The 72,089-nt window shown below is 33.4% G+C and overlaps 1 protein-coding gene across 2 annotated transcripts; it reads left to right on the plus strand.

Annotated features, from left to right (window-relative positions):
* Positions 1-34,330: 34,330 nt before the first annotated feature.
* Positions 34,331-55,794, plus strand: LOC114924216 (uncharacterized). Of its 2 annotated transcripts, none has more exons than XM_072199402.1 (3): positions 34,331-34,611; positions 35,230-35,345; positions 51,614-55,794. In XM_072199402.1, the coding sequence occupies exons 1-3, from the start codon at positions 34,586-34,588 to the stop codon at positions 53,482-53,484; spliced, it is 2,013 nt and encodes a 670-aa protein (XP_072055503.1). In that variant the 5' UTR covers positions 34,331-34,585; the 3' UTR covers positions 53,485-55,794. The 2 variants fall into 2 exon arrangements, with proteins under 2 accessions (XP_072055503.1, XP_072055504.1); XM_072199403.1 differs by having other exon boundaries at positions 34,336-34,611; positions 50,674-55,778.
* Positions 55,795-72,089: the final 16,295 nt, after the last annotated feature.

Here is a 72,089-nt window from a genome sequence, read left to right on the forward strand (position 1 = left end):
TTATAAGGTTATTAATTTTTAGATTGTATTTAATTTTATTTATTTTTATCGATAAATAATATGATTGATACTATTTATGACGAAACTAATAAAAATTATTTTTAAATTAACAAATTCCTATATTCTTAATGAATAACAAACGTTTAATTAAAAAAGTTTATTTAAAAATTTTAAATTTGCACTAGCTAATTAGAAAACTCTATTTAAAAATTTGAAATTTAAAATTCTAATACTAATTCCTAATTAAGTAGCTTCTTAACCATTTTGATTTTTAAATTAAAATTTTTTTATTTGTCACATTTATAATTTTTTTTCTATTTAATTCGTTTATATGGTTATTTTTTAGATTATCTCAGCACAACAATAGAGGTACTTTCATCTTTTTCTCTTTTTTACTCATAAGTTATTCATTTTCAATCTCTTTATTTAAGGAAATGGAAAAAAAGATTTTAACTATAAGTTGAATTTATTGATCGTGAGATTAAACTTATATTTATTTGAAAAAAGACACTTTTATAAAAAAATATATTATTTTCTGTAAAATATGTTTACGTAACTAAATAAATGAGAATAAAAAAGAAATTAAAGCAGCCATTGAAAATAAAACTTGTGCAATTTTACATAGACATAAGAAGACACTAATTTCATATTCTATTTGGTAAGTTAGACTTGAGAAAAAATTGTAAAAAATTAGTGTCTCAAGTTAAAAATTAGTGTTTTAGCAAAGAGACACAAAATACATGTTTTTAATGGGTATTTGTGTATGACTATGTCTTTCATTATTTTTGTCTCAGTAAACAAACACCATATATGTACTCCTGGGTAATCCTGTATCTATGTTTTGATGGACATATATACCAAAATCAAACGCTGTCATATGTGTACTATTTTATTTTTTTTAATAATATAAAAAATTTGATAATAAAAATGTATTATGTATAATGTATATATATTTTTAATTAGTCAGAAATTTATTTATTTGATATTTTTAGGTATATATTGAAAGATGCAAGAAGTCCAAAGAGAAGCAAGATTATATTGAAGAGAAAATTGATATTAAAAGACAAAGAAAATACAAAGTGAAGCACATTTCAAGGTAGATTTCATATAAAAAAATAATTAATTATTTTATCATTTTTTTTAGGTTAGAATAATATATTTTTTTATTTGGTATTTTTAAGTATGTCAGTTCTATATATTTAGTTTTTATTGGGTATACAAAATAACTAACATGTCATGAGTAGTTTGGCCGAATGAAAACCCATAAAATACAATATTTTCTATATATTATTTAGCTATTGACAAGTAATAAATTATTAATTTACATTGTCTTCGTAATATGTTACTAAATTTGTTTACGAAAAAATTACAGGAAATTCGAGTGATAGTTTCAATGGTGTGCATTTTGAGTCGGTGTTGTCGAACATTACAAATAGTATTAATACAGATTTATTTTTAGATTTTTTTTTTGGAACTTGCTTATGTGACATGCACTTTATGTATTTTGATTTTTCTACTATTTATTCAATTATAAACTTTAACAGAAAATATGTTCAAAAATAATATCTCGAGTTATCTTATTAGGTAATAATCCAACACCATATCGATCAAGGTCTCCAACTACTAATCTACACTCTGTAGATGAAAAAGAACGATGTTCCAATATTAGTGATATTAGTAATTCGGGTATCACACGTGAAGCATATGATAGCCCATGTCATCAGACAAGTCAGCAATATCTTCAACAAACATCAAACCATATCGACCAATTACAAAGCCAGCGTATGTTAATATGCTTTTATTACTTAAAGACCAAACATTTAACTTTTCAATTGGTCTATTAAAAACAATCTTTGGTATATGCTACATAATTATTATAGATTCATTGGAGTACACAAATCGAATTAGATTGCAAAGGGATGCAAGACTGAATAGGAAGACTATGCTACTTCAAAAGAGACATGGTAAGATAAGCATGATAGATTGTAATTATCACAAAGCTAAAATTTTACTTCTTTTATCTTTAATATTACCTTCATAATATATATTCATAATTCAGCTGATTCAAATATTTAACATATATTCATTTTTTTTATAATATAAATTACTTGATGTATTATCTCTAATGATTACAGGAGCAAGTACATCTAATTCAAATTTAGATACTAAAAAATTAGAAGAAGCGTGCATAGCCAAAAATATTACAATTAGTTATTATCAGTGTTAAAAATAATTATTAACAATAATTTTTAACACTGATAAGTATAAAAATAATATTTATAAAAGATTACCGAAAAATACAATTTATGGATTAAAAAGATGAGATCATATAATACAATTTTATTGTGCCAACCTCAAGATTTAAGTTTTACATGCACGTTAATCAAACAATAAGAATTACAATAAATCAATGTTCAAATACAAAAATTATAATATATAACCATATCTTAGTTTGAATTTTAAAACTTGAACACTAAATAATAATTGTTTGTTTATAAAAAGCATAACAATAGTAAATAATAAAGTGCTGATATTGCTACTTCTTAAATTACCTATATTCTCAGCAACATCGAATATGGCTGGGTCAGGGGCGGAGCTAGACTAACTATTTAGGGGCGATGTTTAATAATTTACTAAAATTATTACCTACTGCAAAGTAAAAGTGAGAAATTTGAGTGAATGAAGATATCAGAGAAGTCCAAAACAGGATCCAATTTTGAGTTCTCAATATGTTGTATGCGAGGAAAGGTACAACTGCCATTTTGAAGCACTTGATCGGACGCTCAGGGATCTTATGTCAGTTATCGATCAACATAAGACACATCAACCATTTGGTGGTAAGGTTGTTGTTCTAGGAGGTGATTTCAGACAGATACTTCCGGTGATTTCGAAAGAAAGTAGACACGATATATTGGCATCCGCTATTAACTCATCTCATCTGTGGTCATTTTGTAAGGTTCTGAAACTGCATACGAATATGAGGCTTCTAATGTCTTCTTCGGATCAAGATGAAGGTGAAATGAAGAGATTTGCTAATTGGATACTTGATGTTGGAAATGGAAATATTGGCTCTGTTGTTGGTGATGAATCAGAAGTTGAAATTTCAGATGATCTATTGATTACAACTACTGATGACCCTCTCTCTCATTTGGTAGACTTTGCATATCCAAATTTGTTGCAAAACATGTCAGATTACAGGTATTTTTAGGGTAGGGCAATTCTTGCACCCACGCTTGAGAGTGTCGAGAAGGTAAACGATTTTGTCTTGACAATCTTTCCGGGGATGGAAAAGGAGTATTTGAGCTCTGACACAACATGCCAAGCTGATGAGAATGAAGATGTACAACAAGAGTGGTTCACACCAGAGTTCCTAAATGACATCAAATGTTCGGGACTACCCAATCACAAGTTGACTTTGAAGTCAGGAGTCGCTGTAATGCTATTGCGAAACATAGACCGGACTTCAGGTTTATGCAACGGGACAAGATTAATAGTTAACGAACTTGGCAGCAACGTAATTGGAGTGACGGTAGTGACCGGTAGAAATATTGAAAATAAAGTGTACATTCCAAGAATGAACTTGATCCCTTCAGATTCAGGATTGCCATTTAAGTTCCAACGGAGACAATTTTCATTAACAGTATGCTTTGCAATGACCATTAACATGAGTCGGGGTCAATCATTATCACATGTACGGCTTTATTTGTCAAAATCAGTGTTCACCCATGGACAACTTTATGTTGTTTTGTCAAGAGTTAAGAGTCACAGTGGCCTCAGGATTTTAATTATAGACGAAGACGGCAATCCAAAGTCATCAACAACAAATGTCGTGTTCAAAGAGGTTTTCAATAATATTTAGGTAAGAATAATATTATTTTTATTTTAATAGCATGTTATGATTTACACTTTTGTACAAATATTTACTATAGATATAACTAATTTATCTATAACTCTTTTCAAATTTGAAATGAAATGTGTAACAAGGAACACAACATCCTATGCCAAATGCTTTTCTAATGAAGTTAGTAAGATACTAGGTTGTCGATAAATTTTTATTAGCTTTTTGATATAAAATTTAGGGTAAAATTAACATGCTATTATTACAGTTATATATGTTCTTATTTTTTTATGGCTCCCTCCTTATGGTTCAAGAATATTATAAACTTCAAACTCTTCTATTTATATTTTACTTTGAATAAAGATAAAATAACATATTTAACACGTTTATTATATAACGACGATGATAGTGTTATACTAAATTTAAATATAAGCCCGTGCATCGCACGGGTTTAACACTAGTAGTAATACAAATAGGGAGCCAATTTGCTGACGTGGCGCTCATACGTTAAGTCTGGGAGTTTATTTGCTTACGTGTCGTGACTAGAAATTTTTAGATTTATATTTATAAATTATAAATTATTATTTGCTTAAGTTGTTATTTTCAAATTTTAAGTTTGGGTTGTTTTACATAGGTTGTTATTTTTTAAATTTTAAATTATTTTATTTGTTTGGGTTGTTTTAGTTAGGTTGTTATTTTTTAAATTTCAAATTATTTTATTTAAATTGTTATTTTTTTAATTTTATTTAGATTTTACTTATGTTGTTCTTTTTTATATTATAACACTATTTTTTAAATATCTGTTAATTCTTTTTAGCATTATTTTTTAAAATTTTAATTTTTTTTAAATTGCAGCTACATAAATTTTTTTAAAGAAATTTAGAGTTTTAAAAAAATTTACGTTAATTATTCTTCGATTGTTACGTACTAATATTATTATATTATTATATTATTATAAAAATTATTATATTATTATATTATTATAAAAATTTACGTTATGTTAGAATTTTTAAATTATAATTTGTTTAAGTTGTTATTTTTAAAATTTAAGTTTTGGTTGTTTTATTTAGTTTGTTATTTTTTAAATTTTAAATTAAAGTCAACCAAATTTAAAAAATATTAGTTATGATGCAACTATAAAAGTATAAGTTACGAGAGATGTAAAGCACCACAATTTAAAGTACATCAATCCCTTTCTTTACATATATCTAAAATCTCTCTATTTATTCTAATGGCTGGTATTCACAAAATTGCTGACATCAATCCTACAATCGACAATTTGTGTGTACGTATACGAGTGATACGGTTATGGACACTGCCAAGTTACGGAAATTCTCCATTGCCATACTCAATTGAGATGGTTTGGCTCGATGAAGACGTGAGTTTTCTACTAATGTTTTTTCTATTTTATTTAAAATTTATATTATTTATATTTTAAATTTATTTGTTTATTCCCATCTAATCGTTTTTTTGTTCATTAATTCTAGGGAGGAAAAATACACGCCTCAGTTAAGAAGGCTTTTGTGTCTCGATTCGTGAATTTGCTGGAGGAAGGAATATCTTACCAAATAAGATATTTTGGTGTTGGACTCAATACGGGTTACTTCAAGACTACACATCATGAATACGTGGTTAATTTAAACCAACGTACTGATGTGCACAGACTTCCAGAATCGTCGAGTATCCCACGATATGGATTTAAATTTGTGAGTTTTGACACTCTCAATGCTCCTGGGTATGATTGCACCTATTTAGTTGGTAAGTTTATTATTTTAGAAAAAGTATAATTATTTATTTTATTGATAATTTATTCTGCGTTTTTTTTAACAAATTTATTGACAATAATTTTTTTTATTTTAAATCATTTCAGATGTTGTTGGATATCTTGCTGGAATTGGGAATGAGAAGACTCTTGAAAAGGATAACAAATCTACCAAATATACTGTTATCGAATTAGAGATTGATGATGGGTAATTATCTATTTATTTTTATAAATATACAAATTTTGCTAATCTCATCTTTTTAAATTATTATTTTAACTTATTTTATTATAAATATTTTTATTAATATTAATAAGTAACAAATGTATCTTAACTAACATTAAGCTTAGTTAAAATGTTTTAGATTCAAAGCCACCGTTTTTAAACGTCTAATTATTTAAATTTAAATTTTTTTAAAAAAAATCACTTCGGATTGATTTAAAAAAAAGATTCAAATTTAAAAAAATAATAATAAAAAGCATTCTTTCCGCGGTTTATTTGTTACAAATTTAAAATAATTAATTAATTATTAATTTTTTAAATTGTATTTGATATTTTAATTTTATTATTAAATTTTAAATTTTAAAAATATAAAATATATATAATTTGATATTATTTTATTGGTAATTACTTTTTTAACATTAAACATTCTATTTGATATAGAAAAATAATGGAGTGTGCACTTTTTGGCAACTATGCACATGAATTAAATGCTTTTCTGGGATCTGGCAATAAGGATGGAGCTGTTGTCGTCTTACAGTTTGTTAGAGTGAAGTTATTTAACGGTAATATTTATCCATATTTTTTTAACAATATATTTTTATATGTGAGCTTTTACTTATTGTTTATGTGAATTTTTACTCATTTTGTATTAAAATAAATTTTTCAGAAAAGATTGTTTTACAAAATTCCATGTATGGCACAAAGATGTTCTTCAATCTTGAAGATACAACTGTCATCCAATTTAAAAATAGGTGGGTATTTTCTTTTTAATTCTTTAGTTCCATACTATGTGTGTGTTATCTAACATAATTTTTTTTTAACTTTATTTATCAAGCTTTGTAAGATTTGAAGAATCTAGAGGTAACATCGGCGGAATTCCAAATGAGGCTGCATTCTTAAAAATTTATCAAGGCAAAACCATCGAGCAGTTAAAAGAATTCGAAACGGTAATTTTTTTTTTAAAAAAAATGGAGAAAAAAATAATTGAAATCCGTTGTACATAGATTATTTTTATTTATTCATCTTATTTATTTAAAAAATTCACCAAATTTAGGGAATTTAAATCATTTTTTTTTCAGAATTCTATTTGTATTGTCTTGGCTACTATAAGTCATATTATGGATACTCCAGACTGGTGGTACGGCCAATGTGAATGCAACAGGTCCACATATGCTTTTACAAAAACTTTCAAATGTTCAAGTTGTGGCCGTCTCCTTTTATCCATAACTCCAAGGTTATTTATTTATTTTTTTTAAATTAAAGTATATGCACATTGGATTAGATATTGAATAAGTCTATATTTAACTTTTTTTTATGTTATTTTTTTAAGCAGATATCGAATAAAGCTTGGTGTCATTGATGATTCTGACTGTGCATGTTTTGTAGTCTTTGACAAGGAGGCAAAACAAGTTTTGGGAAAGAGCTGTGTAGAGATACTTGATCCACTCCTATTGGTAAGATCTAACCAATATTTATTTCTAAAAATATTAGTGAAGATATTTTTATTGGTAATTTTTATATTATTTATTATTAATATATTATGTAATACCCTGCAGAAAGGAGATCTATCGGATACACCTACACTTTTGCTCAACCTAATTGATAAAACCTTTCTCTTCATCGTTGAAGTTCAAATATCTGATAATCCACATTTTTCACCTTCTTATAAAGTTAAGAAGATGACTGATAATGTGGACCTCATAAATAAATTCAAAGAGGCTCACCCTATTCAAATTGTGAGTATAATTATAAGTGTATTTTCTATTAAAAATTAATTTATTTTTTGCTTCCTTGGTCATTAGTAGTATCTAATTTATAATTAATAATTAATTATAATTTTAGGATGTTGACTACACCGGTGGTTTGCTTCCAATTTCAAAAACATCCTCAATCATTGAAGGGGAGAAAGTAAAAGGTGCTAAGGTATTTGTTCAAAAAATAATTTTTTTTTGTTTGTTCTCTCAAAATTAGAAATTAATTTTTTTATAATTAATAATTAATTATAAAATCAAAGGTTAGAAAGAAGTCTTTAATTTAACGTGGTATTTTGTACAGAATTTGTTGCTTGAATTCTCCAATGAAGTTGCTGCCAATGATGAATCCGAATTGTTGGAAAATGCTATTACACCAACTAAGCGATTATGCTCGGAGTCGGAAGAATCGAAGGTAGAAGGTGATACCTCAACTTCCAAGAAGATCAAGATTGAGAAAGAAACTTGAGAATTTGGATGCACATGTTTTGGAATCCCTTTTAGAGTCTATCTTATAGAATAATGTCAAGCATATGTTTGTTTTGGTGGAAACATTATCTTTTCTTGAGTTGTTATTTTTCTTTTGGTTCTTTTCTATTTTTATGTTTGGAATTTAGAATTTTTTTAAATATAAATTGAAGTTATTTGGTTATTACTTGTGGTTTTATTTTTAATTTGATTTTCACCGTTGATATTCTGATAATATCTAATTTAATATTTAATGTCATAAAGTTATAAATTTTTTCTTTGAATTATTGTTGATACAATTAAGTTAGTTATTAATTTTTAATGTGTATTTATTTTTAAAAAAAAATCTAATTATAATTTTTAATTAAAGTATTATGTTTAGAATTTTAAATTTAAATTCAAATATACTTTTTTTTTGAATTTTTACGTAAGCAATTTGACAATATTTTTTAAGAATTTATATAATTTATAAGTTATTATGCTAATTACAAAGGAGTATAATAAAGTAAATAGAATTATCAGTCTTATTAAGACGTGAAATTATTTATACTATTTAAAAAAATGTAATACTGTTTAAATTTTAGAAAAAGTATAATAAAGTTAATACTGTTTATGATGAAACTAAAAAAAATTATTTTTAAATTAACAAATTTCTATATTCCTAATAGACAACGGACGTTTGATTAGAAAATTTTATTTAAAAATTTAAAATTTATATTAGCTAATTAGAAAATTCTATTTAAAAATTTTAAATTTGAATTTCTAATACTAATTTCTAATTAAGTAAGTTCTTAACCATTTCAATATTTAAATTTAAATTTTTTTACTTGCCATATTTATAAATTTTTATTATTATCTTTTAGATTATTTCTCCACAATAGAAATACTTTCATCTTTTTCTCTCCTTTTAAATATTTTTTTCTAAATTTACGATATTTATAAGGTTAAAAATTTTTAGATTATATTTAATTTTATTATTTTTATCGATAAATAATAGGATTGATACTATTTATGACAAAACTAATAAAAATTATTTGTAAATTAACAAATTTCTATATTCTTAATAAACAACAAACGTTTAATTAAGAAAGTTTATTTAAAATTTTTTAAATAAACTAGCTAATTAGGAAACTCTATTTAAAAATTTGAAATTTAAAATTCTAATACTAATTCCTAATTAAGTGACTTCTTAACCGTTTTGATTTTTAAATTTAAATTTTTTTGATTTGTCACATTTATAAATTTCTCTGTTTACTGAGGTAGCTGAACTTGCATCTGGTCATCAATTAAGAAAATTATTTGCGATGCTACTGATATCTAATAGCATTAGCAACCCAGAGCGTGTTTGGAATGCAACTTGGACATTATTGGCTAATGGAATACTATATGAGAGGAGAAAAGCTTTGAAAAACCAAGGTATTTTACTATGTCTTTTTTTATATATCAAGATTGTATTCTCTTATTATCTTTATTTTTATTAAGAATATTAATAATTTTATTTTAGAATTATTTATTAAATATTTCATAAAACCACTATGTGCTTTTTCTAGGACTAAGCATGACTGATGACGAATTGAAAAATCTCTGCCTTATTGAGATTGAGAAGATACTCAACAGCAATGCGAGATCTTTAAGAGACTATCAATCAATGCCATATCCTGAGATGTCTCATGTTCGCCTTTTTCAGAATAAGCTAATAGAGGAGGAGTTAGCATATGACACAAATGAGTTGACTCATACAAACTTATATACAGAACAAAAGATGACTCATGAGCAAATGTTAGTATTTGATGAGATACTCAATGCTGTTGTTACAGACTCTGGTGGTTTTTACTTCGTTTATGGGCATGGTGGGTGTGGTAAGACATTTATTTGGAATGGACTTTCTTCTGCTATTCGGTCTAGAGGAAAAATTGTTTTAAATGTCGCATCCAGTGGAATTGCTTCTTTACTCCTACCTGGTGGCAGAACGGCTCATTCTAGATTTTCAATACCCATTACAATTACTGATGAATCTACTTGCAACATCAAGCATGGCAGTTTGAAGGCTGAGCTGCTCATCCAAAGTAGCTTAATAATTTGGGATGAAGCTCCAATGCTCAATAAAATGTGCTTTGAAGCACTTGATCGGACGCTCAGGGATCTTATGTCAGTTACCGATCAACATAAGATACATCAACCATTTGGTGGTAAGGTTGTTGTTCTAGGAGGTGATTTCAGACAGATACTTCCGGTGATTCCGAAAGGAAGTAGACACGATATATTGGCATCCGCTATTAACTCATCCCATCTGTGGTCATTTTGTAAGGTTCTGAAACTGCATACGAATATGAGGCTTCTAATGTCTTCTTCGGATCAAGATGAAGGTGAAATGAAGAGATTTGCTAATTGGATACTTGATGTTGGAAATGGAAATATTGGCTCTGTTGTTGGTGATGAATCAGAAGTTGAAATTCCAAATGATCTATTGATTACAACTACTGATGACCCTCTCTCTCATTTGGTAGACTTTGCATATCCAAATTTGTTGCAAAACATGTCAGATTACAGGTATTTTCAGAGTAGGGCAATTCTTGCACCCACGCTTGAGAGTGTCGAGAAGGTAAACGATTTTGTCTTGACAATCTTTCCAGGGATGGAAAAGGAGTATTTGAGCTCTGACACAACATGTCAAGCTGATGAGAATGAAGATGTACAACAAGAGTGGTTCACACCAGAGTTCCTAAATGACATCAAATGTTCGGGACTACCCAATCACAAGTTGACTTTGAAGCCAGGAGTCGCTGTAATGCTACTGCGAAACATAGACCAGACTTCAGGTTTATGCAACGGGACAAGATTAATAGTTAACGAACTTGGCAGCAATGTAATTGGAGCGACAGTAGTGACCGGTAGAAATATTGGAGATAAAGTGTACATTCCAATAATGAACTTGATCCCTTCAGATTCAGGATTGCCATTTAAGTTCCAACGGAGACAATTTCCATTGACAGTATGCTTTGCAATGACCATTAACAAGAGTCAGGGTCAATCATTATCACATGTAGGGCTTTATTTGTCAAAATCAGTGTTTACCCATGGACAACTTTATGTTGCTTTGTCAAGAGTTAAGAGTCGCAGTGGCCTCAGGGTTTTAATTCTAGATGAAGACGGCAATCCAAAGTCATCAACAACAAATGTCGTGTTCAAAGAGGTTTTTAATAATATTTAGGTAAGAATAATATTATTTTTATTTTAATAGCATGTTATGATTTATACTTTTGTACAAATATTTACTATAGATATTACTAATTTATCTATAACTCTTTTTTCAGATTTGAAATGAAATGTGTAACAAGGAGCACAACATCCTATGCCAATTGCTTTTCTAATGAAGTTAGTAAGATACTAGGTTATCGATCGATAAATTTTTATTAGCTTTTTATACAAAATTTAGTGTAAAATTAACATGCTATTATTACAGTTATATATGTTCTTATTTTTTTCATGTCTCCCTCCTTATGGTTTAAGAATATTATAAACTTCAAACTTTTCTATTTATATTTTACTTTGAATAAAGATAAAACAACATATTTAACACGTTTATTATATAACTACGATGATAGTGTTATACTAAATTTAAAAAAATATATAGTTATAAAATATTATTTTTAATTTAACTTATCAAATTTAAATATAAGCCCGTGCATCGCACGGGTTTAACACTAGTAGTAATACAAATGGGGAGCTCATTTGTTGACGTGGCGCTTATACGTTGAGTCTGGGAGTTTATTTGCTTACGTGTCGTCATTAGAAATTTTTATATTTATATTTATAAATTATAAATTATTATTTGCTTAGGTTGTTATTTTCAAATTTTAAGTTTGGGTTGTTTTACTTAGGTGGTTATTTTTTAAATTTTAAATTGTTTTATTTGTTTGGGTTGTTTTACTTAGGTTGTTGTTTTTTAAATTTTAAATTAAAGTCAACCAAATTTAAAAAAATTGTTATGATGCAACTATAAAAGGATAAATTATGAGAGATGTAAAGCACCACAATTTAAAGTACATCAATCCTACAATCGACAATTTGTGTGTACGTATACGAGTGATACAGTTATGGACACTATCAAATTACGGAAATTCTCCATTGCCATACTCAATTGAGATGGTTTGGCTCGATGAAGACACGAGTTTTCTACTAATATCCTTTTATCCATGACTCCAAGGTTATTTATTTATTTTTTTAAATTAAAGTCTATGTACATTTGATTAGATATTGAATAAGTCTATATTTAACTTTTTTTTATGTTATTTTCTTTTTTAAGCAGGTATCGAATAAAGCTTGGTGTCATTGATGGTTCTAACGTGCATGTTATGTAGTCTTTGACAAAGAGGTAAAACAAGTTTTGGGAAAGAGTTGTGTAGAGATACTTGATCCACTCCTATTGGTAAGATCTAACCAATATTTATTTCTAAAAGCATTAGTGAAGATATTTTTATTGGTACTTTTTATATTATTTATTATTAATATATTATGTAATACCCTGCAGAAAGGAGATCTATCGGATACACCTACACTTTTACTCAACCTAATTGATAAGATCTTTCTCTTCATCGTTGAATTTCAAATATCTGATAATCCACATTTTTCCCCTTCTTATAAAGTTAAGAAGATAACTGATAATGTGGATCTCATAAATAAATTCAAAGAGGCTCACCGTATTCAAATTGTGAGTATATATAAGTGTACTTTCTATTAAAAATTAATTTATTTTTTGCTTTCTTGGTCATTAGTAGTATCTAATTTATAAATAATAATTAATTATAATTTTAGGAAGTTGACTACACCGGTGGTTTGCTTCCAATTTCAAAGACATCCTCAATCATTGAAGGGGAGAAAGTAAAAGGTGCTAAGGTATTTGTTCAAAAAATATATATTTTTTTTTGTTCTCTCAAAATTAGATCTTAATTTTATTCAAAATATATTAGTGAGATAAAATCAAAGGTTAGAAAGAAGTCTTTAATTTAACGTAGTTTTTTGTACAGAATTTGTTGATTGAATTCTCCAATGAAGTTACGGCCAATGATGAATCCGAATTATTGGAAAATGCTATTACACCAACTAAGCGACTATCCTCGGAGTCAGAAGATTCGAAGGTGGAAGGAGATACCTCAACTTGCAAGAAGATCAATATTGAGAAAGAAACTTGAGAATTTTGATGCACATGTTTTGAGAATCCCATTTAGAGTCTATCTAATAGAATAATGCCAAGTATATGTTTGTTTTGGTGGAAACATTGTATTTTCTTGAGTTGTTATTTTTTTTGGTTCTTTTCGATTTTTATGTTTGAAATTTTGAATTTTTTTAAATATAAATTGAAGTTATTTGGTTATTACTTGTGGTTTTATTTTTAATTTGATTCTCACCGTTGATATTCTGATAATTTTTAATTTAATATTTAATGTCATAAAGTTATAAATTTCTTCTTTGAATTATTGTTGATACAATTAAGTTAATTATTAATTTTTAATGTGTACTTATTTAAAAAAATTTAATTATAATTTTTAATTAAAGTATTATGTTTAGAATTTTAAATTTAAATTCAAATATACTTTTTTTTAATTTTTACGTAAGCAATTGAGTTTGAGAATATTTTTTAAAAATTTATATAATTTATAAGCTACTATGCTAATTACAAAGGATTATAATAAAGTAAATAGAATTATCTTATTAAGATGTGAAGTTATTTATACTATTTAAAAAAAATATAATACTATTTAAATTTTAGAAAAGTATAATAAAGTTAATACTATTTATGATGAAACTAAAAAAAATAATTTTTAAATTAACAAATTTCTATATTCCTAATGGACAATGGATGTTTGATTAAAAATTTTATTTAAAAATTTAAAATTTATACTAGCTAATTAAAAAATTCTATTTAAAAATTTTAAATTTGAATTTCTAATACTAATTTCTAATTAAGTAAGTTTTTAACTATTTCGATTTTTAAATTTAAACTTTTTTACTTGCCACACTTATAAATTTTTATTATTATCTTTTAGATTGTATCTCCACAGTAGAAGTACTTTCATCTTTTTCTCTCTTTTTAAGTATTTTTTTCTAAATTTACGTAATTTATAAGGTTATTAATTTTTAGATTGTATTTAATTTTATTTATTTTTATTGATAAATAATATGATTGATACTATTTATGACGAAACTAATAAAAATTATTTTTAAATTAACAAATTCCTATATTCTTAATGAATAACAAACGTTTAATTAAAAAAGTTTATTTAAAAATTTTAAATTTGCACTAGCTAATTAGAAAACTCTATTTAAAAATTTGAAATTTAAAATTCTAATACTAATTCCTAATTAAGTGGCTTCTTAACCATTTTGATTTTTAAATTAAAATTTTTTTATTTGTCACATTTATAATTTTTTTTCTATTTAATTCGTTTATATGGTTATTTTTTAGATTATCTCAGCACAACAATAGAGGTACTTTCATCTTTTTCTCTTTTTTACTCATAAGTTATTCATTTTCAATCTCTTTATTTAAGGAAATGGAAAAAAAGATTTTAACTATAAGTTGAATTTATTGATCGTGAGATTAAACTTATATTTATTTGAAAAAAGACACTTTTATAAAAAAATATATTATTTTCTGTAAAATATGTTTACGTAACTAAATAAATGAGAATAAAAAAGAAATTAAAGCAGCCATTGAAAATAAAACTTGTGCAATTTTACATAGACATAAGAAGACACTAATTTCATATTCTATTTGGTAAGTTAGACATGAGAAAAAATTGTAAAAAATTAGTGTCTCAAGTTAAAAATTAGTGTTTTAGCAAAGAGACACAAAATACATGTTTTTAATGGGTATTTGTGTATGACTATGTCTTTCATTATTTTTGTCTCAGTAAACAAACACCATATATGTACTCCTGGGTAATCCTGTATCTATGTTTTGATGGACATATATACCAAAATCAAACGCTGTCATATGTGTACTATTTTATTTTTTTTAATAATATAAAAAATTTGATAATAAAAATGTATTATGTATAATGTATATATATTTTTAATTAGTCAGAAATTTATTTATTTGATATTTTTAGGTATATATTGAAAGATGCAAGAAGTCCAAAGAGAAGCAAGATTATATTGAAGAGAAAATTGATATTAAAAGACAAAGAAAATACAAAGTGAAGCACATTTCAAGGTAGATTTCATATAAAAAAATAATTAATTATTTTATCATTTTTTTTAGGTTAGAATAATATATTTTTTTATTTGGTATTTTTAAGTATGTCAGTTCTATATATTTAGTTTTTATTGGGTATACAAAATAACTAACATGTCATGAGTAGTTTGGCCGAATGAAAACCCATAAAATACAATATTTTCTATATATTATTTAGCTATTGACAAGTAATAAATTATTAATTTACATTGTCTTCGTAATATGTTACTAAATTTGTTTACGAAAAAATTACAGGAAATTCGAGTGATAGTTTCAATGGTGTGCATTTTGAGTCGGTGTTGTCGAACATTACAAATAGTATTAATACAGATTTATTTTTAGATTTTTTTTTTGGAACTTGCTTATGTGACATGCACTTTATGTATTTTGATTTTTCTACTATTTATTCAATTATAAACTTTAACAGAAAATATGTTCAAAAATAATATCTCGAGTTATCTTATTAGGTAATAATCCAACACCATATCGATCAAGGTCTCCAACTACTAATCTACACTCTGTAGATGAAAAAGAACGATGTTCCAATATTAGTGATATTAGTAATTCGGGTATCACACGTGAAGCATATGATAGCCCATGTCATCAGACAAGTCAGCAATATCTTCAACAAACATCAAACCATATCGACCAATTACAAAGCCAGCGTATGTTAATATGCTTTTATTACTTAAAGACCAAACATTTAACTTTTCAATTGGTCTATTAAAAACAATCTTTGGTATATGCTACATAATTATTATAGATTCATTGGAGTACACAAATCGAATTAGATTGCAAAGGGATGCAAGACTGAATAGGAAGACTATGCTACTTCAAAAGAGACATGGTAAGATAAGCATGATAGATTGTAATTATCACAAAGCTAAAATTTTACTTCTTTTATCTTTAATATTACCTTCATAATATATATTCATAATTCAGCTGATTCAAATATTTAACATATATTCATTTTTTTTATAATATAAATTACTTGATGTATTATCTCTAATGATTACAGGAGCAAGTACATCTAATTCAAATTTAGATACTAAAAAATTAGAAGAAGCGTGCATAGCCAAAAATATTACAATTAGTTATTATCAGTGTTAAAAATAATTATTAACAATAATTTTTAACACTGATAAGTATAAAAATAATATTTATAAAAGATTACCGAAAAATACAATTTATGGATTAAAAAGATGAGATCATATAATACAATTTTATTGTGCCAACCTCAAGATTTAAGTTTTACATGCACGTTAATCAAACAATAAGAATTACAATAAATCAATGTTCAAATACAAAAATTATAATATATAACCATATCTTAGTTTGAATTTTAAAACTTGAACACTAAATAATAATTGTTTGTTTATAAAAAGCATAACAATAGTAAATAATAAAGTGCTGATATTGCTACTTCTTAAATTACCTATATTCTCAGCAACATCGAATATGGCTGGGTCAGGGGCGGAGCTAGACTAACTATTTAGGGGCGATGTTTAATAATTTACTAAAATTATTACCTACTGCAAAGTAAAAGTGAGAAATTTGAGTGAATGAAGATATCAGAGAAGTCCAAAACAGGATCCAATTTTGAGTTCTCAATATGTTGTATGCGAGGAAAGGTACAACTGCCATTTTGAAGCACTTGATCGGACGCTCAGGGATCTTATGTCAGTTATCGATCAACATAAGACACATCAACCATTTGGTGGTAAGGTTGTTGTTCTAGGAGGTGATTTCAGACAGATACTTCCGGTGATTTCGAAAGAAAGTAGACACGATATATTGGCATCCGCTATTAACTCATCTCATCTGTGGTCATTTTGTAAGGTTCTGAAACTGCATACGAATATGAGGCTTCTAATGTCTTCTTCGGATCAAGATGAAGGTGAAATGAAGAGATTTGCTAATTGGATACTTGATGTTGGAAATGGAAATATTGGCTCTGTTGTTGGTGATGAATCAGAAGTTGAAATTTCAGATGATCTATTGATTACAACTACTGATGACCCTCTCTCTCATTTGGTAGACTTTGCATATCCAAATTTGTTGCAAAACATGTCAGATTACAGGTATTTTTAGGGTAGGGCAATTCTTGCACCCACGCTTGAGAGTGTCGAGAAGGTAAACGATTTTGTCTTGACAATCTTTCCGGGGATGGAAAAGGAGTATTTGAGCTCTGACACAACATGCCAAGCTGATGAGAATGAAGATGTACAACAAGAGTGGTTCACACCAGAGTTCCTAAATGACATCAAATGTTCGGGACTACCCAATCACAAGTTGACTTTGAAGTCAGGAGTCGCTGTAATGCTATTGCGAAACATAGACCGGACTTCAGGTTTATGCAACGGGACAAGATTAATAGTTAACGAACTTGGCAGCAACGTAATTGGAGTGACGGTAGTGACCGGTAGAAATATTGAAAATAAAGTGTACATTCCAAGAATGAACTTGATCCCTTCAGATTCAGGATTGCCATTTAAGTTCCAACGGAGACAATTTTCATTAACAGTATGCTTTGCAATGACCATTAACATGAGTCGGGGTCAATCATTATCACATGTACGGCTTTATTTGTCAAAATCAGTGTTCACCCATGGACAACTTTATGTTGTTTTGTCAAGAGTTAAGAGTCACAGTGGCCTCAGGATTTTAATTATAGACGAAGACGGCAATCCAAAGTCATCAACAACAAATGTCGTGTTCAAAGAGGTTTTCAATAATATTTAGGTAAGAATAATATTATTTTTATTTTAATAGCATGTTATGATTTACACTTTTGTACAAATATTTACTATAGATATAACTAATTTATCTATAACTCTTTTCAAATTTGAAATGAAATGTGTAACAAGGAACACAACATCCTATGCCAAATGCTTTTCTAATGAAGTTAGTAAGATACTAGGTTGTCGATAAATTTTTATTAGCTTTTTGATATAAAATTTAGGGTAAAATTAACATGCTATTATTACAGTTATATATGTTCTTATTTTTTTATGGCTCCCTCCTTATGGTTCAAAAATATTATAAACTTCAAACTCTTCTATTTATATTTTACTTTGAATAAAGATAAAATAACATATTTAACACGTTTATTATATAACGACGATGATAGTGTTATACTAAATTTAAATATAAGCCCGTGCATCGCACGGGTTTAACACTAGTAGTAATACAAATAGGGAGCCAATTTGCTGACGTGGCGCTCATACGTTAAGTCTGGGAGTTTATTTGCTTACGTGTCGTGACTAGAAATTTTTAGATTTATATTTATAAATTATAAATTATTATTTGCTTAAGTTGTTATTTTCAAATTTTAAGTTTGGGTTGTTTTACATAGGTTGTTATTTTTTAAATTTTAAATTATTTTATTTGTTTGGGTTGTTTTAGTTAGGTTGTTATTTTTTAAATTTCAAATTATTTTATTTAAATTGTTATTTTTTTAATTTTATTTAGATTTTACTTATGTTGTTCTTTTTTATATTATAACACTATTTTTTAAATATCTGTTAATTCTTTTTAGCATTATTTTTTAAAATTTTAATTTTTTTTAAATTGCAGCTACATAAATTTTTTTAAAGAAATTTAGAGTTTTAAAAAAATTTACGTTAATTATTCTTCGATTGTTACGTACTAATATTATTATATTATTATATTATTATAAAAATTATTATATTATTATATTATTATAAAAATTTACGTTATGTTAGAATTTTTAAATTATAATTTGTTTAAGTTGTTATTTTTAAAATTTAAGTTTTGGTTGTTTTATTTAGTTTGTTATTTTTTAAATTTTAAATTAAAGTCAACCAAATTTAAAAAATATTAGTTATGATGCAACTATAAAAGTATAAGTTACGAGAGATGTAAAGCACCACAATTTAAAGTACATCAATCCCTTTCTTTACATATATCTAAAATCTCTCTATTTATTCTAATGGCTGGTATTCACAAAATTGCTGACATCAATCCTACAATCGACAATTTGTGTGTACGTATACGAGTGATACGGTTATGGACACTGCCAAGTTACGGAAATTCTCCATTGCCATACTCAATTGAGATGGTTTGGCTCGATGAAGACGTGAGTTTTCTACTAATGTTTTTTCTATTTTATTTAAAATTTATATTATTTATATTTTAAATTTATTTGTTTATTCCCATCTAATCGTTTTTTTGTTCATTAATTCTAGGGAGGAAAAATACACGCCTCAGTTAAGAAGGCTTTTGTGTCTCGATTCGTGAATTTGCTGGAGGAAGGAATATCTTACCAAATAAGATATTTTGGTGTTGGACTCAATACGGGTTACTTCAAGACTACACATCATGAATACGTGGTTAATTTAAACCAACGTACTGATGTGCACAGACTTCCAGAATCGTCGAGTATCCCACGATATGGATTTAAATTTGTGAGTTTTGACACTCTCAATGCTCCTGGGTATGATTGCACCTATTTAGTTGGTAAGTTTATTATTTTAGAAAAAGTATAATTATTTATTTTATTGATAATTTATTCTGCGTTTTTTTTAACAAATTTATTGACAATAATTTTTTTTATTTTAAATCATTTCAGATGTTGTTGGATATCTTGCTGGAATTGGGAATGAGAAGACTCTTGAAAAGGATGACAAATCTACCAAATATACTGTTATCGAATTAGAGATTGATGATGGGTAATTATCTATTTATTTTTATAAATATACAAATTTTGCTAATCTCATCTTTTTAAATTATTATTTTAACTTATTTTATTATAAATATTTTTATTAATATTAATAAGTAACAAATGTATCTTAACTAACATTAAGCTTAGTTAAAATGTTTTAGATTCAAAGCCACCGTTTTTAAACGTCTAATTATTTAAATTTAAATTTTTTTAAAAAAAATCACTTCGGATTGATTTAAAAAAAAGATTCAAATTTAAAAAAATAATAATAAAAAGCATTCTTTCCGCGGTTTATTTGTTACAAATTTAAAATAATTAATTAATTATTAATTTTTTAAATTGTATTTGATATTTTAATTTTATTATTAAATTTTAAATTTTAAAAATATAAAATATATATAATTTGATATTATTTTATTGGTAATTACTTTTTTAACATTAAACATTCTATTTGATATAGAAAAATAATGGAGTGTGCACTTTTTGGCAACTATGCACATGAATTAAATGCTTTTCTGGGATCTGGCAATAAGGATGGAGCTGTTGTCGTCTTACAGTTTGTTAGAGTGAAGTTATTTAACGGTAATATTTATCCATATTTTTTTAACAATATATTTTTATATGTGAGCTTTTACTTATTGTTTATGTGAATTTTTACTCATTTTGTATTAAAATAAATTTTTCAGAAAAGATTGTTTTACAAAATTCCATGTATGGCACAAAGATGTTCTTCAATCTTGAAGATACAACTGTCATCCAATTTAAAAATAGGTGGGTATTTTCTTTTTAATTCTTTAGTTCCATACTATGTGTGTGTTATCTAACATAATTTTTTTTTAACTTTATTTATCAAGCTTTGTAAGATTTGAAGAATCTAGAGGTAACATCGGCGGAATTCCAAATGAGGCTGCATTCTTAAAAATTTATCAAGGCAAAACCATCGAGCAGTTAAAAGAATTCGAAACGGTAATTTTTTTTTTAAAAAAAATGGAGAAAAAAATAATTGAAATCCGTTGTACATAGATTATTTTTATTTATTCATCTTATTTATTTAAAAAATTCACCAAATTTAGGGAATTTAAATCATTTTTTTTTCAGAATTCTATTTGTATTGTCTTGGCTACTATAAGTCATATTATGGATACTCCAGACTGGTGGTACGGCCAATGTGAATGCAACAGGTCCACATATGCTTTTACAAAAACTTTCAAATGTTCAAGTTGTGGCCGTCTCCTTTTATCCATAACTCCAAGGTTATTTATTTATTTTTTTTAAATTAAAGTATATGCACATTGGATTAGATATTGAATAAGTCTATATTTAACTTTTTTTTATGTTATTTTTTTAAGCAGATATCGAATAAAGCTTGGTGTCATTGATGATTCTGACTGTGCATGTTTTGTAGTCTTTGACAAGGAGGCAAAACAAGTTTTGGGAAAGAGCTGTGTAGAGATACTTGATCCACTCCTATTGGTAAGATCTAACCAATATTTATTTCTAAAAATATTAGTGAAGATATTTTTATTGGTAATTTTTATATTATTTATTATTAATATATTATGTAATACCCTGCAGAAAGGAGATCTATCGGATACACCTACACTTTTGCTCAACCTAATTGATAAAACCTTTCTCTTCATCGTTGAAGTTCAAATATCTGATAATCCACATTTTTCACCTTCTTATAAAGTTAAGAAGATGACTGATAATGTGGACCTCATAAATAAATTCAAAGAGGCTCACCCTATTCAAATTGTGAGTATAATTATAAGTGTATTTTCTATTAAAAATTAATTTATTTTTTGCTTCCTTGGTCATTAGTAGTATCTAATTTATAATTAATAATTAATTATAATTTTAGGATGTTGACTACACCGGTGGTTTGCTTCCAATTTCAAAAACATCCTCAATCATTGAAGGGGAGAAAGTAAAAGGTGCTAAGGTATTTGTTCAAAAAATAATTTTTTTTTGTTTGTTCTCTCAAAATTAGAAATTAATTTTTTTATAATTAATAATTAATTATAAAATCAAAGGTTAGAAAGAAGTCTTTAATTTAACGTGGTATTTTGTACAGAATTTGTTGCTTGAATTCTCCAATGAAGTTGCTGCCAATGATGAATCCGAATTGTTGGAAAATGCTATTACACCAACTAAGCGATTATGCTCGGAGTCGGAAGAATCGAAGGTAGAAGGTGATACCTCAACTTCCAAGAAGATCAAGATTGAGAAAGAAACTTGAGAATTTGGATGCACATGTTTTGGAATCCCTTTTAGAGTCTATCTTATAGAATAATGTCAAGCATATGTTTGTTTTGGTGGAAACATTATCTTTTCTTGAGTTGTTATTTTTCTTTTGGTTCTTTTCTATTTTTATGTTTGGAATTTAGAATTTTTTTAAATATAAATTGAAGTTATTTGGTTATTACTTGTGGTTTTATTTTTAATTTGATTTTCACCGTTGATATTCTGATAATATCTAATTTAATATTTAATGTCATAAAGTTATAAATTTTTTCTTTGAATTATTGTTGATACAATTAAGTTAGTTATTAATTTTTAATGTGTATTTATTTTTTAAAAAAAATCTAATTATAATTTTTAATTAAAGTATTATGTTTAGAATTTTAAATTTAAATTCAAATATACTTTTTTTTTGAATTTTTACGTAAGCAATTTGACAATATTTTTTAAGAATTTATATAATTTATAAGTTATTATGCTAATTACAAAGGAGTATAATAAAGTAAATAGAATTATCAGTCTTATTAAGACGTGAAATTATTTATACTATTTAAAAAAATGTAATACTGTTTAAATTTTAGAAAAAGTATAATAAAGTTAATACTGTTTATGATGAAACTAAAAAAAATTATTTTTAAATTAACAAATTTCTATATTCCTAATAGACAACGGACGTTTGATTAGAAAATTTTATTTAAAAATTTAAAATTTATATTAGCTAATTAGAAAATTCTATTTAAAAATTTTAAATTTGAATTTCTAATACTAATTTCTAATTAAGTAAGTTCTTAACCATTTCAATATTTAAATTTAAATTTTTTTACTTGCCATATTTATAAATTTTTATTATTATCTTTTAGATTATTTCTCCACAATAGAAATACTTTCATCTTTTTCTCTCCTTTTAAATATTTTTTTCTAAATTTACGATATTTATAAGGTTAAAAATTTTTAGATTATATTTAATTTTATTATTTTTATCGATAAATAATAGGATTGATACTATTTATGACAAAACTAATAAAAATTATTTGTAAATTAACAAATTTCTATATTCTTAATAAACAACAAACGTTTAATTAAGAAAGTTTATTTAAAATTTTTTAAATAAACTAGCTAATTAGGAAACTCTATTTAAAAATTTGAAATTTAAAATTCTAATACTAATTCCTAATTAAGTGACTTCTTAACCGTTTTGATTTTTAAATTTAAATTTTTTTGATTTGTCACATTTATAAATTTCTCTGTTTACTGAGGTAGCTGAACTTGCATCTGGTCATCAATTAAGAAAATTATTTGCGATGCTACTGATATCTAATAGCATTAGCAACCCAGAGCGTGTTTGGAATGCAACTTGGACATTATTGGCTAATGGAATACTATATGAGAGGAGAAAAGCTTTGAAAAACCAAGGTATTTTACTATGTCTTTTTTTATATATCAAGATTGTATTCTCTTATTATCTTTATTTTTATTAAGAATATTAATAATTTTATTTTAGAATTATTTATTAAATATTTCATAAAACCACTATGTGCTTTTTCTAGGACTAAGCATGACTGATGACGAATTGAAAAATCTCTGCCTTATTGAGATTGAGAAGATACTCAACAGCAATGCGAGATCTTTAAGAGACTATCAATCAATGCCATATCCTGAGATGTCTCATGTTCGCCTTTTTCAGAATAAGCTAATAGAGGAGGAGTTAGCATATGACACAAATGAGTTGACTCATACAAACTTATATACAGAACAAAAGATGACTCATGAGCAAAGGTTAGTATTTGATGAGATACTCAATGCTGTTGTTACAGACTCTGGTGGTTTTTACTTCGTTTATGGGCATGGTGGGTGTGGTAAGACATTTATTTGGAATGGACTTTCTTCTGCTATTCGGTCTAGAGGAAAAATTGTTTTAAATGTCGCATCCAGTGGAATTGCTTCTTTACTCCTACCTGGTGGCAGAACGGCTCATTCTAGATTTTCAATACCCATTACAATTACTGATGAATCTACTTGCAACATCAAGCATGGCAGTTTGAAGGCTGAGCTGCTCATCCAAAGTAGCTTAATAATTTGGGATGAAGCTCCAATGCTCAATAAAATGTGCTTTGAAGCACTTGATCGGACGCTCAGGGATCTTATGTCAGTTACCGATCAACATAAGATACATCAACCATTTGGTGGTAAGGTTGTTGTTCTAGGAGGTGATTTCAGACAGATACTTCCGGTGATTCCGAAAGGAAGTAGACACGATATATTGGCATCCGCTATTAACTCATCCCATCTGTGGTCATTTTGTAAGGTTCTGAAACTGCATACGAATATGAGGCTTCTAATGTCTTCTTCGGATCAAGATGAAGGTGAAATGAAGAGATTTGCTAATTGGATACTTGATGTTGGAAATGGAAATATTGGCTCTGTTGTTGGTGATGAATCAGAAGTTGAAATTCCAAATGATCTATTGATTACAACTACTGATGACCCTCTCTCTCATTTGGTAGACTTTGCATATCCAAATTTGTTGCAAAACATGTCAGATTACAGGTATTTTCAGAGTAGGGCAATTCTTGCACCCACGCTTGAGAGTGTCGAGAAGGTAAACGATTTTGTCTTGACAATCTTTCCAGGGATGGAAAAGGAGTATTTGAGCTCTGACACAACATGTCAAGCTGATGAGAATGAAGATGTACAACAAGAGTGGTTCACACCAGAGTTCCTAAATGACATCAAATGTTCGGGACTACCCAATCACAAGTTGACTTTGAAGCCAGGAGTCGCTGTAATGCTACTGCGAAACATAGACCAGACTTCAGGTTTATGCAACGGGACAAGATTAATAGTTAACGAACTTGGCAGCAATGTAATTGGAGCGACAGTAGTGACCGGTAGAAATATTGGAGATAAAGTGTACATTCCAATAATGAACTTGATCCCTTCAGATTCAGGATTGCCATTTAAGTTCCAACGGAGACAATTTCCATTGACAGTATGCTTTGCAATGACCATTAACAAGAGTCAGGGTCAATCATTATCACATGTAGGGCTTTATTTGTCAAAATCAGTGTTTACCCATGGACAACTTTATGTTGCTTTGTCAAGAGTTAAGAGTCGCAGTGGCCTCAGGGTTTTAATTCTAGATGAAGACGGCAATCCAAAGTCATCAACAACAAATGTCGTGTTCAAAGAGGTTTTTAATAATATTTAGGTAAGAATAATATTATTTTTATTTTAATAGCATGTTATGATTTATACTTTTGTACAAATATTTACTATAGATATTACTAATTTATCTATAACTCTTTTTTCAGATTTGAAATGAAATGTGTAACAAGGAGCACAACATCCTATGCCAATTGCTTTTCTAATGAAGTTAGTAAGATACTAGGTTATCGATCGATAAATTTTTATTAGCTTTTTATACAAAATTTAGTGTAAAATTAACATGCTATTATTACAGTTATATATGTTCTTATTTTTTTCATGTCTCCCTCCTTATGGTTTAAGAATATTATAAACTTCAAACTTTTCTATTTATATTTTACTTTGAATAAAGATAAAACAACATATTTAACACGTTTATTATATAACTACGATGATAGTGTTATACTAAATTTAAAAAAATATATAGTTATAAAATATTATTTTTAATTTAACTTATCAAATTTAAATATAAGCCCGTGCATCGCACGGGTTTAACACTAGTAGTAATACAAATGGGGAGCTCATTTGTTGACGTGGCGCTTATACGTTGAGTCTGGGAGTTTATTTGCTTACGTGTCGTCATTAGAAATTTTTATATTTATATTTATAAATTATAAATTATTATTTGCTTAGGTTGTTATTTTCAAATTTTAAGTTTGGGTTGTTTTACTTAGGTGGTTATTTTTTAAATTTTAAATTGTTTTATTTGTTTGGGTTGTTTTACTTAGGTTGTTGTTTTTTAAATTTTAAATTAAAGTCAACCAAATTTAAAAAAATTGTTATGATGCAACTATAAAAGGATAAATTATGAGAGATGTAAAGCACCACAATTTAAAGTACATCAATCCTACAATCGACAATTTGTGTGTACGTATACGAGTGATACAGTTATGGACACTATCAAATTACGGAAATTCTCCATTGCCATACTCAATTGAGATGGTTTGGCTCGATGAAGACACGAGTTTTCTACTAATATCCTTTTATCCATGACTCCAAGGTTATTTATTTATTTTTTTAAATTAAAGTCTATGTACATTTGATTAGATATTGAATAAGTCTATATTTAACTTTTTTTTATGTTATTTTCTTTTTTAAGCAGGTATCGAATAAAGCTTGGTGTCATTGATGGTTCTAACGTGCATGTTATGTAGTCTTTGACAAAGAGGTAAAACAAGTTTTGGGAAAGAGTTGTGTAGAGATACTTGATCCACTCCTATTGGTAAGATCTAACCAATATTTATTTCTAAAAGCATTAGTGAAGATATTTTTATTGGTACTTTTTATATTATTTATTATTAATATATTATGTAATACCCTGCAGAAAGGAGATCTATCGGATACACCTACACTTTTACTCAACCTAATTGATAAGATCTTTCTCTTCATCGTTGAATTTCAAATATCTGATAATCCACATTTTTCCCCTTCTTATAAAGTTAAGAAGATAACTGATAATGTGGATCTCATAAATAAATTCAAAGAGGCTCACCGTATTCAAATTGTGAGTATATATAAGTGTACTTTCTATTAAAAATTAATTTATTTTTTGCTTTCTTGGTCATTAGTAGTATCTAATTTATAAATAATAATTAATTATAATTTTAGGAAGTTGACTACACCGGTGGTTTGCTTCCAATTTCAAAGACATCCTCAATCATTGAAGGGGAGAAAGTAAAAGGTGCTAAGGTATTTGTTCAAAAAATATATATTTTTTTTTGTTCTCTCAAAATTAGATCTTAATTTTATTCAAAATATATTAGTGAGATAAAATCAAAGGTTAGAAAGAAGTCTTTAATTTAACGTAGTTTTTTGTACAGAATTTGTTGATTGAATTCTCCAATGAAGTTACGGCCAATGATGAATCCGAATTATTGGAAAATGCTATTACACCAACTAAGCGACTATCCTCGGAGTCAGAAGATTCGAAGGTGGAAGGAGATACCTCAACTTGCAAGAAGATCAATATTGAGAAAGAAACTTGAGAATTTTGATGCACATATTTTGAGAATCCCATTTAGAGTCTATCTAATAGAATAATGCCAAGTATATGTTTGTTTTGGTGGAAACATTGTATTTTCTTGAGTTGTTATTTTTTTTTGGTTCTTTTCGATTTTTATGTTTGAAATTTTGAATTTTTTTAAATATAAATTGAAGTTATTTGGTTATTACTTGTGGTTTTATTTTTAATTTGATTCTCACCGTTGATATTCTGATAATTTTTAATTTAATATTTAATGTCATAAAGTTATAAATTTCTTCTTTGAATTATTGTTGATACAATTAAGTTAATTATTAATTTTTAATGTGTACTTATTTAAAAAAATTTAATTATAATTTTTAATTAAAGTATTATGTTTAGAATTTTAAATTTAAATTCAAATATACTTTTTTTTAATTTTTACGTAAGCAATTGAGTTTGAGAATATTTTTTAAAAATTTATATAATTTATAAGCTACTATGCTAATTACAAAGGATTATAATAAAGTAAATAGAATTATCTTATTAAGATGTGAAGTTATTTATACTATTTAAAAAAAATATAATACTATTTAAATTTTAGAAAAGTATAATAAAGTTAATACTATTTATGATGAAACTAAAAAAAATAATTTTTAAATTAACAAATTTCTATATTCCTAATGGACAATGGATGTTTGATTAAAAATTTTATTTAAAAATTTAAAATTTATACTAGCTAATTAAAAAATTCTATTTAAAAATTTTAAATTTGAATTTCTAATACTAATTTCTAATTAAGTAAGTTTTTAACTATTTCGATTTTTAAATTTAAACTTTTTTACTTGCCACACTTATAAATTTTTATTATTATCTTTTAGATTGTATCTCCACAGTAGAAGTACTTTCATCTTTTTCTCTCTTTTTAAGTATTTTTTTCTAAATTTACGTAATTTATAAGGTTATTAATTTTTAGATTGTATTTAATTTTATTTATTTTTATTGATAAATAATATGATTGATACTATTTATGACGAAACTAATAAAAATTATTTTTAAATTAACAAATTCCTATATTCTTAATGAATAACAAACGTTTAATTAAAAAAGTTTATTTAAAAATTTTAAATTTGCACTAGCTAATTAGAAAACTCTATTTAAAAATTTGAAATTTAAAATTCTAATACTAATTCCTAATTAAGTGGCTTCTTAACCATTTTGATTTTTAAATTAAAATTTTTTTATTTGTCACATTTATAATTTTTTTTCTATTTAATTCGTTTATATGGTTATTTTTTAGATTATCTCAGCACAACAATAGAGGTACTTTCATCTTTTTCTCTTTTTTACTCATAAGTTATTCATTTTCAATCTCTTTATTTAAGGAAATGGAAAAAAAGATTTTAACTATAAGTTGAATTTATTGATCGTGAGATTAAACTTATATTTATTTGAAAAAAGACACTTTTATAAAAAAATATATTATTTTCTGTAAAATATGTTTACGTAACTAAATAAATGAGAATAAAAAAGAAATTAAAGCAGCCATTGAAAATAAAACTTGTGCAATTTTACATAGACATAAGAAGACACTAATTTCATATTCTATTTGGTAAGTTAGACATGAGAAAAAATTGTAAAAAATTAGTGTCTCAAGTTAAAAATTAGTGTTTTAGCAAAGAGACACAAAATACATGTTTTTAATGGGTATTTGTGTATGACTATGTCTTTCATTATTTTTGTCTCAGTAAACAAACACCATATATGTACTCCTGGGTAATCCTGTATCTATGTTTTGATGGACATATATACCAAAATCAAACGCTGTCATATGTGTACTATTTTATTTTTTTTAATAATATAAAAAATTTGATAATAAAAATGTATTATGTATAATATATATATATTTTTAATTAGTCAGAAATTTATTTATTTGATATTTTTAGGTATATATTGAAAGATGCAAGAAGTCCAAAGAGAAGCAAGATTATATTGAAGAGAAAATTGATATTAAAAGACAAAGAAAATACAAAGTGAAGCACATTTCAAGGTAGATTTCATATAAAAAAATAATTAATTATTTTATCATTTTTTTTAGGTTAGAATAATATATTTTTTTATTTGGTATTTTTAAGTATGTCAGTTCTATATATTTAGTTTTTATTGGGTATACAAAATAACTAACATGTCATGAGTAGTTTGGCCGAATGAAAACCCATAAAATACAATATTTTCTATATATTATTTAGCTATTGACAAGTAATAAATTATTAATTTACATTGTCTTCGTAATATGTTACTAAATTTGTTTACGAAAAAATTACAGGAAATTCGAGTGATAGTTTCAATGGTGTGCATTTTGAGTCGGTGTTGTCGAACATTACAAATAGTATTAATACAGATTTATTTTTAGATTTTTTTTTTGGAACTTGCTTATGTGACATGCACTTTATGTATTTTGATTTTTCTACTATTTATTCAATTATAAACTTTAACAGAAAATATGTTCAAAAATAATATCTCGAGTTATCTTATTAGGTAATAATCCAACACCATATCGATCAAGGTCTCCAACTACTAATCTACACTCTGTAGATGAAAAAGAACGATGTTCCAATATTAGTGATATTAGTAATTCGGGTATCACACGTGAAGCATATGATAGCCCATGTCATCAGACAAGTCAGCAATATCTTCAACAAACATCAAACCATATCGACCAATTACAAAGCCAGCGTATGTTAATATGCTTTTATTACTTAAAGACCAAACATTTAACTTTTCAATTGGTCTATTAAAAACAATCTTTGGTATATGCTACATAATTATTATAGATTCATTGGAGTACACAAATCGAATTAGATTGCAAAGGGATGCAAGACTGAATAGGAAGACTATGCTACTTCAAAAGAGACATGGTAAGATAAGCATGATAGATTGTAATTATCACAAAGCTAAAATTTTACTTCTTTTATCTTTAATATTACCTTCATAATATATATTCATAATTCAGCTGATTCAAATATTTAACATATATTCATTTTTTTATAATATAAATTACTTGATGTATTATCTCTAATGATTACAGGAGCAAGTACATCTAATTCAAATTTAGATACTAAAAAATTAGAAGAAGCGTGCATAGCCAAAAATATTACAATTAGTTATTATCAGTGTTAAAAATAATTATTAACAATAATTTTTAACACTGATAAGTATAAAAATAATATTTATAAAAGATTACCGAAAAATACAATTTATGGATTAAAAAGATGAGATCATATAATACAATTTTATTGTGCCAACCTCAAGATTTAAGTTTTACATGCACGTTAATCAAACAATAAGAATTACAATAAATCAATGTTCAAATACAAAAATTATAATATATAACCATATCTTAGTTTGAATTTTAAAACTTGAACACTAAATAATAATTGTTTGTTTATAAAAAGCATAACAATAGTAAATAATAAAGTGCTGATATTGCTACTTCTTAAATTACCTATATTCTCAGCAACATCGAATATGGCTGGGTCAGGGGCGGAGCTAGACTAACTATTTAGGGGGCGATGTTTAATAATTTACTAAAATTATTACCTACTGCAAAGTAAAAGTGAGAAATCTGAGTGAATGAAGATATCAGAGAAGTCCAAAACAGGATCCAATTTTGAGTTCTAAATATGTTGTATGCGAGGAAAGGTACAACTGCCATTTTGAAGCACTTGATCGGACGCTCAGGGATCTTATGTCAGTTATCGATCAACATAAGACACATCAACCATTTGGTGGTAAGGTTGTTGTTCTAGGAGGTGATTTCAGACAGATACTTCCGGTGATTTCGAAAGAAAGTAGACACGATATATTGGCATCCGCTATTAACTCATCTCATCTGTGGTCATTTTGTAAGGTTCTGAAACTGCATACGAATATGAGGCTTCTAATGTCTTCTTCGGATCAAGATGAAGGTGAAATGAAGAGATTTGCTAATTGGATACTTGATGTTGGAAATGGAAATATTGGCTCTGTTGTTGGTGATGAATCAGAAGTTGAAATTTCAGATGATCTATTGATTACAACTACTGATGACCCTCTCTCTCATTTGGTAGACTTTGCATATCCAAATTTGTTGCAAAACATGTCAGATTACAGGTATTTTCAGAGTAGGGCAATTCTTGCACCCACGCTTGAGAGTGTCGAGAAGGTAAACGATTTTGTCTTGACAATCTTTCCGGGGATGGAAAAGGAGTATTTGAGCTCTGACACAACATGCCAAGCTGATGAGAATGAAGATGTACAACAAGAGTGGTTCACACCAGAGTTCCTAAATGACATCAAATGTTCGGGACTACCCAATCACAAGTTGACTTTGAAGTCAGGAGTCGCTGTAATGCTATTGCGAAACATAGACCGGACTTCAGGTTTATGCAACGGGACAAGATTAATAGTTAACGAACTTGGCAGCAACGTAATTGGAGTGACGGTAGTGACCGGTAGAAATATTGAAAATAAAGTGTACATTCCAAGAATGAACTTGATCCCTTCAGATTCAGGATTGCCATTTAAGTTCCAACGGAGACAATTTTCATTAACAGTATGCTTTGCAATGACCATTAACATGAGTCGGGGTCAATCATTATCACATGTACGACTTTATTTGTCAAAATCAGTGTTCACCCATGGACAACTTTATGTTGCTTTGTCAAGAGTTAAGAGTCACAGTGGCCTCAAGATTTTAATTATAGACGAAGACGGCAATCCAAAGTCATCAACAACAAATGTCGTGTTCAAAGAGGTTTTCAATAATATTTAGGTAAGAATAATATTATTTTTATTTTAATAGCATGTTATGATTTACACTTTTGTACAAATATTTACTATAGATATAACTAATTTATCTATAACTCTTTTTTCAAATTTGAAATGAAATGTGTAACAAGGAACACAACATCCTATGCCAAATGCTTTTCTAATGAAGTTAGTAAGATACTAGGTTGTCGATAAATTTTTATTAGCTTTTTGATATAAAATTTAGGGTAAAATTAACATGCTATTATTACAGTTATATATGTTCTTATTTTTTTATGGCTCCCTCCTTATGGTTCAAGAATATTATAAACTTCAAACTCTTCTATTTATATTTTACTTTGAATAAAGATAAAATAACATATTTAACACGTTTATTATATAACGACGATGATAGTGTTATACTAAATTTAAATATAAGCCCGTGCATCGCACGGGTTTAACACTAGTAATAATAACACAAGATCTATATTTAATTATTTTAAATTAAAATATAACATAAAAAATTAAAAACAAGATATCATAAACTATGATATTTAAATGAGACGTGTGAATATGTGGATTTACAGATCGGATCCACGGATATCACTGCCAAATCCACGATCCGATCCTATCATAGTGCGGATCAAATAACATATGCAAAATTCAGATTGAATACGAATAATTACCGCGAATATGCGGATATTGTCCGATTCATGTGCAGTCTTAAGTAATTTTTGCTCAATTTACTTCCCATATTCTTTTTATGTGCAATGCTACATGACTAACAAACATTATTATTTTTTTATACGCTCACACACATGAGCATAAATATGGGAGAAAGTAGAAAGAACGATGAGAGCAGGGAGGGGGAACCTTTTGAGAATGGAAAACACGGTGAAATTTCTGGCGATGTCGGCGGTGGAAACAAGGGAGAGTGTGGGTATAGGTGTCTCAAGTGTCAACGAAGAAGGAAATGGCTACGAGGCAAGAGGTGCTAGGTTTGATAAAGGTAGATCCTTAAAGATCTCCTTAAAAGACAAAGTAGTGGGATCCTCAATTGCTAGAACTCTGACGATTTTGGAGAATCTGGTTGGGAATAAGATGACAACCATAACAATGTGGCAAAATGATTCAGATATCTCTTGGGTTCCGGTTATGGTTTGAAGCACAAGAAGTCCAAGTTGAACCTTACAAGATGTTGTTATGACCACGATTTTTGGAAAACGTTTCAATTATGCAATCGTCACCCACAAACTTAAAATGTGTGGAGAACAAAAGGAGGATATGAGATTTTAGATGTAGGTTTTGGTTACTTTTAATTGAAGTTTGATTTGTTGGAAGATAGAGATCAGGTGCTGTTGAAAGGTCCGTGGATGATCGTTGATCCTTTTATCGTTGTTAAACCATATAGCATCTCTTTTTGACCCTCTGAGAATTTCTTTGATTCAACATTGGTGTGGGTTAGGATCTCTAGTCTTAACATATAATACTATGATGAGGAAGTCATGTGTTGCATTACGGCTACCATTAGAACGTGAATCTGTATAGATTTGACAACCAATAGCGAAGAGAGCCAAGTATGCACAGGCATGTGTGCAAATTAATCTTGACCAGCCAATGGTCAAGAAGATTGGTGTGGATAATGAAATATATGAGGTGGAATATGAACACCTCTATTTGATATGTTCGTCATGTAGTTGCTATTGTAATGCCACGAAGGAGTGCCAAAAGCACGAGGCTAGTGTAAGAACTGAGAAAAGGATAATGGGTTGAGTGGTAACACGCTAACAGTAGGGCCATCGCTGATTGGTAATTCAGTTCTTGAAACGGTGAAAGCAATGCAATTTAAATTTGGTAACATTCTTGGAAAGGAGGCGTTGAATATAGAAAGCCCGATTCTTGAGCCTAGGACGTTGCATGATCTTCTAAATGAAGCCTCAATCCATGCAAATAATGATGGGTGGGTCCCATTTAGTAGAAAGGAAAAAGGAAAGATGTCACATTCCTCTAAAACTGGCCCAACCAAGGAAAGTTTCACTTTAGAGAAGGTTGGGGGAACGAAACATGGGCCTACTCATGCTGGGCCTGGAAAAATTCTTAATACTCCAGTGAATTCCCTTTTGAAGCACAAAATTGGGGCTTTTTGGATAAAAACAATGAAGCTTTCTTGTCACGCCATGCCGGGAGTGTTGTCTCGAACCACATGTGCAAAAGACCAGCGCCGCTAAAAGGATCCCTTGTTGAAGCTCTTATTCATACTCGGGGTGGCGATAAGTAACACTTTTATGCTGAAGCGATGGATAACACCCAGAATCTTGGGGATAGAGGACCCACCGTGTAATTCTTTTGTTCATGTTCCAGCTTCTTCATCTGTGGTTCTTTTATGGATCAATTGAATATAATAAGTTGGGTCATCAAGGGCATCCAACAAGATGTCTTGGATACACTGTAAGAATTGGTAAGAAAATTCAAGTCTTCTTTTTTCATTCTACTAGAAATGCATGTTAATTTTGATCATATGAGGGGTTTTTGGTATACTTTGGAATTTTTTTCTTTGGGTATATCTGAAGCTAGTGGGCACAAAAGGGGTATTTTATTTTTGTCTTCTGATCCTTATTTTCCTTGTTTAGTTCTTCGAAACACTGAGCAATGTGTAACTGTTAAAGTGGACAGAGGAAGAAATTTTTGGGTTTGTAGTGCAGTTTATAGGAGTCCTTAATACTCTAGATGTATCTTATTGTAGAATCATATACATGCTATTTCTTTGAGTTTAACGGAACCTCCGGTTATTCTAGCAGCCTTCAATAAGATTGTGTGCTCTTTAGAGGTTAGAGGGGGATAACTTTTTTCTCTCTCGTAGTTCTAATTTGTCAAACGCTCTAAATTTTAGTAATCTTTTTTATTTAGAAACTTCAGGTAGACAATTCACCTGGTTTAGGAAAATTCAAGGTTCTAAGGATATTGCAAAGAAACTAGATAGAGTGTGTAGTAATGGGGAGTGGAGATTGGTTTTTCCAGAAGAATATACTGAAGTGTTGTGTTGTATACATTCAAATCATTGTTCCCTTTTGGTTAGGTGCCTCGGAGCTCTTTTGAGGAGGGGTGCCAGGCCTTTTAGATTCCAAGCTGCTTGGGCATCTCATCCGGAATATAAACCTCTAGTCAAGAAAATTTGGGGGTCTAATTCCTCAGGTGGGTGCATCTAATGGAAATTATTTCTGATCTAAAAAGCTTCTTTGGAATTCAATTCTAATACTTTTGGCAATATTTTTGTTAATAAGCATAAGCTTGAAGCTCAGTTGGAAGAAGTTCAGAAAAGTATAGAGGTTTCTGATGATGTTGAGCATCGGCAGAAGGAAGAAGGGATTAGGATGGCGCTTAACACCATTTTAGCATAAGAGGAATTTTTCTGGTTTTAGAAATCCAGAGAGTAGTGGATGAGATATAGAGACCGTAATACACAATTTTTTCGCATGCGAACCATTCTCTGAAGAAAAGCAAACAAGATTCATGGTCTTCTAACTAATGACAGTTCTTGGGCCACAGATCAAGATGTTTTGCAGTGTGAAGTTCTAAAATTTTTTAAAAATCTCTTTTGCTCTACCGAGTGAATTGATCTTTAGTGCCTGTGAGAAATTCCTTCGCCTAGGCTTTATCAGACTGCTTGTGATTGCCTTACTCAACTAATATCTTTTCTGGAAGTCAAGCAAGTTGTGGATAGTATGAGCCCTTTGAAAGCTCCTAGCGCGGATGGTTTCTAGGCATTCTTCTTCAAGCATTACTAGGATGTTGTAGGGAAGAAGTTTGGAGGTTTTTTTAGAGTGCTTTTCTTGATGGTCCCTTGAGTGACTCCTTGGTGAAAATGCTTATTGTTCTTATCGCTGAGTGTGAGACACCTTGTGCCTTCAAGGATTTTCACCCTATTAGTCTCTGTAATGTCATACAAGATTATCACCAAGGTTCTATTTAACAGATTGCAACCATTTTTCGAGGAGATAATTAGCCAAACTTAAAAGGGCATTATTCATGGTAGGGGAGCTCTGGATAATAGTATTCTGGCTCAAGAGATGCTTCATTTTCTTAAGAGGACTAAGTCGAAGAAAGGTGCCATTGCCTTTAAGATTGACTTGGAGAAGGCGTATGACAGAGTTGATTGGAGTTTTCTTGAGGATTCTCTTCCTGTTTTTGGGTTCTCCCAGACTATCATCAACTTGATTATGAATTGTGTAAAGGCCTCAAATCTGTCCATCTTATGGAATGGTGTTAAACTAGAGTGATTTCATCATCAGATGGGTCTTAGACAAGGATACATACCCCATGTCACTTTACCTCTTTGTCATCTGTATGTATAGGTTTTGGCTACTTTTGTTGACTCCCAAGTTAGTTCTAGTGATTGGGAAGCTATGGCCATCTCTCATGGCAGTCCTCGGACGTTCCATCTCATGTTCGCAGATGATCTTCTCTTGTTTTGCAAGGCCAGTAGGTCACAAGTTTAGAGCGTTATGTGATTTATAGAACTTTTTGTAAGGCTTCGGGTATGAAGGTAAATCTTGAGAAATCAAAAGCTTTATGTTCCAAGAATGTCTCTAATAGTTGAAGAGAGGTCTTGACCAAAGTTTCTCAGATTTGGTTAACTAATGATTTGGGAAAATACTTAGGGTTACACATTGGGCATCCCAAAACTTCTAGAGCCGGATTTGCAAATTCTTTGAATAGAATCAAGTCTAGATTGGCGAATTGAAAGGGTAGGTTTCTCAATAGAGCAGGTAGACTTTGTCAGATTAAATTTATGGCTTCTGCATTACCTATTTATGAAATGCAAGTCTCTTTTTTTCCTACCTCTTTTTGCAAGAAAATTAATGCTGTAATAAGGACTTTTCTTTGGAAAGAAAAATTGATGAAAGGTGCTTAAATCTTGTTAAGTGGGATACAGTTATTACCCCCCGCAAGTTTGGTGCCTTGGGTGTTAGAGATATGAGATGTGCGAACATGGCCTTAATGGGTAGGGTTTTGTGGCAACTCCTTCATAGCTCTCATAAGCTTTGGGTCTGAGTTTTGATTCATAAATATGTGTTGCATGATTTTATTCTGGAGGAAAGGATTTTGATTAATGCTTCCGGAATTTCGAGAATCATGAATACTAAGAGAGTGATGCACGGTAGGCTGGCCTGGAGTACTGGTTCTCTTGATCAATCCTTTTGGTTCGATTCTTGGCACCCAAACGGCTATCTCGATAGTTTTGTTCCTTTTGTTCATATTACAGACACAATCTTAAAGGTGAAGGACGTTTGGTCTCTTGACTATTGGAACTGGAATGTTCTATACACTCCCATTGATAAAGATTTTAAAATGAAGTTGTATAATATCTTCTCTGTGCGGCATGGTGCAACCGATCTGGATGGATTTGGTATAGTTCTAGTAATAAGGACTATTCAACTAAGAGTTGTTATTGTTGGCTTTTGCAATAGAAAATTGCTTGGAATCGTACTGATAATTATCTCTGGTTGTGGCGGTTGCGAGTTATAGAGAAAATTAAACTTCATTTGTGGCTTGGTATTCATAATGCCCTGCCAACTAGCTGGCTTCGGTTTCGCATAGGTCTGGCTGGTTCTGCAGTTTGTTGGTGCAGAATTAGAATACCACAACTGAACCGGCAAGTGCGTCGGGTCATACCAAGTAATACCTCAGGTGAGTGAGTGTCGATCCCACGAGGATTGACGGACCAAGCAATAATGGTTGAAGGATTCACTTAGTCAGACAAGTAGAAAACTGTGTTTTGGGGATCAAATTGTATTAAACAGTAAATCAAAAATTTAGAAAGCAAGCAGTAAATTGGATGTGTAAGTTTTGTGAGAGAACAGTTAAGGTTTCAGAGTTATTTATTTATTCGGATTAATATTTCTTACCAACTATTTTAATCATGCAAGATCCAATTCATGACAAGCCGTAATTGACTAAACCCTAATTCCTTAGTAATTTAGTCTCCTCTAACCTAATCAACAACTAATTCCTTGGTCACTTAATGTAGATTAAAGGGTTAAATCCAATTCTCGTTTATTAGCCATAAAAATCCTAATTACCCAAATATAAGAGGATTATATGTCACGTATCCTGTTAAGTCTAGGAAATTAGTGATTTAGGAGGAATTACTTTCAAGCTAGTATTCAAGTGAGTTAACTTTTCCAAGAATCAACAAGATTTCATGTAGAACAAGAGTTATTTTCTAATACACTCAAATTCATAAGATGAAGAAACGAAAGTAATCCTTGAATTTAAATCAATACAATAATTAAAATAGAGTGACAATAGTATTAATCCATAGAATAAACAGAGCTCCTAATCTTAACAAAGGAGGCTTAGTTGCTCGTGGCTCAGAGAAAAAAACTAGGGTTCAAAAGTGTGTAGAATGAGGTAGAAGAGAAGAGAGCCTCGAGGGCTAAATCTTTTCCCTTTTATATCTAACTTAATTTGATTTGAAAATAAAATAGAATAATAAATTCAAAACTTAAAAGATTGTGTTTTGAAATAATAATAATGAAAAGAAAAGAAAAGTAATTATTAATAAAAAAATCTAAGCCAACGGAACCTTCTTTAAAAATCATATTTGCACTACTAGCGCTAAACGCCAGGCGCCGCTGAGGCAGAGAGGTTTCTGGTCTTGCTGTCTTCCTGGCACTAAATGGCAGGTTCGGTGTTTAGCGCCGATAGCGTGAGATTCTAGGCGCGCTTTACGAGGTCTTCCACACTAAATAGAAAGCTTGCACGCGGTACTAATCATGCAAAGGATTGAGAACTGAATAATAGAAATAGGAAATAAAATATAATAACTAAAAACATAAATAAGGGAAATATCAATAAAAATACTCAACCACTTCAGTCATGGTGGCTGCCTCCTCCTAGAAATCCTCACTGAGTTCCAAAGTCACACCTCAAATGCTCCATCTCCCGCCTCTGGCTCTGCTGCTACTCTACTAACTGCTGAAGGAGGGCAGATTGGTCCTCATGGTCCATCCTCAACTGGTCAACAGACAATGCCAGATGTCCAATGGATGATGTCAACTGATCCCGGTAATCCTGCAGAGGGGAATAATATTCCTAAGGTATCTTAGGATGTTGAGGCTGAGGTGCGGGAGCCGGCTCCTCTCTCGGGGCTCTAGCATACTCCTAAGCGTACTTCATAGTCTTCTTGGAGATGGGCCACTCGATGGGGATAAGAGTGTCATGGTCGATCCGCACCCTAGCAGCCTCACAGAGGCGGTAAATCAAGTGCGGGAACACCAGCTTAGCGTGGGTGGAGGCATTGAAAGCAATGCTGTATATCTCCTGCAGAATCACCTGCTCCACCTCTACCTCATGACCGAGCATAATACAGTAAATCATCACTGCTTGGTCTATAGTAACCTCAGATTCGTTGCTTGTAGGGATGATGGAGTACTAAATGAACTCCAACCATCCTCTAGCAACTGGCTTCAGATTGTGTCGGCCCAACTGGTAAGGTTGCCTCTCAAAATTAAGCCTTTAGTGGGCTCCCAGAAGGCATATGTCCGTGAGTATCTGCTCCGGCCTCTTGTCTCTGTTGACCCTCTCAGTATAGGACTCATCATCATCCTCATCCTCGGTCTGTGGTAGGCGAAGTGTCTCTTTCACACTCTGTGGTCCAATGTAAATGACTCGCCCTCGTACTATAGTCCTCCAGTTCTTTGGGCTGGGGTTTACGCCCTTCACATGCTTGTAAGTCACCCAAGTATTGGCATAAAATCCTTGGACCATCAACTGGCCCACTTCAATAACTGGGTTGCACAATGTGCCCCATCCCTTCCTCTGAATCTCAGCCTGGATCTCTAGATACTCGTCCGGTTTAAGATCAAATCGAACCTTCGGAATCACGTTCTTCCACGAAGTGATCTCATGAAATTGGTCCTCATAGACCTTGGAATTGAACTGGTTTGCATCAAAAGGACCGGCCATTGGGACCTTCTCCTTCCTTCTTTCTAGAGGAACTAAATGTGCTTCTATAACGTCACAAGCTTGACGGTCAGCTTTGCTATGTCAGCAGATGAGCGGACCTCTGACGATCAATCTTGCCTCCAAGATAGTGCTTCAGCCTCTGGCTATTAACAGTGAACCTTCTATCTGAGTTTTCTTTCTGTTGTTTCACATGACCAAACTAAGACACTCTGGTCACTACAAACGGTCCTGACCACCGGGACTTTAGCTTTCCGGGAAAGAGCTTGAGCCTTGAGTTGAATAGTAAGACTTTCTAGCCTGGCTCAAATTTTCTTGTGGCTATTCTCTTGTCATCCACAACTTGGTCTTCCCTTTACAGAGCTTGACATTCTCATAAGCAGAATTTCTGAATTCATCAAGCTTATTCAATTGAAGGATCCTCTTGTCTCCTACAGCCTTGGCATCAAAATTCAGGAACTTTGTTACCCAATATGCTTTGTACTCCAATTCAACTGTCAAGTGACAGGCTTTACCATATACCAGCTAATATGGGGACATGCCGATAGGGGAAGTACTAACAGTCCTCTCTAGAATCCGCTTGAGTTCTCTATTGGAGACCTCAACTTGTCCACTTGTCTGTGGGTGATAGGGGGTTGCCACCTTATGACGGACTTTATATCTCTACAGAAGTAAGTCCAATTGTTTGTTTCAAAAGTGGCTTCCTCCATCACTAATTAGTGTCCTTGGGACACCAAACCGGTTGAAAATATATCTCTGAAGAAAGCTCATCACCACTTTGGCATCGTTAGTGGGTAAACCCACTGCCTCCACCCACTTGGACACATAATCTACTACCACCAAGATGTAAGTGTTTGCGTATGAGGGTGGGAAAGGGCCTATGAAATCAATGCCCTACACATCAAACAACTCAATCTCTAAAATTTCTTACTATGGCATCTCATGATTGTGGGGAAGATTCCCCACCCTCTAGCACATGTCACAGTTTCTCACAAATTTTTGAGAGTCTCTAAAGAGAGTCGGCCAATAAAAACTGCTCTAAAGGACCTTAGTAGCCGTTTGTTCAACACCAAAGTGGCTTCCGTACTCAAAACCATGACAATGCCAGAGAATCTGCTGTGATTTCTCATCTGAGACATAACGCCGGATTATTACCATCTAAACATCTCTTAAAAAAGTAAGATTTTTCCCACAAGTAGTACTTCGCATCATTTAAAAGATTTTTAACTTGTTGTTTAGTGTAATCATTGGGGATGAACCTCATGGCTTTGTAGTTTGCAATATCTGCAAACTATGAAACTCTCTGAATCACAAAGATTTGCTCATCCAAGAATGTCTCAGTAACAGGAATGGGTTGTTGCATCCCTTCTTTAGGCTCAATTTTGGAAAGATGGTCAGCCACTTGATTCTTTGATCTTTTTCTGTCTCTAATCTCAATATCAAACTCCTAAAGAAGGAGCACCCACCTGATCAACTTTGGTTTAGAATTCTGCTTGGTTAAAAGGTATTTAAGAGCAGCATGATCAGTAAAAACAATAACTTTTGAATCAATTAAATATGACCTAAACTTATTGAAAGCATAAACTACAGTTAGTAATTCTTTTTCTATAGTTGTGTAATTCTTTTACACGTCATTTAATACACGAATAGCATAGTAAATGACATGCATAAGCTTGTCTTGTCTCTGTCCCAAGACGAGTCCAATAGCATAGTCACTGGCATCACACATAAATTCAAATGGTAAATCTTAGTTAGGAGGAACTATGATGGGAGCAGAGACAAGCTTAGCTTTCAGAGTTTCAAAGGCATGCAAATAATCATGACCAAAATTAAAAGGAATGTCCACCACCAAGAGATTTCTCAAAGGTTTAGCAATCTTAGAAAAATTCTTTATAAATCTCCTATAAAATCTTGCATGTCCCAAAAAACTCCGAATTTCCTTAGCATTAGTGGATGGTGGTAATTTTTCAACTACCTCCACCTTATCTTTATCAACCTCAATTCCCTTACTTGAAATCCAGTGCCCAAGAACAATACCTTCAGTGACCATAAAGTGATATTTTTTCCAATTTAAAACAAGGTTTATTTCTTGGCACCGTTTCAAGACCAAGGAAAGATGCTTAAGGCTAGATTCAAAAGAATTACCAAATATCGAAAAGTCATCCATAAATACCTCAATAAACTTTTCAACCATGTCAGAAAATATGGAAAGCATGCACCTCTGAAAAGTTGTTGGGGCATTATACAGTCAAAACGGCATCCTTCGGTAAGCAAATACTCCAAAGGGGTATGTGAATGCCATCTTCTCTTGATCTTGAGGGTCTACTGCAATCTGATTATAGCCAAAATATTCATCTACGAAACAGTAAAAAGCATGACTGGTTAACCTCTCAAGCATCTGATCAATGAAAGGCAAGGGAAAGTGATCCTTTCTCGTTGTATTATTGAGCCTCTTGTAGTCAATAAACATACGTCACCCGGCCCTTTTGATGGTCCTTGTGAGAATAAACTCATTTTTGATCACTGTCATCCCTCTTTTCTTGGGAACTACTTGCACAGGACTCACCATGGACTGTCAGAAATTGGGTAAATAATCCTGACTTCCCAAAGCTTCATTACCTCTTTTTGGACCATTTCTTTCATGGTTGGATTTTGTTGCCTTTGTGGTTTCACAACCGGTTTAGCATCATCCTCAAGCAAGATCTTGTGCATACACTTGGTCGGACTAATCTCTTTCAATTCATTAATGGTCCACCCAAGAGTCATTTTATGAATCTTGAGCACTTCAAGTAACGCTTCCTCCTCCTCATGCCTCAAAGAGGAGCTAATAATCACTGGATAAGAATCATGCTCGCCTAGGAATGCATACTTTAAGGAGGGGGATAAGGGATTCAACTGAAGCTTCGGAGCCCTTTCCTTTGTACTAGGCGTGTGATGTTTGGTGCACGAAATTGTAATCACACTTTTGTAATTCCGCACAACTAACCAGCAAGTGCACTGGGTCGTCCAAGTAATACCTTACGTGAGTAAGGGTCGATCCCACGGAGATTGTCGGCTTGAAGCAAGCTATGGTTATCTTGTAACTCTTAGTCAGGATATCAATAATTCTCAGGTTTAATTGTGAAAAGTAAAAGAACATGAAATAGATACTTGTTTTGCAGTAATGGAGAACAGGTTGAGGTTTTGGAGATGCTCTATCTTCTGAATTTCTGCTTTCCTACTGTCTTCTTCTTCATGCACGCAAGGCTCCTTCCATGGCAAGCTGTATGTAGGGTTTCACCATTGTCAATGGCTACCTCCCATCCTCTAGTGAAAATGTTCAACGCGCTCTGTCACAGCACGGCTAATCATCTGTCAGTTCTCAATCAGGTTGGAATAGAATCCAGTGATTCTTTTGCGTCTGTCACTAACGCCCAGCCCTCAGGAGATTGAAGCTCGTCACAGTCATTCAATCCTTGAATCCTACTCAGAATACCACAGACAAGGTTTAGACCTTCCAGATTCTCTTGAATGCCGCCATTAATTCTAGCTTATACCACGAAGATTCTGATTAAGGAATCCAAGAGATATTCACTCAATCTAAAGTAGAACGGAGGTGGTTGTTAGGCACACGTTCATAGGTGAGAATGATGATGAGTGTCACAGATCATCACATTCATCAAGTTGAAGAACAAGTGATATCTTAGAATAAAAGCAAGCTTGATTGAATGAAAAATAGTAGTAATTGCATTAATCCATCAAGACACAGCAGAGCTCCTCACCCCCAACCATGGGGGTTAGAGACTCATGCCGTAGAAGATACAGTAAGAAATGTGTAATGTGCCATGAGGTAAAGATACAATGTCAAAAGGTCCTATTAATAGTGAACTAGTAACCTAGGGTATACAAAAATGAGTAAATAACGTAAAAATCCACTTCTGGGGTCCACTTGGTGTGTGCTTGGGCTGAGCATGGAAGCTTTCATGTGTAGAGACTTTTCCTGGAATTAAACGCCAGCTTTTGTGCCAGTTTGGGCGTTTAACTCTAATTTTTGTGCCAGTTCCGACGTTAAACGCTGGGAATTCTGAAGCTGATTTGCAACGCCAGTTTAGGCCATCAAATCTCGGGCAAATTATAAACTATTATACATTGCTGGAAAGTCCAGGATGTCTACTTTCCAAGGCAATTGAGAGCGCGCCAATTGGGTTTCTGTAGCTCCAGAAAATCTACTTTGAGTGCAGGGAGGTCAGAATCCAACAACATCTGTAGTCCTTTTTCAGCCTCTGAATCAGATTTTTGCTCAGGTCCCTCAATTTCAGCCAGAAATTACCTAAAATCACAGAAAAACACACAAACTCATAGTAAAGCCTAGAAAAGTTTATTTTAAATAAAAACTAATAAAAACATACTAAAAACTAACTAAAATGTAGTAAAAACATACTAAAAACAGTGCCAAAAAGCGTATAAATTATCCGCTCATCACAACACCAAACTTAAATTGTTGCTTGTCCCCAAGCAACTGAAAATCAATTAGGATAAAAAGAAGAGAACATACTATAGACTCCAAAATATCAATGAAACTTAACCCCAATTAGATGAGCGGGACTAGTAGCTTTTTGATTCTGAACAGTTTTGGTATCTCACTTTATCCTTTGAAGATTAGAATGATTGGCATCTATAGGAACTCAGAATTCAGATAGTGTTATTGATTCTCCTAGTTAAATGTGATGATTCTTGAACATAGCTACTTTATGAGTCTTGGCTGTGGCCCAAAGCACTCTGTCTTCCAGTATTACCACCGGATACATACATGCCACAGACGCATAACTAGGTGAACCTTTTTAGATTGTGACTCAACTTTGCTAGAGTCCCCAATTAGAGGTGTCCAGGGTTCTTAAGCACACTCTTTTTGTCTTGGATCAGTTTTTATCTCTCTCTTTTTTTTCTCTCTTTTTTTTAATTCACTACTTTTTTTCTTGCTTCAAGAATCAATTTGATGATTTTTCAGATCCTCAATAACATCTCTCCTTTTCCATCATTCTTTCAAGAGCCAACAAGTTTAACATTCTTTAATCAACAAATTCAAAAGACATATGCACTGTTCAAGCATTCATTCAGAAAACAAAAAGTATTGTCACCACATCAAGCTAATCCAACTAGTTTCAGAGATGAATTCGAAATCCTGCACTTCTTGTTCTTTTGTGATTAAAGCATTTTTCATTTAAGAGAGGTGATGGATTCATAGGACATTCATAGCTTTAAGGCATAGACATTAAATTTTATTAATCATGAATTAAGAACAAGACTTGAAGATAAACATATGATAAGACTAATAGTAAAAGAAAAACAAAAATTTAGAATGACTCTAAAATAGACTCCTAATGATAGAGGTTATCACAGAGTTAGGACTCAACAACCTTGATCTTGAGAAGTGGATGCTCCCTCAACTTGTGGGGTATTTGACCCTTCAAGGGAGAGCTTCTGGTGCTTCAGCTCCTGTAGCTCACGCCCCTGCTTCTCTTGTTCCTTCAGCAATTTGCAGAGCATGCAGTTTTGATTCTGCTGTTCTTTCTTAATTTGTTCCATAGCTTCTTGCAGCTTGGTAACAGATGCTTCTAGGCGGGTCCAGTAGTCAATTTCAGGGAGTTCAGGGAGGAACTCCTGTGCCCTCCTTTTGATAGAATTATCTTGCATTTGTCCTTCCATTGACTTCTTGGTGATTGGATGTTCAATTGGGATGAATTCATCTACTCCCATCCTCACCCCAGCATCTTTACATAGCAAAGAGATTAAGCTTGGGTAAGCCAGTTTGGCTTCAGTGGAATTCTTGTTTGCAATTGTGTAAATCTCACAAGCAATCAGATGATGAACCTCCACTTCTTTTCCCAACATAATGCAATGAATCATCACTGCTCTCTTGATAGTCACCTCAGAACGGTTGCTAGTGGGCAATATGGAATGCCCAATGAAGTCTAGCCAACCTCTTGCAATTGGTTTGAGATCTCCCCTCTTGAGTTGGTTTGGGACACCTTTTGAATTAGTTGTTCACTTAGTTCCAGGGAGGCATATGTCCTTTAGAACTTGATCCAACCCCTTATCTGCTCTCACCATTCTCCTATTTAAGGATTCAGGATCATCTTGCAGTTGAGGCAATTTGAAGACCTCTCTTATTTTGTCCAGATGGAAGTAAATAATTCTCCCTCTGACCATGGTTTTGTAGGTATGAAAAGCAGTTTCAGTCATTCTCTGCTTATCTGTCAGCCACAGATTTGAGTAGAATTCCTGAACCATGTTTCTTCCAACCTTTGTCTCAGGGTTGGTTAGAACTTCCCATCCTCTGTTTCGAATTTGCTCTTGGATCTCCGGATATTCATCTTCTTTCAGATTGAATTTAACTTCCGGGATCACTGACCTTAGACCCATTATTTTGTGGTAATGGTCTGCATGTTCTTTGCTTAAGAACCTCTCTTGACTCCAAAGATCCTTTGGAGCATTCTCTTTCTTGCCTCTAGAATTGGTTTGTTTTCCTTTGGGAGCCATGATCTTGATGAGCCTTAGCTTAGTGATCATGGAAAAGCACACCAAACTTATAGGATTGCTTGTCCTCAAGCAAAAGAAAAGAAAGAGGAGAGAGAGGAGGAGAGCAAATTCGAATGGTGGGGAAAGGGAAATGGCCGAACTTATATTTATAAGGGAGGGGGGAGAGATTTCGAAAATTTTGAAGGAGATTTGAGAAGATATGGAAAGAAATTGAGAGATATTTGAGTTTTTGAAGAAGATTTGGAAAGGATTTGAAAGATATTTGAAGAATGATTTTAATTTTTAAGATTTGAAGGTGAATGATGAAAGTTTGAAATGTGTTTATGCAAAAAATTATGGAACAAAACAAGAAAGTTTGAAAAAATTTGAAGTGGAAAGCAAAATCTCTGTCCCCCACCTATCTGGTGTTAAATGCCCAGAATGGTATCCATTCTGGCGTTTAACGCCCAAATGTTGGCCAATATGGGCGTTTAACACCCAGCCAGGTACCCTGGCTGGCGTTAAACGCCAGAAACCCCTTCATCATTGGGCATTTTGCTAAACGCCCAGGATGCTGCACACCTGGCGTTAAACGCCCAGAATGGTGCCCATTCTGGCGTTTAACGCCCAAAATTGTACCTTTACTGGCATTAAACGCCCAGAATGGTATCCATTCTGGCATTTAACGCCTAGAGTATCCCTTACTGGCGTTTTTTCGCCAGCAAGCTCCTTTTCTCTGCTTTTTGCACTGAATCCTTCTATAACTCTGTGAATTCCTTCAATTTTGATGATCACCCTTTGAGAATATGTATCAAACTTTTATTAAGTAAAACAAATAACCTGCTAATGACTGGGTTGCCTCCCAGCAAGCGCTTCTTTATCGTCTTTAGCTGGACCTTTTACTGAGATTCATTCAAGCCTCAGCTTTGAGCATTCTTGCTCAAAATTACTTTCAAGATAATGTTTGATCCTCTATCCATTAACAATGAACTTTTTATTAGAATTAATATCCTGAAGCTCAACATATCCATATGGTGACACTCCTGTAATCACATACGAACCCCTCCATCGGGATTTAAGTTTTTCTGGGAATAGTCTGAGCCTAGAGTTGAAGAGCAGAACTTTTTGTCCTGGTTCAAAGACTCTGGATGACAACTTTTTGTCATGCCACTTCTTTTCCTTTTCCTTATAGATTTTTGCATTTTCGAAGGCACTGAGTCTGAACTCCTCTAGCTCATTTAGCTGGAGCAATCTTTTTTCACCAGCTAACTTAGCATCCATGTTTAGGAATCTGGTTGCCCAGTAGGCTTTATGTTCCAGTTCCACGGGCAGATGACAGGCCTTCCCATAGTTGCTACTTTGTGGCTAATTCCATATCGAACCATAGCAGAGTACAACTGTTTATTGCAGAAATGAGTGCCCCCATCACTGATTAGTACTCTGGGAACACCAAACCTGCTGAAGATGTGTTTCTGGAGGAATTTCAGCACGGTCTTGGTATCATTATTGGGTGTGGCAATTGCTTCTACCCATTTAGATACATAGTCTACTGCCACCAGAATATAAGTGTTTGAGTATGATGGTGGGAAGGGACCCATGAAGTCAATTCCCCATACGTCAAACAATTCAATCTCTAAGATCCCTTGTTGAGGCATGGCGTAACCATGAGGCAAGTTACCAGCTCTTTGGCAACTGTCACAGTTACGCACAAACTCTCGGGCATCCCTATAGAGAGTAGGCCAGTAGAATCCACATTGGAGGACCTTAGTGGCTGTTCGCTCACCTCCAAAATGTCCCCCATACTGTGATCCATGGCAATGCCACAGGATTCTTTGTGCTTCCTCTCTAGGTACACATCTACGGATCATTCCATCTGCACATCTCTTAAAGAGATATGGCTCATCCCATAGGTAGTACTTGGCATCTGAAATTAATTTTTTTCTTTGCACTCTGCTGTACTCCTATGGTATGAACCTCACAGCTTTATAGTTTGCAATGTCTGCAAATCATGGAGCTTCCTGAATGGCAAAGAGTTGCTCATCTGGAAAGGTCTCAGAGATCTCAGTAGAAGGGAAGAACGCCCCTGCCACTGGTTTTATTCGGGACAAATGATCAACTACCTGGTTCTCTGTCCCTTTTCTGTTTCTTATTTCTATATCAAACTCTTGCAGAAGCAACACCCACCTTATAAGCCTGGGTTTTGAATCCTACTTTGTGAGTAAGTATTTAAGAGCAGCATGGTCAGTGTACACAATCACTTTTGACCCTACTAAATAGGATCTAAACTTGTCAATGGCATAAACCACTGCAAGTAACTCTTTTTCTGTGCGTCATTTAGAACACGGCTAGCATAATAAATGACGTACAGAAGCTTGTTATGCCTCTGTCCCAACACTGCACCAATGGCATGGTCACTGGCATCACACATTAGTTCGAATGGTAATGTCCAGTCTGGTGCAGAGATAACTGGTGCTGTGACCAGCTTGGCTTTCAGGGTCTCAAATGCCTGCAGACACTGTGTGTCAAACACAAATGGTGTGTCAGCAGCTAGCAGGTTGCATAGAGGTTTTGTAATTTTTGAAAAATCCTTTATAAACCTCCTGTAGAATCCTGCATGTCCCAGAAAGCTTCTAATTGCCTTAACATTGGCAAGTGGTGGTAATTTTTCAATTACCTCTACCTTTGCTTGATCCACCTCTATTCCCTTGTTTGAAATTTTATGCCCAAGGACAATTCCTTCAGTCACCGTAAAATGACATTTCTCCCAGTTTAAAACTAGGTTGGTCTCTTGGCATCTTTTCAGAACAAGTGCTAGATGATTAAGGCATGAGCTGAATGAGTCTCCAAATACTGAAAAGTCATCCATGAAGACTTCCAGAAATTTCTCTACCATATCTGAGAAGATAGAGAGCATGCACCTCTGGAAGGTTGCAGGTGCATTGCACAGACCAAAAGGCATCCTTCTGTAGGCAAATACTCCAGAAGGATATGTAAATGCTATTTTCTCTTGGTCCTGAGGATCTACTGCAATTTGGTTATAGCCTGAATAGCTGTCCAAAAAGCAGTAATAATCATTACCCGCTAATCTTTCTAGCATTTGGTCTATGAATGGTAAAAGAAAATGATCCTTTCTGGTGGCTGTATTGAGCCTTCTGTAGTCAATACACATGCGCCACCCTGTAACTGTTCTTGTAGGAACCAGTTCATTCTTTTCATTATGAACCACTGATAAACCCCATTTGTAGGGTTTATCTTGTATTGATTTTAGGGGATTTTATCACCTTTTACCCACATTTATTCAATGAAATAGCATTGTTTTGTATATTCTCCTTTAATTGTGCTTAAGAGTGAAAACATGCTTTTTAGGTCTTAAAATAAATAAATTTAATTCACCTTGAATCCATTAGATGCCTTGATATGTTTGTTAAGTGATTTAAGGTTTAGGAGGCAAAGATTGGATCAAGGGAATGAAGAAAGAAGCATGAAAATTTGGAGAACTCATGAAGAAATGAAAGAACCGGAAAGCTGTCAAGCCGACCTCTTCGCACTTAAACGACCATAACTTGAGCTACAAAGGTCCAAATGATGCGGTTCCAGTTGGGTTGGAAAGCTAACTTTCGGGGGCTTCGAAACGATATAAGATTTGCCATAGTTGCTACACGTATGGTGGCACGCACGCGCATAGTACGCGCACGCGCCGTTGCTGCCACCAAGTTCACTTAAAGCAAAACGTGGCCAGCGATTTTAGAAGCCTTGTGGGCCCAATCCAACTCATTTCTGATGCTTTTTAAGCCAAGGATTGAAGGGGGAATGAACATACTTTCATACTTTACATACTTTTTGATCATTAGTGATAGTTTAGTTTTAGAAGTAGTTTCTAGAGAGAGAAGCTCTCACTTCTCTCTAGGATTAGGATTAGGATTAGGTTTAGTTCTTAGATCTAGATTTTAATTCATCTTCTTCTACTTCTATCTTGTCAATTCCTTGTTGTTACATTCATTCTTCTTCCATTCTTTTATTGTAATTTCCTTTATGTTGTTCTTGCATTTTGTTGTAGATCTACTATTGTTCCTTCCATTTTCTTTCAATTCAATAAGAGGTAATTCATAATAATTATTCTTCTTTGCTTTTCCATTGTTGATCTCTTGCCTTTGTAGTTAGATCTCTCTTTAATTCTTGCAATTTATGTTGTTTACTTTTATTGCCTTTTATGTGTTTGTTAAAATGCCTCTTATAGCTATTAGTTAGATTTTGTTCCTCTTGGCTTAGGTAGAGTAATTAGTGACACTTGAGTTATCTAATTCCTTTGTTGATTGGTGATTGGAGAGATTGCTAATTGGTTTAGAGTGCACTAAAGCTAGTCTTTCCTTGGGAGTTGGCTAGGACTTGTGGCTCAAGTCAATTCATCCACTTGACTTTCCTTTATTTAGTAAGGGTTAACTAAGTGGTAGCAATGAACAATTCTCATCACAATTGAGAAGGATAACTAGGATAGGACTTCTAGTTCTCACACCTTGCCAAGAGCCTTTTATAGTTGTTAGTTTACTTTCTTGCCATTTATCTTTCATGCCTCTTATCAAAACCCCAAAATAACTCACAACCAATAATAAGACACTTTATTGTAATTCCTAGGGAGAACGACCCGAGGTTTGAATACTTCGGTTTATAAAATTAGGGGTTTGTTACTTGTGACAAACAATCTTTTGTATGAAAGGATTAGTGATTGGTTTAGAAACTATACTTGCAACGAGAATTCATTTGTGAAATTCTAAACCGTCAAAAATCCAATCATCAAAATGGCGCCGTTGCCGGGGATTGCAATGGTGTTATGTTATTGGTTATTGTATATATGTGAATATTGTGAATAGCTTGATTTTTTTGGATTGCTTGCTAGTTAGGACTTTGTTTCATTATTTCTTAGTAGTTTTTGTTTTTATTTTCTCTTTTCACCATGAATTCTCATTTTGGCTATGAGTGTGATTACAACTATGTTGTAGGTGATGAGAACTTCAATGAAGAGATACATCAAGGATGGGACAATCAATGGTGGGAGGAGCCATATGCATATGATCAATCTTCATGGCAACAACCTCCACCAATGCACTATGAAGAAGAGCCATTTTTTGATGCATATCAATCTAATGGCTATGGTGAATCTCCTTGTGACTTTCAAGAGCCACCACCATATGCTTATGAACCCCCTCCTCAACATGGCCCCCAACCACATTCACAAGCCTCTTTTCACCAACCACCTTCATATGATCCTAATCCATATCCACCATTCCAACAACTATATGAGCCATATAAACCACACATAGAGTCACCACCATCCCAATATCACCACTTTCAAGAGCCACCCCTTCCATATTATTACCAAGATGAACCACCTCCAACATATGAAAATTTCCAACCACAAGATGAATACTACTTTCCACCACAACCTCCCATGGAAGAATACTTATGTCCTTCAATCCAAGAGCCCTATGATCCTACTCATGACATCCAAGAGGAACAAGAGTCAAGGGATCATCTCAAGGAAGCATTGGATCAATTTCAAGCAACCGTGGAGTGTTTTGTGCAACAAGTAGAAAGAGTGGAAAACATAGAACCACCACAACTCTACCAAGAAGAACCACCTTCCTACTATGAACCCTTCCCCCAAAATGATGAACCCTTCCATCCACCCCAACCTCCAATGGATGACATCCTTGGTGTTCTTGTTCAAGGGCAAGAAGAGATGAAAAGGGATGTGCAAAATTTCATGGCCGCTTTGGATGCGGTAACAAATCAATTAGCATCCCAATGCTTGAACGCTCAAGGAATTCCCATGGCTACATGTGGAGAATCAAATGAAGAACATAGCATGAAGGAGAGATTAGAAACCCCGGTGGGAAATGAGGGAAGTTACTTTGTATTGGAACAATTGGAGGAAGCTTTAATTGTTGAAGACAAGGAAGAAGTGGTAGAAGACTTAGGAGATGCGGAGCTTCCATGGGAACATAGAGTTGAAGAAAACCTTTCCAAGATGATTGAAATTGATGCTAGGGAGGGATGTGCACAACCTCCAAGGCATGTTCCATATGAAGACTTGGATGGGATAGAACAAGAATCGAGTTTCCTTGGTGATGAAGATCAAGCATCAATTCTTAGTGGTGAAGAATCCTTTGAACTTGAAGAACCTTCTCCCGGTGCATTTGAAAATGTTGTGGAGGTAAACTTCTTTCACCCTCCCAATTATAGTTTGATTAAGGGAAAAGGCTTAGATAGTATTAATGAACAAAGGATTGAATTAGAGAAATCTTGTGAAGAGGTGGAAGTCCTTAGAAATAGAAGGATGGGAGTGGAATACGCTTTGTCAAGATCGTTGAAAGCATCTTTGCCTAGGTTGTCATCTACTCCTTCACTTGAGTGGGTAAAATTCATTTCTATTAGCTTTATTGTCCCACTTGAGTATGGCTTGCTTGAAACGGATGGTCAACTTAGGATGCTTTGTGGGATGAAGCGTAAGCGAAAGATGTTTCGTGGTTGGCATTGCAAATCAAGGCTCATTATGGTTGATGCATCAAACATGAGATATAAAGGTTGGAGTAGTGCTCAAATAGATGGGTCTAGGAGGATTGTTGGCCACTATATAGAGAATTCACCTTACTCACCACCCGGTTGGACTAATAATGATGATCAACCTCAAGACGGGTGTGAAAATAAAGTGTGGGATCCCGGATTACAAGAAGAGGATCAACTTTGGGAGCCCCAAGCTTGTGAAGAACTCCATCAACACTTGGCTCAACCCATAGGAAATCTTGGGGCACAATGGAGATTCAAGCATTGGTGGAAGTTCCAAGATGAGTACAAGCACAAGCCACCTTGAGAGGAGCTCCCCATAAGTCCAACTTAAGGACAATAAACAAAAGTGCTAGGTGGGAGACACCCCACCATGGTAAAATCCTTTCATTTTCTCTTTTATACATATTGGTAGAATTAGTTTAATTTCTTGTTTTGATTATTTTAATGAGTCTAATTGGTAGTTTAGTATGTTAAATAAGGTTCTAGGGTGTTTTGGTAGTTGTTTGGAGGTTTGGAATGCTTGGATTGGTGCAAAAACATAGCAAAAAAATTTTTGAAAAATAGAGCACCATCAACGCGTACGCGCACTGCGTGCGTACGCGTGCATCAAGCGTTTTGGACCATCCACGCGAGCGCGCCATGCACGCGTACGCGTGGATTGAGAAGTTCCACCTTCCATACCTTGACCCGAGAGTTAGGCCTGCACTGTGCGGAAATTGGGCCTGAGGCACAAACCTATTTGCGCGCTCGCACACATGACGCGTACGCACAACTCTCAAAATAAGCCATCGACGCGCGCGCGTCATGCGTGCGTACGCGTGGATGCCCTTCCTTCAATCCACTTCTTTTCCTCTCCTCTTTCCATTTCTTTCCTCTTCCTTTCTTCTTTCCCTCTCCTACCCTTAATCTAACTCTTCCAAACACCATCGATAACCATTTATTTTAGTTAGTTATTAGCTAGTTAGTTAGTTAATTAGTTAGTCAGTTAGTTGATTATTTAGTCTTAGTTTTTTTTTCATTTTATTTTCTCTCTTTTCATCATAAGTGTTGGATTATTGACTTTGTTTACTATACATTGCTGCCCCTTATTGCCTAAATGCTATTTTAGCATGAATGTTTTTAGATAATCTTTGTTTGATTCTATGATTGAGGTTATACTTTACTACTTGGTTTTGAGTTTTTCATGCTTACCTTTTAAGAATACCAAGTGATGAGAATTGCCTTCGAACTTGTAACTCTTTTTGAATTTCATGATTTGGCCACCATGTGATTTGAGCCTTATTTTGTGATTAGCCAACTTCTTGATAGATGATGTTGTGCATTTACCTTAATGCATTGTGTTTCATGATCATATGCATCCATAGGCTTTAACTTGAATGCTTTCATGCTTCTTTAATGCTTGTTTTACCTTACAAGTTTACTTAAAGCATCTCAAGCACACTAGGATAAGTGAAGTGCATGCTTCTTTTGTGACATAACTTTTAGGCTAATGTGTGTTCTAAACCGCGCAATTTAGAATTCACACACCTAATATTTCTTAATGTCACACTAATTCACTCACTCAATTCTAGCGATTTACCTCATTCCAACAATGTATGCTTCCTTGCTTTTATATCTTCTCATTTTATGGTGTTATATTTTTGTTTTTCATGATGAATGCACCACAAGCAAACATGGAAGCAAGACTAAGAACACGTAGCAATCCGGAGAGTCGCCGTACCCCCTTGCTCATCTTTGAGTGCACCGAGGACGGTGCAAACTTTTAAGTGTGGGGAGGTCGTCTGACCAATCGGCGATTTTGGGTGACAAATTTCTAATCTCAACACTTTTGCATTTCATTTTAGGATTTTAGGATTTTTACTTGCATTTTTTTATTTTTGCATGCATATACACAATAAGCATAGTCAAAATAATAAAATTTTTCAAGGATTTCTATCTATAGGACACCTCAATTGATTTAAGTGAAAACTTTTCATTAAACTTGCTTGAATTATATATCTTGTGGATCATGTTTTTGAGCTAAGAACACAAGCAAGTGAGACTTGAGCCTAATGGTGTGGTTACATCTTATAACCACTTATTTTTCCTTCTTGTGTGCATTATTCTCTTTCTATAATTGTAATCTTTGATTTGTTTGATTCTTTATGTCCATTATTTTGTGTATTCATGCATTTATATGATTGAGGCCATTGTTTCATTAGCTCACTTACCCAAATGGCCTTACCTTTTATCTTCCTTTGTTAGCCAATTTTGAGCCTACGATTAACCCACTTGGTTCTTTAATTTAGCACATTACAAGCCTTAAAGCAAAAAACAATAAATGTCCTTATTTGGATCTTTGATTAGCTTAGGCTAGTGTGTGTGAGTATCATTCAGGTGTGGGAACTTTGGGACATTGGGTGAATAAAAGGGTAGTTTTGTATTATCATTGGAAATATTGGGAATTGGGTACATGCTCATGTATTGGTCAAATGTAAAACCTTATGCATTGATGCTCTTGTATATAGAAAAAAAATGAGAAAAACAAAGAAAAAGAAATAAAAGTGAAAAAAAAGAAAACAAAAGAAAAAAATGTATATAGAAAAATAAAAGAAAAAAGAAAAAGCAATAAAAAGGGGACAAAATGCCCCAAAGCAAAGTGAAGCTCAATAAGATCAATGCATAAGTGTTGTGAAATGAAAAGAAAATGCATGAGTATGTGAAAAAGTGAAAAATGGGTAGTTAGGTTAGAACTTAATTGTATAGGATGTCATAGGTTAGGTTGGAAGTTTAAGCTTATCAAAGATTCAAATTTCAAGCTCACTTAACCATATATGCATCATACCGTGACCCTAGCCCCATTACAACCAAAGAAAAGACCTCATGATACTTGTATGCATGCATGAAATATATGTTGATTGTTAAAAGAAGAACAAATCTTGGAAAGCATGATTAGGAGAGAATTGAGAGAATCAACCCCAAACACCGAGCGAATAGAGTGCAAATACATCCGGTGAGGGTTTGATGCTCAATTACATGTTTCCACCTACGATCATCTCTTCTCATGCAAGTTTGTAAAAATATTTAATAACTCAATTCAATTTTGGATTAGACTTGCTAGTCCTTAGCCCTTGTGCATATATGCTTCTTGGGAATTAATTTATTTTGACCAAGCAATTGCATTCATTTAGATAGTTGCATATAGGTAGATTGCATCGCGCATTTAGTTAGTTCCCATTGAATAAATGCCATACCCTTACTTCATTCTTGGTTTAAGCATGAGGACATGCTTGGTTTAAATGTGGGGAGGTTGATAAACCCCATTTGTAGGGTTTATCTTGTATTGATTTTAGGGGGATTTTATCACCTTTTACCCACATTTATTCAATGAAATAGCATTGTTTTGTATATTCTCCTTTAATTGTGCTTAAGAGTGAAAACATGCTTTTTAGGTCTTAAAATAAATAAATTTAATTCACCTTGATTCCATTAGATGCCTTGATATGTTTGTTAAGTGATTTAAGGTTTAGGAGGCAAAGATTGGATCAAGGGAATGAAGAAAGAAGCATGAAAAGTTGGAGAACTCATGAAGAAATGAAAGAACCGGAAAGCTGTCAAGCCGACCTCTTCACACTTAAACGACCATAACTTGAGCTACAGAGGTCCAAATGATGCGGTTTCAGTTGGGTTGGAAAGCTAACATCCGGGGCTTCGAAACGATATAAGATTTGCCATAGTTGCTACACGTATGGTGGTGCGCACGCGCATAGTACGCGCACACGCCGTTGCTGCCACCTGGTTCACTTAAAGCAAAACGTGGCCAGCGATTTTAGAAGCCTTGTGGGCCCAATCCAACTCATTTCTGATGCTATTTAAGCCAAGGATTGAAGGGGGAATGAACATACTTTCATACTTTACATACTTTTTGACCATTAGTGATAGTTTAGTTTTAGAAGTAGTTTCTAGAGAGAGAAGCTCTCACTTCTCTCTAGGATTAGGATTAGGATTAGGTTTAGTTCTTAGATCTAGATTTTAATTCATCTTCTTCTACTTCTATCTTGTCAATTCCTTGTTGTTACATTCATTCTTCTTCCATTCTTTTATTGTAATTTCCTTTATGTTGTTCTTGCATTTTGTTGTAGATCTACTATTGTTCCTTCCATTTTCTTTCAATTCAATAAGAGGTAATTTATAATAATGGTTCTTCTTTGCTTTTCCATTGTTGATCTCTTGCCTTTATAGTTAGATCTCTCTTTAATTCTTGCAATTTATGTTGTTTACTTTTATTGCCTTTTATGTGTTTGTTGAAATGCCTCTTATAGCTATTAGTTAGATTTTGTTCCTCTTAGCTTAGGTAGAGTAATTAGTGACACTTGAGTTATCTAATTCCTTTGTTGATTGGTAATTGGAGAGATTGATAATTGGTTTAGAGTGCACTAAAGCTAGTCTTTCCTTGGGAGTTGGCTAGGACTTGTGGCTCAAGTCAATTCATCCACTTGACTTTCCTTTATTTAGTAAGGGTTAACTAAGTGGTAGCAATGAACAATTCTCATCACAATTGAGAAGGATAACTAGGATAGGACTTCTAGTTCTCACACCTTGCCAAGAGCCTTTTATAGTTGTTAGTTTACTTTCTTGCCATTTATCTTTCATGCCTCTTATCAAAACCCCAAAATAACTCACAACCAATAATAAGACACTTTATTGTAATTCCTAGGGAGAACGACCCGAGGTTTGAATACTTCGATTTATAAAATTAGGGGTTTGTTACTTGTGACAAACAATCTTTTGTATGAAAGGATTAGTGATTGGTTTAGAAACTATACTTGCAACGAGAATTCATTTGTGAAATTCTAAACCGTCAAAAATCCAATCATCAACCACTGTCATGCCTCCCTTTTTGGGGACAACTTGGACAGGGCTCACCCTGGCGCTATCAGAAATAGGATAAATAATCCCAGCCTCTAGTAACTTAGTGACCTCTTTCTGCACCACCTCCTTCATGGATGGATTTAGCCGCCTCGGTGGTTGAACCCCTGGCTTGGCATTATCTTCCAATAGGATCTTGTGCATGCATCTTGCTGGGCTAATGCCTTTAAGATCACTTATGGACCGCCCAAGAGCTGTCTTATGTGTCCTTAGCACTTGAATTAGTGCTTCCTCTTCTTGTGAGTTTAAAGCAGAGCTTATAATCACTGGAAAAGTGTCACCTTCTCCCAGAAATGCGTACTTTAGGGATGGTGGTAGTGGCTTGAGCTCGGGTTTAGGAGGCTTATCCTCTTCCTAAGGAATTTTCAGAGGTTCTTTTATTTCCTCTGGTTCCTCTAGGTCAGGCTGAACATTTTTAAAGATATCCTCTAGCTCTGAATCGAGACTCTCAGTCATATTGATCTCTTCCACTAAAGAGTCAATAATATCAGCGCTCATGCAGTCATTTGATGTGTCTGGATGCTGCATAGCTTTGACAGCATTCAACTTGAACTCATCCTCATTGACTCTCAGGGTCACTTCCCCTTTTTGTACTTCAATGAGAGTTCGTCCAGTTGCTAGGAAGGGTTTTCCTAGGATGAGAGTTACACTCTTGTGCTCCTCCATTTCTAGCACTACAAAGTCAGTTGGGAAGGCGAATGGCCCAACCTTGACAATCATGTCCTCAATTATGCCTGATGGGTGCTTAATGGAGCCATCAGCAAGTTGGAGGCATATCCGGGTTGGTTTGACTTCTTCAGTCAGCCCAAGCTTTCTGATAGTGGATGCAGGTATTAGATTGATACTTGCTCCAATGTCACATAGGGTTGTCTTGGTACAAGCACCTTCTAATGTGCAGGGTATCATAAAGCTTCCTGGATCTTGAAGCTTCTCTGGTAAGCTCTTCAGAATGACTGCACTGCATTCTTCAGTGAGAAACACTTTTTCAGTTTCTCTCCAATCCTTCTGATGACTTAAGATCTCTTTCATGAACTTAGCATAAGAAGGTATTTGCTCAAGTGCTTCTGCAAACGGAATCTTTATTTCAAGAGTCCTGAGATAGTCTGCAAAGCGGGCAAATTGCTTATCCTGTTCTGCTTGGTGGAGTTTCTGAGGATAAGGCATCTTGGCTTTATACTCTTCAACCTTAGTTGCTGCAGGTTTATTTCCTACAGAAGTGGTTGGAGAAGCCTTCTTAAAGGGGTTACTATCAGCACTCTCAGGTGTCTGATTCTTCATTGGCATTTGAACGCCAGGATTGGGTGAGGAATGGGCGTTTAACGCCAACTTTTCCCCCCTTGCTGACGTTTAAACGCCAGAACTGGGCAGGGAATGGGCGTTTAACGCCAACCTTTCCCCCCTTTCTGGCGTGTGAACGCCAGAAGTATTCCTCTATGGGCTCGTACTGTCCTCAGAGGGATTTTGGACAGTGATTTGGTTATCCTCTGTCAGTTGTTCCTTTCTTAGCTTTCTGCTGCTTTGAGTTGATACATTCAATGTTTTTCCACTCCTTAATTTAACAGCTTGGCATTCTTCTGTTATCTGTTTAGATAGTTACTGTCTTGTCTGATTTAATTGTGCTTCCATATTCTTGTTAGCAATTTTAGTTTCTTGGAGCATCTCTTTAAATTCTGCTAACTGTTTTGTCATCATGAGTAATTGCTGATTAAGCTCAACCGTCTGTTCTTGAGGGTTAGGATCAGCAATTACTGCCATAGCTTCTTCTTTTATAGAGGACTCACTGCTTGAGTATAAATGTTGATTTCTAGCAACTGTATCTATGAGCTCTTAAGCCTCTTCAATCGTCTTCCGCATGTGTATAGATCCACCAGCTGAGTGGTCTAAAGACATCTGAGCTTTTTCTGTGAGCCCATAATAGAAGATGTCTAACTGTACCCACTCTGAAAACATTTCAGAGGGGCATTTTCTTAGCATACCTCTGTACCTCTCCCAAGCATTATAAAGGGATTCATTATCCTCTTGTTTAAAGCCTTGGATGTCCAGCCTTAGCTTTGTCATCCTTTTTGGAGGGTAAAATTGATTCAGGAATTTGTCTGATAACTGTTTCTATGTTTTTATGCTTGCTGTAGGTTGGTTATTTAACTACCTCTTAGCTTGATCTTTTACAGTAAATGGAAATAGTAATAATCTGTAGACATCCTGATCCACCTCTTTATCACGTACTGTGTCAGCAATTTGTAAGAACTGTGCCAGAAACTCAGTAGGTTCTTCCTGTGGATAACCAGAATACTGGCAGTTTTGCTACACCATGATAATGAGTTGAAGGTTTAGCTCAAAGCTGCTTGCTTTAATGGGAGGTATACAGATGCTACTCCCATATGCAGCTGTGATGAGGTTAGCATATGACCCCAGAGTCCTTCTGGACTGCTCAATTCCACTTAGGTCCATCACGGAGAAAAGGAGATGATGTGGATATTATTATATATTTTTTTTCATTTTTAATTAAAATTGACCAAAAATAATAAAATAAATGCAAAAGAAAATAAAGTAAAATTTCGAAAACTAAAAGAAAATAAAATCAAAGCAAATTGAAAACTAAATCAATTAATTAATTAAAAAGATTTTGGAATTAGCAATTAAAAAGATATGATTGAAAATTATTTTGAAAAAGATTTGATTTTTGAAATGAGGAAAGAGAAAAACAACAAAATGACACCAAACTTAAAATTTTTAGAAAATCAAACAAAAATTTTCGAAAATTTAAAGGAAAACACAAAGAAGACACCAAACTTAGAATTTTTTAAAGATCAAGAAGGGACTAAGAGCATGCAAATTCGAAAAATTAAAAGAAAACAAAAACATGCAATTGACACCAAACTTAAAATACGAAACTAAACTCAAATAAAAGACTCTAAACCAACAAAAATAAAACAGTCCTAATCTAAGCAACAAGATACACCGTTAGTTGTCCAAACTCGAACAATCCCCGGCAACAGCGCCAAAAACTTGGTGCACGAAATTACAATCACACTTTTGCAATTCCGCACAACTAACCAGCAAGTGCACTGGGTCATCCAAGTAATACCTTACGTGAGTAATGGTCGATCCCACAGAGATTGTCGGCTTGAAGCAAGCTATGGTTATCTTGTAACTCTTAGTCAGGATATCAATAATTCTCAGGTTTAATTGTGAAAAGTAAAAGAACATGAAATAGATACTTGTTTTGCAGTAACGGAGAACAGGTTGAGGTTTTGGAGATGCTCTATCTTCTGAATCTTTGCTTTCCTACTGTCTTCTTCTTCATGCACGCAAGGCTCCTTCCATAGCAAGCTGTATGTAGAGTTTCACCGTTGTCAATGGCTACCTCCCATCCTCTTAGTGAAAATGTTCAACGCGCTCTGTCACAGCACGGCTAATCATCTGTCGGTTCTCAATCAGTTGGAATAGAATCCAGTGATTCTTTTGTGTCTGTCACTAACGTCCAGCCCTCAGGAGTTTGAAGCTCGTCACAGTCATTCAATCCTTGAATCCTACTCAGAATATCACAGACAAGGTTTAGACCTTCCGGATTCTCTTGAATGCCGCCATGAATTCTAGCTTATACCACGAAGATTCTGATTAAGGAATCCAACAGATATTCACTCAATCTAAAGTAGAACGAAGGTGGTTGTCAGGCACACGTTCATAGGTGAGAATGATGATGAGTGTCACAGATCATCACATTCATCAAGTTGAGGAACAAGTGATATCTTAGAATAGAAGCAAGCGTGATTGAATGAAAAACAGTAGTAATTGCATTAATCCATCAAGACACAGCAGAGCTCCTCACCCCCAACCATGGGGTTTAGAGACTCATGACGTAGAAGATACAGTAAGAAACGTGTAATGTGTCATGAGGTAAAGATACAATGTCAAAAGGTCCTATTAATAGTGAACTAGTAACCTAGGGTATACAGAAATGAGTAAATGACGTAAAAATCCACTTCCGGGGTCCACTTGGTGTGTGCTTGGGCTGAGCATTGAAGCTTTCATGTGTAGAGACTTTTCCTGGAGTTAAATGCCAACTTTTGTGCCAGTTTGGGCGTTTAACTCCAATTTTTGTGCCAGTTCCGGCGTTAAACGCTGCGAATTCTGAAGCTGATTTGCAACGCCGGTTTGGGCCATCAAATCTCAGGAAAAGTATGAACTATTATACATTTCTGGAAAGCCCAGGATGTCTACTTTCCAACGCAATTGAGAGCGCGCAAATTTGGCGTTTTTAGCTCCAGAAAATCCACTTTAAGTGTAGGGAGGTCAGAATCCAACAGCATCTGTAGTCCTTTTTCAGCCTCTGAATCAGATTTTTGCTCAGGTCCCTCAATTTCAGCCAGAAATTACCTGAAATCATAGAAAAATACACAAACTCATAGTAAAGCCTAGAAAAATGAATTTTAAATAAAAACTAATAAAAACATACTAAAAACTAACTAAAATGTACTAAAAACATGCTAAAAACAGTGCCAAAAAGCGTATAAATTATCCGCTCATCATTGCTTCTCCTTCTGAGGAGGTGACTCATCAATCTCAAGCAAATCATCCTAAAAAGGGGATTCCATAACATCTTCAAGCTCTTCAACTTCAAATACATCTTGAATAAGAGGTTCAATAAGATCAACTCTCATACACCCCTCAGAATTACTAGAGTGTTGTAAAGCCTCAAGCACATCAAGGACAACTTCCTCTTCATTAACCCTTAAAGTCAATTTACCCTTTTGAACGTCAATAAGGGCTCTACCTGTAGCTAAAACGGGTCTCCCAAGAATAATAGAGGCATTTTTGTCCTCTTCTATATCCAGTATGACAAAATAAACAGAAAAAATAAATGGTCCTACTTTCACAAGTAAATTCTCAACAACTCCAAGAGAAAATTTAATTGAACAGTCAGCAAGTTGAAGAGAAATACGAGTGAGTTTTACCTCATCAATTTGGAGCTTTCTCATAAAAGAAAGTGGCATGAGATTGATGCTGGCTCCTGATGCGTGAGCATCTTTCCTATCTTTTCCTTGTGAATTTCTATTTGAATTTATTAAGTTTAATCAAGATTTAAGTATTTTTTGAGCCAATATAAATGCTACTTTGGGTCGTGTATAATTTGGTTTATTTCAAGTAGCATTCAGATGGATTTGACAGGGTTCATGTAGAAGAAAAGGAAGAAAGTGGATGATACTGTCAACCCTGACCTTCTTGCACTCCAACAAACATAACTTAAGTTATAGAGGTCTAATTGATGCGGTTTTAATGGTATTAGAAAGCCAACTTTCAGAGCTTTCCAACAATATATAAAAGTATACATTTTTTCTCCAAACCATATGGCCTTGGTGGCTCCTAACTTAGGATTCTCCAAGTTAGGTGCCAGATGAAGAAAAAGCCTCCAACCCATGCGGCCCTGGTGGCGCCTAACTTGGAGCCCAAGTTAGGCGCCAGATAAAGCAAAAGCTATCAAAGACACACGGTCATAGTGGCGTCTAACTTGGGCCAAGTTAGGCGCCAACCTTGAAGAATCAAGTAGTCCCCTTCGTCCTCCAAGCACTATTCGAAGATTTTATTTTATTTTGATTAAAACTTTATTTTATTTACAAATAGGAAAAGATATTATTTAGTTCTAAAAAAATATATTTTACATTAATTAGGTTAGATATAAAAGGAAAAAAATTCAGCCCTTTGGGCTCACTCTTCTCTCTTCCGCACTTTTTACAACTTTTCTCTGCTAGGGTTTATTTTCACTCTGAGGAACTAAACCTCCATGGTTAAGGTTAGGAGCTCTATTTATCTTGATGGATTAATATTATTTGTTCTTTTACTCTTTGGTTAATACATTGATTTATATTCAAAGATTGATTTCGTTCTTCATCTTAAGGATTATAGCATATTGGAAGATAACTTTTTTTCTAGTTAAATTCCTTTTGAATCTTGGAAAAGTTATATCACTAAAATTATAGCTTGAAATCAATTTCTCATAATTCTCTAATTATCTGGATTTAATAAGATACATGACATATAATCATCTTATTTTTAGGTTCTTAGGGTTTTGTGTGGTTTATAAACTAGGATTTGAACTTAAACCCTCTAATTAGATTAAGTGACCAAGGAATTAGCAGTTGATTGAGTTAGAGGAGGATTAAATTACCAAGGAATTGGAGTCTAATCACATAAATTTTGCTATGAATTGAATCTTTGCATGATTAAGGTAGAAGACAAGAATTGTAAATCCAGAAATTTAAATATCTCTGACACCTTAACTATATTTATCATATTTCTTTCTTAACCAATTTTAGTTTACTCTTATTTAATTCTCCGTTTTTATGTTATTCACCATTGAAAACCCTTGATTTTGATTGTCTAACTAAGTAAATCAGTCAACCATTGTTGCTTAATCCGTTAATCCTTGTGGGATTGACCCTCACTCACCTGAGGTATTACTTAGTACGACTCGGTGCACTTGCCAGTTCAGTTGTGGAAATTCCAAAAATCTGCACCAGCTCCAAGGTCACATAAAGCTCTTTGAATGGTGATTTTTCCAATGGTGCAAGGAATAAAAAGCTTCCCAGATCCTGTATTTTCTCAGGAAGATCTTGCTGAATGATGGCACTACATTTCTTAGTAAGCACCATTGTCTCACTCTCTTTCCAATTCCTCTCATTAGTCAACAACTCCTTCATGAACTTGGCATAAAAAAGAATTTGCTCAAGGGCCTCTGCAAAAGGAATGTTGATCTGAAACTTCTTGAATACCTCTAAAAATCTGGAAAATTGCTTGTCTTTGGAGGCCTTCTGAAGTCTTTGAGGATATGGCATTTTAGGCTTTTGAGACATGGCCTTATTCTGAAAAAGAATAGCATCCAAAGCATCAATTCCATAACTCCTTTTCTCACAGAGGTATCCTCAGAAGAATATAGATATTTGTTGTTAGTAACCATCTCAATCAAGTCAAGAGCTTCCTCAGGAGTCTTTTTCATGTTAAGAGACCCGCCTATAGAATTATCCAGAGAAATTTTGGCGGCCTCAGTAACTCCATCAAAGAAAATTTGTAACTGAATCCAGTCTAGAAACATGTCTGAAGGACATCTTCTGAGCATCATCTTGTACCTCTCCCAAGCTTCATAAAGAGACTTATCCTTTCTCTGCTTGAAAGTCTGAACATCAGTCCTCAGCTTAGTCAGCTTTTGAGGTGAAAAGAACTTAGTTAAGAATCTATTAACTAATTTATCCTAAGTATCCAAGCTCTCCTTGGACTGTGTATCAAGCCATTGCTTGGCTTTGTCCCATACAGCAAACGGAAAGAGAAGTAACCTACAAACATCTAGATGAACTCCATTGGTCTTCACAGTGTCACAGATTTATAGGAAAATAGAGATAAATAGGTTTGGGTCTTCCTGCAAAAGTCCATAAAACTGGCAATTCTATTGCACTAAAGAGATGAGCCGAGACTTCAACTCCAAATTATTAGCAGCTATAGTAGGTACAACAATGCTATTACCATAGAAGTTGAGGTTAGGAGCAGTGTATGAGCTTAGTGACCTTCTTCCTAGCTCAAGAGCATTAGGAGCATTGAGAACATGAGGATTAACAACATTGTTGTTGTTGTTTGGATCCATAGTAGCTCCGTCAGCTTCCTTCTCAAAATTATCCTTGAGATTTTCAGCGGCTTTATAAGCTCTATCCTGCTATAAATGCCTTCTCAAGGTTCTCTCAGTCTCAGGATCAAAGTCAAGAAGAGGTTTTTAATTCTTGTTCCTACTCATAAATAAACAAACAGAAAATAAGAAAAAGTAAGAATATCTACGTCAGAGTGAAGAGAATTTCTAGTGAGGTACCCTATGTAAAAGAAATAAAACAGAATAAACTAAATACTTAAAGTTGAAAATTTTTAAAATAAATTAAATAATATAGACTGTGAATTTCGAAATTAACAAGGAAAATAACTAAAAAATTTCGAAACTACTAAGGGAAACAAGCAAGAAAGTTAACATAATTAAGGAAACACCAAACTTAATTTTAGAAATTAAGAGAAAACTTTTAAACAAATTAAAACTAAATTTTCGAAAATTTAAAGAGAAGAAGTAATTAAAATTAAAACAAAGAACGTTTAATCTAAGTAATCAAACAACGGATAGTTATCAATCACAGTCAATCTCCAGCAACGGCGCTAAAAGCTTAGTGCGAAATCAGAATACCACAACTGAACTGACAAGTGCACCGGGTTGTACCAAGTAATACCTCAGGTGAGTGAGGGTCGATCTCGCGAGGATTGATGGACCAAACAACAATTGTTGAATGATTCACTTAGTCAGACAAGCAGACAAGTGTGTTTCGGGGTTCAAATTGCATTAAACAGTAAATAAGGAATTTAGAAAGCAAGCAGTAAATTGGATGTGAAAGTTTTGTGAGAGAACAGTTAAAGTTTCAGAGATATTTATTTTTTCGGATTAATATTTCTTACCAACTATTTTAATCATGCAAGATCCAATTCATGGCAAACCCTAATAGACTAAATCCTAATTCTTTAGTAATTTAGTCTCCTCTAACCGAATCAACCGCCAATTCCTTGGTCACTTAATATAGATTAAAGGGTTAAATCCAATTCTAGTTTATTAGACACAAAAATCCTAATTACCCAAATATAAAATTATATGTCACATATCCTGTTAAGTCCAGGTAATTAGTGATTCAGGAGGAATTACTTTCAAACTAGTATTCAAGTGAGTTAACTTTTCCAAGAAACAACAAGAATTTATATAGAACAAGAGTTATTTTCTAATACACTCAAATTCATAAGATGAAGAATGAAAGTAATCCTTGAATTTAAATCAATACAATAATTAAAATAGAGCAACAATAGTATTAATCTATAGAATAAACAGAGCTCCTAACCTTAACAACGGAGGTTTAGTTGTTTGATAGCGCGAAATTGTGATCAATACTTTTCACAAATCAAATAATCCCCGGTAATGAATCCAAAAACTTGGTGTTCAATACCATGGCATAAACACAACTTCGCACAACTAACCAGCAAGTGTACTGGGTCGTCCAAGTAATAAACCTTACGCGAGTAATGGTCGATCCCACAGAGATTGTTGGTATGAAGCAAGCTATGGTCACCTTGTAAATCTTAGTCAGGCAAACTCAAATGGGTATGGTGATATGCGAATAAAATATAAAGATAAAGATAGAGATACTTATGCAATTCATTGGTGGGAATTTCAGATAAGCGTATGAAGATGCTTGGTCCCTTCCGTCTCTCTGCTTTCCTACTGTCTTCATCCAATCCTTCTTACTCCTTTCCATGGCAAGCTTAAGCAAGGGTTTCACCGTTGTCAGTGGCTACCTCCCATCCTCTCAGTGGAAATGTTCAACGCACCCTGTCACGGCACGGCTATCCATCTGTCGGTTCTCGATCAGGCCGAAATAGAATCCAGTGATTCTTTTGCGTCTGTCACTAACGCCCCGCCCTCAGGAGTTTGAAGCACGTCACAGTCATTCAATCATTGAATCCTACTCAGAATACCATAGACAAGGTTAGACCTTCCGGATTCTCTTGAATGCCGCCATCAGTTCTAGCCTATACCACGAAGATTCCGGTTAAAGAATCCAAGAGATATTCACCCAGTCTAAGGTAGAACGGAGGTGGTTGTCAGTCACACGTTCATAGGTGAGAATGATGATGAGTGTCGCGGATCATAACATTCATTAAGTTGAAGAACAAGTGATATCTTAGAACAAGAACAAGCGGAATTGAATAGAAGAACAATAGTAATTGCATTAATACTCGAGGTACAGCAGAGCTCCACACCTTAATCTATGGTGTGTAGAAACTCCACCGTTGAAAATACATAAGAACAAGAGTGATCATTGGTTTCGGCCCCAGAGAGGGGACCAGAAGAACCAAGATGAAAATACAATAGTAAAAGGTCCTACTTATAGAAAACTAGTAGCCTAGGGTGTACAGAGATGAGTAAAAGAATAAAAATCCGCTTCCGGGCCCACTTGGTGTGTGCTTGGGCTGAGCAATGAAGCATTTTCGTGTAGAGACTCTTCTTGGAGTTAAACGCCAGCTTTGGTGCCAGTTTGGGCGTTTAACTCCCATTCTTGTGCCAGTTCCGGCGTTTAACGCTGGAATTCATGAGGGTGACTTTGAACGCCGGTTTGGGCCATCAAATCTTGGGCAAAGTATGGACTATCATATATTTCTGGAAAGCCCAGGATGTCTAATTTCCAACGCCGTTGAGAGCGCGCCAATTGGGCTTCTGTAGCTCCAGAAAATCCACTTCGAGTGCAGGGAGGTCAGAATCCAACAGCATCTGCAGTCCTTTTTGGTCTCTGAATCAGATTTTTGCTCAGGTCCCTCAATTTCAGCCAGAAAATACCTGAAATCACAGAAAAACACACAAACTCATAGTAAAGTCCAGAAAAGTGAATTTTAACTAAAAACTAATAAAAATATACTAAAAACTAACTAGATCATACTAAAAACATACTAAAAACAATGCCAAAAAGCGTACAAATTATCCGCTCATCACAACACCAAACTTAAATTGTTGCTTGTCCTCAAGCAACTGAAAATCAAATAAGATAAAAAGAAGAGAATATGCAATGAATTCCAAAAACATCTATGAAGATCAGTATTAATTAGATGAGCGGGGCTTTTAGCTTTTTGCCTCTGAATAGTTTTGGCATCTCACTCTATCCTTTGAAATTCAGAATGATTGGCTTCTTTAGGAACTCAGAATCCAGATAGTGTTATTGATTCTCCTAGTTAAGTATGATGATTCTTGAACATAGCTACTTATTGAGTCTTGGCTGTGGCCCAAAGCACTCTGTCTTCCAGTATTACCACCGGATACATACATGCCACAGACACATAATTGGGTGAACCTTTTCAGATTGTGACTCAGCTTTGCTAGAGTCCCCAATTAGAGGTGTCCAGGGTTCTTAAGCACACTCTTTTTGCCTTGGATCACAACTTCATTTCTTTCTTTTTCTTTCTTTTTCTCTTTCTTTTTCTTTCTCTCTCTTTTTTTTTCGAAATTTTCTTCTTTTTTTTTCATTGCTTTTTCTTGCTTCAAGAATCATTTTTATGATTTTTCAGATCCTCAGTAACATGTCTCCTTTTTCATCATTCTTTCAAGAGCCAACATTCATGAACCACAAATTCAAAAGACATATGCACTGTTTAAGCATACATTCAGAAGACAAAAATATTGCCACCACATCAAAATAATTAAACTGTTATAAAATTCAAAATTCATGCAATTCTTCTCTTTTTCAATTAAGAACAATTTTTTTCAAGAAAGGTGATGGATTCATAGGACATTCATAACTTTTAGGCATAGACACTAAGACACTAATGATCACAAGGCACAAACATAGATAAACATAAGCACTAAAATTCGAAAAACAGAAAATAAAGAACAAGGAGATTAAAGAACGGGTCCACCTTAGTGATGGCGGCTCTTTCTTCCTCTTGAAGATCCTATGGAGTGCTTGAGCTCCTCAATGTCTCTTCCTTGTCTTTGTTGCTCCTCTCTCATGATTCTTTGATCTTCTCTAATTTCATGGAGGATGATGGAGTGTTCTCGATGCTCCACCCTTAGTTGTCCCATGTTGGAACTCAATTCTCCTAGGTAGGTGTTTAGTTGCTCCCAATAGTTTTGTGGAGGAAAGTGCATCCCTTGAGGTATCTTAGGGATCTCATGATGAGTGGGGTCTCTTGTGTGCTCCATCCTCTTCTTAGTGATGGGCTTGTCCTCATCAATAGGGATGTCTCCCTCTATGTCAACTCCAACCGAATAACAGAGGTGACAAATGAGATGAGGAAATGCTAACCTTGCCAAGGTAGAAGACTTGTCCGCCACCTTATAAAGTTCTTGAGATATAACCTCATGAACTTCTATTTCTTCTCCATTCATGATGCTATGAATCATGATAGCCTGGTCTATGGTAACTTTGGACTAGTTGCTAGTGGGAATGATTGAGCGTTGGATAAACTCCAACCATCCTCTAGCCACGGGTTTGAGGTCATGCCTTCTCAATTGAACCGGCTTCCCTCTTGAATCTCTCTTCCATTGGGCGCCCTCTTCACATATGACTGTGAGGACTTGGTCCAACCTTTGATCAAAGTTGACCCTTCTAGTGTAAGGATGTTCATCTCCTTGCATCATGGGCAAGTTGAATGCCAACCTTAGCCTTTCCGGACTAAAATCCAAGTATTTTCCCCGAACCATAGTAAGATAATTCTTTGGATCCGGGTTCATACTTTGATCATGGTTCTTGGTGATCCATGCATTGGCATAAAACTCTTGAACCATTAAGATTCCGACTTGTTGAACGGGGTTGGTAAGAACTTCCCAACCTCTTCTTCGGATCTCATGTCGGATCTCCGGATATTCACTCTTTTTGAGTGAGAAAGGGACCTCGGGGATCACCTTCTTCAAGGCCACAACTTCATAGAAGTGGTCTTGATGCACCCTTGAGATGAATCTTTCCATCTCCCATGACTCGGAGGTGGAAGCTTTTGCCTTCCCTTTCCTCTTTCTAGAGGTTTCTCCGGCCTTGGATGCCATAAATGGTTATGGAAAAACAAAAAGCAATGCTTTTACCACACCAAACTTAAAAGGTTTGCTCGTCCTCGAGCAAAAGAAGAAAGAAGAGAGTAGAAGAAGAAGAAATAAGGAAAAAGGGAATGGCTTTGTGTTCGGCCAAAAGGGAGAGAAGTGGTGTTTAGGTTGTGTGAAAATGAAGGAGTGAAGATGAGTTTATATAGGAGAGGGGGAAGGGTAGGGTTCGGTCACTTGAGGGTGGGTTTGGGTGGGAAAGTGGTTTGAATTTGAATGGTGAGGTAGGTGGGGTTTTATGAAGGATGGATGTGAGTGGGGAAGAGGTGTTGAGGTGATTGGTGAATGGGTGAAGAAGAGAGAGAGTGGTGGGGTAGGTGGGGATCCTGTGGGGTCCACAGATCCTGAGGTGTCAAGGAAAAGTCATCCCTGCACCAAATGGCATGAAAAAATGCGTTTTTAGCCATTTCTGGCGTTAAACGCCGGCCTGGTGCCCATTTCTGGCGTTTAACGCCAGCTTCTTGCCCTTTTCTGGCATTTAACGCCAGTCTGGTGCCCTTTTCTGGCGTTAAACGCCCAGAATGGTGCCAGACTGGGCGTTAAACGCCCATCTGCTAACCTTACTGGCGTTTAAACGCCAGTAGGTGCGTCCTCCAGGGTGTGCTGTTTTTCTTCCTATTTTTCATTCTGTTTTTGCTCTTTTCATTGATTTTGTGACTTCTCATGATCATCAACCTACAAAAAACATAAAATAACAAAAGAAAATAGTTAATTATAAAACATTGGGTTGCCTCCCAACAAGCGCTTCTTTAATGTCATTAGCTTGACAGAGGACTCTCATGGAGCCTCAGAAATGCTCAGAGCTATGTTGGAACCTCCCAACACCAAACTTAGAGTTTGAATGTGGGGGTTCAACACCAAACTTAGAAGTTGGTTGTGGCCTCCCAACACCAAACTTAGAGTTTGACTGTGGGGGCTCTGTTTGGCTCTGTTTTGAGGGAAGCTCTTCATGCTTCCTCTCCATGATGACAGAGGGATATCCTTGAGCCTTAAACACCAAGGATTCTTCATTCACTTGAATGATCAATTCTCCTCTATCAACATCAATCACAGCCTTTGCTGTGGCTAGGAAGGGTCTACAAAGGATGATGGATTCATCCATGCACTTCCCAGTCTCTAGGACTATGAAATCAGTAGGGATGTAATGGTCTTCAACTTTTACCATAACATCCTCTACAAGTCCATAGGCTTGTTTTCTTGAGTTGTCTGCCATCTCTAGTGAGATTTTTGCAGCTTGCACCTCAAAGATCCCTAGCTTCTCCATTACAGAGAGAGGCATGAGGTTTACACTTGACCCTAAGTCACATAAGGCCTTCTTAAAGGTCATGGTGCCTAAGGTACAAGGTAATGAA

Source organism: Arachis hypogaea, chromosome 7 (genome assembly GCF_003086295.3).
Source record: "Arachis hypogaea cultivar Tifrunner chromosome 7, arahy.Tifrunner.gnm2.J5K5, whole genome shotgun sequence".
Classification (NCBI taxonomy): domain Eukaryota; kingdom Viridiplantae; phylum Streptophyta; class Magnoliopsida; order Fabales; family Fabaceae; genus Arachis; species Arachis hypogaea.

Excerpts from the sequence above, each read along its gene's own strand:
- LOC114924216 (XM_072199402.1), top strand. The coding sequence starts at position 34,586 with ATGTCTTGGATACACTGTAAGAATTG. Across the intron at positions 34,612-35,229 it reads TGGATACACTGTAAGAATTG|GTGCCTCGGAGCTCTTTTGA; the intron begins GTAAGAAAATTC and ends CCTTTTGGTTAG. Across the intron at positions 35,346-51,613 it reads TTGGGGGTCTAATTCCTCAG|GTGATGAGAACTTCAATGAA; the intron begins GTGGGTGCATCT and ends ACTATGTTGTAG.